The 53556-nt window shown below is 41.5% G+C and overlaps 1 protein-coding gene across 1 annotated transcript; it reads right to left on the bottom strand.

Moving 5' to 3' along the window:
* Positions 1 to 12063: 12063 nt before the first annotated feature.
* LOC123979156 (G patch domain-containing protein 2-like) lies at positions 12064 to 35056 on the bottom strand. Its single transcript, XM_046062929.1, is given in 11 exon segments — positions 12064 to 15375; positions 15377 to 15513; positions 21817 to 21902; positions 26306 to 26397; positions 26515 to 26554; positions 26659 to 26723; positions 26813 to 26898; positions 27192 to 27350; positions 28153 to 28214; positions 33402 to 34067; positions 34946 to 35056. Coding segments are annotated over 10 exon segments (1485 nt in total). The 5' UTR covers positions 34064 to 34067; positions 34946 to 35056; the 3' UTR covers positions 12064 to 15279.
* Positions 35057 to 53556: the final 18500 nt, after the last annotated feature.

Below are 53556 nucleotides of genomic sequence, written 5' to 3'. Positions count from 1 at the left end.
CCCCCCCACACACTCACACACACACACACACACACACACACTCACACACACACACACACACACACACACACACACACACACAAAACAATACTCATGAGAAAATGTCTATTTATCATAGCTTTGATTATGAGCACAGGAAAAGGCATCTTCAGTGATATATGATCAAATTATTATTTATCACAAATCAGAAAACAGGGAGCTTTTTTATATGGCACGATTCTCTCAGTTTCAATGCTGCTTGCTCTGCTGTGTCCCTGTTAAATCATACAGTGCGGAGTGGGTTCACACTGTTTCACAGAGAGTTCAGGCCTGTCATTTCACAGCTCCCATACCTCAGACCTAAATTTACAGTGCAGGGCTTGTGTGCCCCCGCTGTACTCCCCTTGTGGGTCAGCCCCTCCCCTGCTGTCCCTGACACGCATAGCAAGCATCCTGGCCCTCGTAAAGCTGACATCTTCACTAAACTATGCTAACAAGGCCGTAGTGATTTGTATATGCACAGCAGCGTGGCTCGTGGCGCCTGGAAGGTGTGTGTGTGTGTGTGTGTGGGGTGGGGTGGGGGGGTCTACTCGTGTGTTGAGGGCAGCTAATCAAAGCAGCGTCACATGCAAAGGATCCAGTGTATACAGACAAACATATATTATGTACTAACAAAAAACACATATCTGAGGCTTCAAATGGTGTAAGGTGACAGAGGAAGCGGCCCCAGGGTCCAGTGAGCAGGCCGTGGAACATTTCACCTCTGTGATTCCTCGCAGCGCTAGGATTTATAGACTTCAGGCTGAATGGCTGGTGCAGGTGCAGAGCACAGACTACTGCTCTGGTGATACAATATATTACAGAGCAACAAACATCAGCCAGGGTGTCAACACGAACAACTCTTTTTATTTAATGCTGTGGCTTTTAAAGGTGAAGAGCTTGAATGGCTTGGGTGGTGCAATCAAGTTGGGGGAATGAATGTTTTTTTTCTTATTTATTTACGAGAAATAAGGGGTTGATAAATTTAATTCATTTGTTTTATTCACCTCATGTGGATTGAGATTAATTTGGCAGCAAACAACTGATATATTCTGAAGTATTGTTACATTTTATCTTTATACTGTAGCCTACAAAGCAACTATATATATATATATATATATATATATATATATATTTTTTTTTTTTTTTTTTTTTTTTTTTTTTTTTAAAGCTCAAAGATGAAAATGAATAAACACATAGGCCTACAGATACCTGCATTAGTTGATCACTATAAGTCTCTGTTTGTCATGCCTCTGCATATGCCTATACATACCTGTAGTTGGCTGGGCTGGGGGACAGGGACCTGCTCACTTCATGGTAATTGAGGGCCCTTCGTGCTCTTCTACTGTCCGACAGGTGAGGCTTATTTGAGGGGATTGATGAGAGCAGCAGCCCTGTCGTGAACCAGCCGCCGCTAATTTGGGAGACTCACAGTTAAAATTATATTACACTTCATTAAAACACACTTCTTTTTTTATCTGTGTGAGACTGACTTTCAGGAGGTGTTTGATTAATAAGATCATTCTGCTGAAAGATCCTCAACTTTGAAGTGATTGTGTAGAGCTTTAGTGGCAAACCTCAGTTGAGCAAAGACGTAAGGCTTTAAATTTTCTCACAGCACCGTTCTTTTTCATCTTAGAGCACAACTAATGGGTTGCTTGTTGGATGGATTGCCATAAAGTCTGGTCTGGCATTCATGTAGCTAATCAGGATGAATTTTGATTACTTTGATGATCACCTGACATTTCATCTAGCACCATCATCAGGTCCAAATTTCAGTTTGCCCAGTAATCTAGGTTATGACCAGCAAACTAATGATTGTGGTTTGTGTTTACTGCTAATTAGCAAATGTTAGCATGGTAGCAGGCTAAACTAAGATGGTTAACCTGGTGTTACGTGATAAACATCAGCATGATAGCATTGTCACTGTGATGTTAGCATTTAGCTCAAAGCACCGTTGTGCCTATGTAAAGAACCACTAGCATGACTGTAAACTCTTTGTCTTATTTCCTCATATTTGTGAGTTATTTAACTCAAGAAAACTTACTAGCCAGCTTGTGTACACCAAGCTTTTCTCTGGAGCTTCACAGTTGTGGATGCTCACTTAGTTCTAAGATAGGGTGACCCAACAGTCCCCGGTTTTGGTGGCCTGTCCCCGTCTGGAGAGGTCTCCGCAAATGTCCCCGTTTTTAATTATGTTAATCATAGACTGTATAAGACAATATGTATAAGTAACAGACCTGAAATCAGCTTTTACATGGCCAGAAAGACTGGACAGCAGGGCATACAGGTGTCATGCCGAAAACTTATTGCCGTCTGCGGGAAGTATCGCCCAGTCTCTTTACATCTACAGCTGCTTTTATCTGGATCAAACAGATAAAATATGCAAATGAACATCAGTTTATGTCCATGGTAATAGCAAAGGTATGTCTTTGTGATACTTTAACATTTCTTTTAACGGAATAATTACAATTGTGGCCAAATAAGTTTATAGCGTCTCCAGGCATGACATTTCCATGATTATAGGCAATAATAGAAGCCTGTTGTTGCCGATGGAATATGTGCTTGGTAGGCCTATGTCTAATATCCTTGTTTATAAAATAAAGACATGATCTCTTTTGCAATTATCCTTATGACACTACATTATTTAACTTTAAATGGCCAAAACAACACATAAAATGCAGTATTCCACTTGCAAGAAAGTGATTGCAGCTTCTACTTATTGACTGAAAGGTAGATTCTGCCTCAAAATGACTTGATTTCATTCAGAAGTTATATTTGACAGATTGTAACTCACCTAGTACTTTTTACCTCTTAAAATACCTTTAAATGGCCGAAACAACACATAAAATGCAGTATTCTACTTGCCTGTTAAATGATCGCAGCCTCTACTTATTGACTGAAAGGTTAGGCTATTTCTGCCCTGAGATGACTTGATATATATATTCATGAGGGTTATATTTGACAGATTATAACTGACCTAGTACATTTTACCTCTTAAAATACCTTTAAATGGCCAAAAAAAAACACACAAAATACAGTATTCTATTTGCCTGAAAGTGATTGCAGCCTCTACTTATTGACTGAAAGGTAGTTTCTGCTTCAAGATGACTTGATTTCATTCAGAAGAATAATATTTGACAGTTTATAAAACCAAAATTGTCCCCTTTTTTATTTCATATATAATAACATTATAATTGTTATTGACATACTGACCACCAAACCAATCTGGTCACCTTATCCTAAGATTTTTCACCCTAAGAATTAACAGTGTAAATATACTCTGTAAAGAAAAAAATCATGCTTTCAAACTCTTACTTAAGTAAAAATACATAAATGATATGTTAGCATCAAAATATACTTAACATACGCATAAGCACTCATTATGCATAATGGCCTATTTCTGAATAATTACTGGGTTATAATGAGTGATGCATTAATATGTAAGCATCACTAATGTTGCAGCTGGTAAAGGAGGGGCTAATTTCATCCACTTTATAACTTAATCTATAATATATCATAATTTATAAATTGATTTATATTTTTAATTAATAATCTGAATCTACAAAGTAACTAGTAATATCGAGTGGAGTAAAAAGTACAATATTTCCCACTGAAATGTAGTGGAATAGAAGTATAAAGTAAATGTATCTCAAAATTGCATTTAAGTAACTAGAGAAAATATACTTTTCCATTATACAATGCATCAGTGGTATAGTGGAATGTATGTGGCGTGTTCACACAGGAAAAGTGACAATACTTAATGAAGTCAGTATGTATCGTAAAAGACGCTTGATTTGCGAGTGTGCTTTTCATTGACCATGTTGTTCCACAAAGCAATGCAAAAGGAAATAAAGGAGCTGCAAAAGAAGTACATACATTGCAGGTGGTGGTTTGACAGCTACAGCAGTGGTTCTCAAACTGGGGGTCGGATATGATTCATGAATCTTATTTATTTAAATCGCCTTTATTGTTAATGATTGATAACAATGAAATCTAATTTTGCTGGAGCAGGGGGGCCTGAACTTTTTTGCAGTTTCTGAAGAGGGGTGTGACAGAAAAAGTCTGAGAACCACTGAACAACAGCGAGTTCTTGGAAAACAAAAAACAAGAACTTTGCAAAACATTTTGTTTTCTCTTGTGAACTTTTCACAGTGTGATTGAGGTTCAGCAGTGCATGTTTGTCCTGTTAGTATAAAATGGTAAAGTATGCTAATTTCTTGTTTGCAAACTGCAAAACAGTAGGAAGATTAGTGTATAGTACATACTGTACACACTTGAAATAGGAACACAGTTTGTCCCTCTGATTCATATTTGCAACCATCCAGTGACAGCTTGTTCCTTTTAACCATTACCACAGTACAGTACTGTCAGGCAGGAAAAGAAAGCAAGGCCATCGTGAAAGATGTTGTACAGATTCAGTGCATGACACCAAGATGAACTTTTCACATATGAGAATGTCCTTTGTCCTAGACGCTTATAGTTATATATCATTCATGAATCAGGCCAATCATTTTCAGATATCCTTTTTTATGTAAGAGGAAACACTCGGTTGTGACACAACTGATAGTACAGTAAAAAGGTCACAAGACTCATGTCAAGGTCAGTATACTGCAAAACAGTGTTTGTCTTAATAGTCATAATATAAAATATTTAATCTTTAGGATTTTTAAATAAGTTAAAAAAATTTTGGCTGTTGGCTGGGATAGGGGCATTATTTCACTTGGTTTTAATACAATTGATCTAATATATTTCTTAAAAATGCCAATGTCATAATATCTGTTCTGCCCTAACATTTTGATCTTTTCACTCAAAAAATACCTGGAAATGTGGCTGCAAATATCTATCTAAAGCACCATCAATTGTTTTATGTCATATTAAGATTTAAGATAATCTACGTAACCATGTCTTTTCAGGTCACTCTCTCCCAGACTGTAAACATCGCTTGCTCTGTCTCTCTAGCCCGGGGTCAGCAGGTAGTGAGTCAGTAGAAGTGAATGAGAGAACGCCTGATCTCCTGCGAGCGAGGCTGTCAGCGTGGCCCTGAGTGGGCTGTATGGAGCTTCTGTCAGAGGGTGTCAAATTTCTACGGTCCACACTGTGGCCCTCTGTCCTACTCGTGGCTGGATCTCAATGGGCCCTTTGATGGTCCACCCGAGGCCTTTCATCGTGCACCTTGCCACGGGCACATGGCCCAGGGGGGTTTGTCCCCGTACAACACCTGGCAGGTATGCAAAACCATGTGCCCAAGACTAAACAAAAGCCACTCTGTCAAGCGTTTATTGGAAATTAATTTCCTCTCCCCCATCTTTTTGCATTCATAAAACGCAGGATGGAAAAGAACAGAATCATATGAGGCAGCACTCAAACATGAGCAGGCACAGGAGATACGACTGTATATGGGCAATAGGTCATTAAGAAAATCATTCACTGCATAAAAGTGAATTTTAGATTAAAATCTAATAACCTAAATAATAATCTAAAAACAACCAACCAATGTTGTGATCATTTTTCATACGTGTATGCGTGTTTGATAGTCTGTTTAAAAAGGTTGTGTGGTCATCAAAACAGGAGTAATAATGAAATAATGAAAAGAAAAGTATTAGCATTGAAGTTAGGAGGTTATGATGTGAGAGCAAAAATATCTACATCCATTTTAAAAACCATATAAAACTAAGAGTGTACTGTAAATTGGATAGCTGCATCTGTCTCAGGTCTTATCTATCTTGGCCCCGTTCAGTTCCCATACACCTGCCCCTGCTTCCCTCTGCCTGTACTGCCATTCTACTCCTTTGCCCCTGCCCCATATACAGCAGGCCCATCCCCAGGATCATCCTCTTCCTCCCTTATCTGCAGTTCAAAGCCTGTTGACTGAATTATCTCCGGACGGTAAGAGAGAAAGGAAACAACTGTCGGCAGCCCTCAGTCAGCCGGGAGAGAAACTCTTCTCAGACAGCTGCTTGGTTAGCTGGTCTTTACTGCCTAATCCTGAGGTGGAGGGATGGGAGCAGAGAGAGAAAGCGGAGTGTAAGGACACATCAGCGTCTGCACACGGTGCTCTCCACAGACAAACGGGTTCAGTGTTTCTTCTCGGGGAGAGCAGTGTCATGAGATAGTGGATGCTCGTAGCAAGAGCGGAAGCTGAGGTCTCAGGTTTGAGTGGCCACAGAGAGCGCTTGACTGAGGTGTTGAGAGGGAAGGTGTGGTGGCCAGGCCCACAGGAGGAAGGAGGGTAGATTTAACTCCTGCGCTAAGGGGGAAGAAAGAACAAGTGCTGCACTACAGGATGAGATGAGCCGATCCCAGAACACATGTGGTCACTGATGAAAGGCAAAGTCAGTTTGTCTGAGGGTTAGTACTGTCAGCCATATTGCTTCCATTATCACAGTTACTAAGTCTTAGAGGTCCACAAATTTCTCCGGTGTTAAATGTCCACAAACAGCTGGAACAAACTCCATAACTATGTGCAACTGCTTTGTAACAAAGTCCTTTCGACTGAACACAAACGCTGCAATGACCAGAGACACCAGTGTAAGTGGGACAAGCTTTTCACTGTATTCATAGTGGAAAATGCTGATTTAGTCAGCTTTGATTTCAATTCTTCTGCTTCGACGGTTCCTTTACCTTCTAACTGTTACCAACTGTTGGCCTGAAGCATATTCATATGCATTTTAAAAGCCTACACATTTACAGTGACAAGATCAACACGGCTAGTCAGCATAAACACTTTACCATCGTATGGCTCGACACTTAACTACAGTACAGCCTGTTAGATACAGTTGATTTTAAGAAGCCCAAGTCCTCCACATCCACATAGATCTCCCCTCTGGCCCCCTCGTCTGTCTTGGCTCTATGGCACACAAGGTCATCCCCTAGCCAGTCACGACACTCCAATTAAGGCGACTGATGGACGCAGCTAATTGGTAGGATTTATAACCTCCTTTTATTATGCTTTATGAGGAAGGCAAGTGGAGGGCATTACCATTTATAGGCCCCAGGCTCCATGCTGGATCACTGTCATCCACTACTGTCCAGCCTGACTACTGAAAACCGCAACCTGAGTAGCGGGAGCTGGGACGTCCAAGTGTCCCCTTATTCTTTCCTGTTTCAGGTTTTGATAGAATGTGCCGTACAAACTCAAAAGTGATCATGAGGAAAAAGAGGAAGACATCAGTGAAAACAAGATTGAAATAGAGAGTGAAAAGGGAGGACAGCGTTAAAGATAAGGTGAAGCACAGAGGGAGGCTCTACGGGGCAGGAAGGCACGAGAAGGCAGGCAGGGCTCCCGTAATGAGTGTGTGGTTATTGATTGTATTGTCAGGGTGGCTGACCAGGGTCCCGTGCGCTATGGGCCCCAGTCCATCTGTGGACAATGCAGTCAGTTACACCTCACTGCTCTGTCTAATAAAGAACAGGCAGATTGATGTCACCAGTATGGTTGAACTCTACCTAACACTCAGCAGCACTACTCAGCACACACACAAAGGCACATGTATACAGTGGGACAGTTGTGAATGAGTGAAATGTTTTTTATTTCCTTTTCTGGCAGAGAAAAAAAAGTGGTTTGCTGTTATTATTATGCTTAAATTTTATCATTTAGGGCTGCAACTGCAACAATTGTCATATCAATTAATGTGTCAATTGTGACAATCAGTTCAGTCTTCTTTAGTTTACATTGCTTAGTCTATAAAATGTCACAAGAGTCCAGACTGACATCTACAAATTGTTTAATTTTTTGTAACAGCTTATTTAATTTAAACTAGTACAAAACAGACACAGGTAAAAAATTCTCACATCTGAAAATCTGAGAAGTAACCTTAGTTTTGTTTTTTATTGATACATTACTTAGTTATTTTTTTCACAAAAACCTTGCATATATCTGTATAAGACAACTTACACAATCCTATACTATACAAAAGACTTTCTCCCCTTCATTCCACTATACTCTAGTCACGCTGGAAAACACAGCCTATCCTGCACTCTCTATTCTCCACCCACATGGCCCCAGACACACCTGGTGGAGATCTGCACTTAAATAAAATACTTAATGAAGTAATGGTTTAACACTAATATAATACCAAAGGGTATTTGACAAAAAATATTTTTAGCAGAACCAGGAATCACAATGATGTGCAATGTTTATTGAAATAAATATTGCAAGTATTGTTTATTTATATCAATTTATTAATACTTTAGGATTTTACAAAATATACATATAGACAGATGCTCATACACAGAGACAGACACACACACAAACACGTTACATGCAACCAATATGTGTTGACAAAAATAGGATAGTGTAGTCTGTCCAGACAACTATTTGTACATTTCATGAACAATAACCCACTCTGTCAGTCAAGTACACCAAGTGTACACTGCTTATAGCACCAGCCAACATATCAGCAATACATGTCATTCTCAACTAACAGCATATCAGGTCAGGATCCTTATATAAATGATGGAACAACTGCAGTCATAATGAAGGCTCTGTGTTCTGCTGGTTAAAGTTGCCTCCTTTAAGAGGAAGTCAGTGCCTCCACCTGAACATTTGGCTGCACCCGAGCTCTGTAGCCTCGGTGGCAGCAGCACGAGCGATTACTCCTGCGCAGCCAGCCAAAACACAAAAATCAATAAACAATCTCAACGTTTGTGAGGGCCTTTCGACTGACTTAATAAATGTCTCAATCCACGGTTATGACTTCATTTTGCTTTAACGTCTTCTTCATGTGCATCTTTTGCCAATCAATTAGAGAATGGAGTGCCCCTTCTGTCACGACACATGCCCTCCATCCGCTGCCGCAGCACACACACACACACACACACATACACATCCTATGCCCAAGCACAAGGTGAATTGTTATTTTAATCCTTGACATTAGACTTTTTGAAAGCACTCCCTTAAATAGCTCATTAGAGGCCACGCCATCCACTCCTTTCAGGTTATTCTATATCTCGTGTTGGGTCATTTTATCTTTTTCATCTGTAAATAAAGATGTTGCCACCATTGTACATTGTTCTGAAAGAGATGCCATGGAGCAGTGTGGCGCTCTGGTCCAGCCAAGTAACAAGACATATATGTATATAAAGGAACCATTTCCAGGCTGTCAGTGGCAGTAACGACCACAGCATCTTTCTCGTCAGGCTACTCCTGCTGTCACAGGCTCTAATCCTGTTGCTGCAGGGATGACAGGTGAGTGGTGCCAGAGCCCCTGGTCTGTGACTTGAAGCTCCAGGAGAATTTCACACGCACCCCTCTCTTGTCTCCCATCGATTCTGCCACTTCCCATTATTGTCAATCAGAGCAGCATCGTCTCCACGGGAGGAGCTGTTCAGCAGGCGATTGCCAGGGCAGCGAGGTGCAGAGAGCAGTAAGCTGCACGCCTGCCAGCCACTACACCAGCACGGGGCCACTGGGGGTCCCGTCTCAAGAGGCTGCCTGGGCAGGATGCCACAACTAAAACTGAAGCCTTTTGCTCTACAACACATAGTGCACATGGCTGAGACGCACAGAGGGGTGAAACCTCTGGAGCGGCTTTGTGTCGACAAAAGGAGCAGCTGAGGCCCTTGCTGCAAACATAGTTTCATAGGGCTGTCAGCAGGAAAGCAATGCTGCTCTCTCAGACGTGGCCGCCTTATTAGAAAAATGACATAATAACAATGACAGTAATAATGGAACAGAAGTGAAGCACTGTTCTGCAGGTTAAAGAGAGTTTGGGTGGTGGCTGCTCCAAAAGCGATCTTCCAGTGTGGCCACGTCCGCCTGGTGCCTCCTGACCCTGAATGGGCCACTGGCGTGGTGCCATGCAGGCGCTCTGGTCAGGTAAGGCGACCATGCGGCAGCTATAAGCCCTGGAGATTGATGGGTGTGGTGCCCTCCCTCCCTGTGCTGTAAAAGATTATCCGCTCACCCTCTGGAAACAAAGCTGTGATGGAAATTCGTCTCGCATCATCAGCAACAAAATATCTACACGGTGAAGCGGGAGTCTCTCATTTTTCATGGGCTATATATTAAATAAAAAAGGGCATTAAAGAAAAAAGGAAAGGGGTGGTCTGAGTGATAGCACTAGTTAGTATTTTTTTTTTTAAATGGGCCACTTGAATCGGGGAGATTATACGGTTTTTATTGGCTGTCAAGAAACACAACTTTCTGCGTACTTCACCCGCTGAAGCTCGTAATGCTCTGATTAGAATGCCAGCAGAAATGAAAAGGGATGGTGCTGGTTTAAAGACACAGGAGGAGCAGAGGGACAAGCACAGATGCCCTGGAATCTGGTCTCCCTCAAATACACAAGGGGACCAACACATGTACACCAATAAAGCACAAGAGTGAATGAACAGGCTGCACATGAGCTTAAGGCAGAATTTCTACACTTTCACAGTCAGATCTGGTGTCAGAGACTGAGCCGTGCCTATTCTGAACCGGATACATGAGACACATCAAGCAGAGTGTTATCTCTCGCTAAGTGAATATTGCATTCAGCTGATATGTGATATTTGAATTTCCCATTAGGGGTTGAATATGTGTCGGAGTGAAAAAGCTCAGTGATGCTTGCTCATTTCAGAGCAGGCAGTGAATGGAAACCTTGCCTCACAGTTGCAGTGTGTCATGGTGGTGATAAGGATGAAGTGATGGAGGGGGACTCCTGAGGGGGTGACTAGTAAAAAAAACTGACTGCTGTTACTCACAGGGTCACCTACAAAGGAGCTCACAAGCCAGTCAGCAGACTGTCATTTACTAGAAACTCAACCAACTCAACCTGATCACTGTGATCTTCTCCAGTGGTTTAGAAGTGTTAAAAGGCAGAACTGATAACCTCACGAGTAAAGTAGCAGATTGAAATCGGTCATTGTACTGACTTGAGAGACTCCAGTCTGTTCACGTCTGTCAGCTTGTTCAAACTCAGCTTTCAATTTCCCATAGCGGAGAGAGAGTAAGAGAGGGTAACATCAAACTCCCAAACATGACAGAGCAGGCTCTTTCTGTCGAGAGGAAGCCATTGATTTTTCCTCCATTTCACCATCAATCTGGTGGAGAAGAGGTGGCTGTGGGTGCTCAGACAGCTGATGATGTGATTTGTAACCGTGGACCACCGGTGAGCGGAGAGAATTGCTCCAACTCTCAACACGTGGCAAAGTGACTACTACCGTCTTCAGCGTGCAGCCCTAAGATTAACAGTGGGGGATCGACAGATAATCTCCATCGGCAGTATTTTCTCTGTCAGCCACACTAAGATTTGTATTCAACAGGACCACTGTCAAATCTTGTAGCACTCTGTTGGCTGGTCGGTCAGTACACCTCTTTGGTCCAGAGTGAAATAACAACTACTAGATGGATTGCCATGAAATCGTGGTCCCCAGAGGATGAATCCTAATGACTTTTCCTCAATAAGGTTTTAAATTTGTGGTTTTAAATGAAATCTCTCAACAACTCTTGGATGGATTACCCTGAAATCTGGTAGACATTCAGATTCCCCTCAGGATATATTTTTATTTTAATCAGCATCAGCTGTACGTGTAGTTTGGTAGTGATTAGGAAATGTTAGCAAGCTAACACACTAAACAAAGATGGTGAACATGGTAAACATTATACCTGCTTAATATCAGCATGTTAATAGCATTGTCATTGTGAGCATGTTAGCAAGCTGACGTTAGGATTTAGCACCACCAGCATGGATAGACTTGTTTCTTGATAAATTACATGGATGATTGATCAATTGTCAGTATATCTGATGACTGAGTTTGCAGATCGACTAATTGATTAATCAACTAATGTTTCAGTAATTATTTATTCAATATATATGCCAGGGCAACAGCATGGCTATAAAGCTGGTTTTAGATTAAGAAAAATATTTTCAGGCATTCTGGTGCTTGAGTGTTTACGTTACACATGTACACGACATTTCTGCTTCAATGCAATCCAGGAAACTTTGTCGCATGTAATTGCCCCATCTCTCTCCGAGTGTTTCTTGTCCCTCTATTGTGTAACAGTACCAAATAAAAGAAAGATATGAAGCATAAGCATATATATGCCAGAATTTTACACAATCATGATCACTCATTTATTGCAAACAAAATCATTATTTGAAATAAATAATAGTTTTTGTAAATACTCATGATATGAAGGAATGATTACAATATCACTTATGACATCAAGGCATTACATCATCTTTAAAAAAACATTTTGAAAATGCACAAACAACTGAAACAGAACTACAATTTCTTCTTATAACAGCTTCCTATCCATAATAGTCCATAATCATGTACATACAGAGTTTATTCAAAAGCAGAGTATCCACCTCATGCAGGTGATGATCATAGAAAACAGAGCTACTGCATAAACGCTGCACTGCAGGTTTGATTGAATTTTACTATTGTAATGTCTCTCTAACATCTAGTGACACCGTGCAGGCTTTCTAAGGGAGGACTAATCCTCTTTAGATCATTTGCAAAGCAATTAGGTATGCCTCCACTGCTATTAAATATAAAGATAACAGCCTATGAGATAAGATGCTATTTGTACTACGTATCAAATGTGGATAGCTGCCTAAGAGCCCTGATATCAGGGAGATATATTTAAATCCTTGTAAATGAAATTAAAAAATACGACAGTAAAACATGTTGAATAAATTGAGAGACATATCTACTATCTATCATGAAATTGAATTTATGTATTTAATGTCCTCAGACCTAAATCCTCAATTAATGGACCTATAATTATGTATCACATCATAATTACTACACATTTTATACAGTGCAATCACTTTAAATGCATGGCTTCAGGGATAATATCAACTCTGACATTCCATTGAACAAGCCAAATATATAAATACTTTTAGCTGCCAAAAAAAACATGAGATAATGTAAAATATATTGATCAGTGCTAGTGTAGCATCACCGCACTGACAGGGAAACCCCAAGGTTGGATTTCATTGCGAGAAGGGTGCCCAGATCAAACCGGATCACTTTTGAAGCCCAAAGTGAGTTGAACTATGGTGACTCGCAACATGCATTTGTCAGCAGGAACCAGAGAGCCTTTTTTGCATGTGTTTCTATCATCACTACACACTACACACCAAGAACAAACGTCACTGACAAGAAAGGAGCCCAAAAAAAAGCACATTACCCACTGACCTGTGACCTCAGGGCACCAAGGGGGCTGCCCTGCATGCATACAGAGGAGGTTCAAACAGAGTTTATGACTGCATTATCTGTCCTCTTCCTCATCACCTCTCCACCCATCGGTGGACACTAGAAGCCACTACGCTGGAGCAGCCAGACCAGGCATCACTCATTCACTCGCCTCCTAGGTGCCTTTGTCAGGTGATTGCTGGCAGAAAAAGGAAAACAGATCAATACATCTCCCATGGGCCTGACAGGTAATCTTTACCTGGGATGAAATATGAGTGGTACCCGCCTGCTGGATTCCTTAACTGTAACAGGGCAATTGACTGGCTGCATGGAAGCCATTCCTCTACTTCCTGGCCATTGGAAATTCATTTTGGGGCATACGGTCTGGCTGAGATGTCATTAAGGTGACTACTAATTACCAGAGAGGCAGTTTAGGTGTTTCCCCTTCCTGCTACTAATACAACTGATGTGTCTTCCTACCCTGTCAATGCCTTGGCACTAAAACACAGACTGACAGATAAGGCAACAGCGAATAGCTCTCCTTTAAGCATTATACAGTCAATATCTGTCAACGTCTTCAGGGGCACATGTTGAGGAAGCCACCAATATATTTAACAGCAACTTGTTTTTCTCTAATTTCTAAGATCAACTTGTGTTTATCCTATCAATCAGGTGTGTATTCATGCCGTTGGAAGTGCCCAAGGTGCTGCTGGACCCGGTCAAGCTGCAGCTGCAGACATAGGAGCAGTGGCGGGGGGGACATCCTGTGGCAGGATATCTTGTGTGAGGCATCCATTTAGACGAGTGTGCACACACAGCATTTATAAATGTCATCCCTGGCCAACATGATCACATAAAGCCTTCTCAGACAGATTATTGCAGACGTATAACTCAGATTAATTGGCAAATCTCATTCTACTAAATGCAATTCTTCTCTTAAATAAGACTTTAAAGTGTCTGAAAAGACATGCAGTATGTAGCTGATGTTAATGCAGTTCGTTTCACTAAAAAAGGTAATTACTGTAATCATTACAGAAAGTGCATACCTGTGCCTTTTGGTGCTGAGTCTTTCAGATCTGCTTATTTTTGTTAAAACATTAAACTTTTGCACACAACCAAAATCCCTCTGATGTTTCTATAGACTTTAACAGTTATATGGTTTAGTTCAAGCAGAATGTACTTCACTTGACCCCGATATCAAAATGCATTTTTCTTAAAATACTGCTTGTTTGCCAGCTTGGCGAGAACTGTTGTGTTTGATCTCACTGTATGCTGCCATTGATCTTTTAATGCATCTGATGCCAAGGGAGCCTGGGAAATGTATACCCCAAGGGTGGGTGAAAAGACAGTGTGCTACTCTACTCTCCTGTCTCCAACAACTCCTTTCTGCTGGCTCTCATTCACTTTCTGCATAACCCCATAAGCAACTAATCCACCACTACTGAAAAACAGGCTGTTCAAACAGATTTGCAGCTGGCCTTGAACTTAAATACATTTGGGGAAATTTTAATATGGAAGGTAAGCTGGAGAGAACAGAGGCAGCCCTCTGAGGACCGCGACTATACTAACTCTGTATTGTGCTAATGAGCACCTTTGTAAAAACTGTAGCTTTTCAAATCCATGCTAATAGGAGGCCTGTACTTTGTGTGGCTCTCTACCGGTGGTCGCCTCTCTGAACTCTGTAGCAGCATGTGGCCGCTAAACATTCTGATGCTCTGCTGTCTCGGAGCTAGCTACGTGCTGCTTCAGCCATTGTTGGCTGCCGTAAAGTAGAGCAGACTCCCCCCACCCAGCCACCCAGCCTCACCTGACCATACTCCCAGTGTCCCTGCTGACAAACGCTGTGCTACCAGAGTGGACATAATTGCCGGATTGTGTGGTAGCAGGTGGCCTGGAGACTGTGTGTGGAAACAGGAGGAGCCGTTGAGTCTTGAGTCAAACGAGGAGCCTCTTGAAGCTGCTTTCTTCCTTGAGGAGATGGCAGAGGCTTAACAAGGCCTGATTGCATTAACATTTGTCATGATTAATATACTACCTGGAAAGACTGGATCTAGCAGTAACATGCTGATTTGAGAAGTAATGATGTGCTTTGTATTTTTTCTTTGTCTTTAAGTTTGGGCAGAAAGAGGAGTTTTAGCCTTTTCTCTGGCACAATAGTTTTTCTTTTGGCACGATCTTCCAGACTAGCACGTCCTGCCCTGTGAAGGTGTCTTCATGGTCCCCCCCAGGGGAAAGATGAACTCTCAGGCTGAGCAGAAATAGAGGACTGTAAACCTGGCACACTTGGTCCCACAGCCTTTAGGGTTGAGGTGTTACTGGTTCCCCGTGCCTCTTCTCTCTGGTGATGCTTATGAAATGGGTTGCTAGCTTCAGAGAAAAAGAAAGCACATATCATTTCCTGGACATGTAACACAACACTGAGAACAAACAGTAAAATATCCTCATATAAATCATATTTTCCTGACTGTACCAATGGACAGCTCCTCAAATGAAAATGTAATTTAGTCCACGACTCGTAGATTGCTCACTGTTTTAGATATATTAAAATAAAACTTTGAAGCAATCCTCTTCTAATAGGTTAAATATTAATGAGGTTTTGGTCAAGTGAGCCAAATCCAATTTGGCCCCATATGACTTGTGGACATGGTTATTAAAAGGCCAATCTGTGCTGCTCCTATGGCTTAACTTCCCCCCTCCGGTTATGCTGCGTAAGAAGCTGTATGTTTTTAACTCCATTCTTCACACATTCACATCTCACTGACTACCTTTCTTTTTAAAGAACCTCTTTCTCTTGAACTTGCTCACCTTTAAAGCTTTTTGTCTGGGAGTGAAGGGAAACATCTGATAGAAAACTGGGGCCAATTTTTGCAGAAGACAGAGAAACTCTAAAACAATTGCGCTCCCTAACATGCTTAATAAATAAATCTTTCCTGATCTCCCCAAAAAAAGTTAGCGTGGGTCACACAAGACATTTGCAAGGCAGTCCGAGAGCAGAGGACAAGGGAACTAGAAGTGACATTGTGGCTCTGGGCTGTCTCAAAGGATTAGGCATTACAGCATTCACTGGCATGTGCTTTTGCTCGTTCCCATTATATCTGCTTGTGCCTCTTTCCAGATGACTTCTTCCCCAAACTGATCCGGCGGGCAAGATAATTGATTAATATTTCTTGAGGGAACGATGACTAACCGTTGCTGAGGTTCAACCCAAACACTTGGGTTAAACATAGTCAAAGGCCTGGATCAAAATTCAGGGGTTTTCATATTTGACAGATACACAGAAATGGCTGGGAACATTTAGTTTGTGAGTGTGTTAACATGCACAGGCCATACCAGATCTTAGCTTTTATCCTACGTCAAGGTCAAAATCAGGATAAGCTTTTTATACACATTTTTGCATTATGATCGAGAGAATAGATATTTAAATAAACTAAGCATTACAGTTTACTAAGTACTAAGTATTACTAAGTATTACAGCACAAATTTCAGTTTATTGCTGTATCAGTATTCAAATTTCTCTTTTTTAGCTTATTCTATGGTGGAATTGGAACTCAAATATTTTACTTATGTCAAAGTACCAATACAACAATTTAAAGATGCTCCTTGCTACAAATAAAAGTCATGCATTCTGTAAAAGTATAGAGGTATTGTATCAAATGTAGTTTGTAATGTAAATATCAAAAGTAAAAAGCACTCATCCTGTCGAAAAATTGACCCATTTACCAATTTATTTATTATATATTGTATTATAAGATTTTTAATACTGATGCTTCAATGCTTAGGTAGCAGTTAACTGTTTCAGAAGGTCCAGATGGAGCTAGTTTTAACTACTTGATATACAGTTAGCTAGTTTCGTCTACTGGTTCCCGAGTACCTGAGCCAAAGACAAATCTCGGGGGTTGTGAGATGATTAATGGGGTACAAAAAAACTAAATTCTGCTACAATTCTCTAATCTTTCCTTTTTAGTGAAATATTGAATAATTTAACTTCTTTGGGCATTAAACAGGTTTTTATATAAACCCATCAGAGAAGTTTGGAGGGGCATGGTCTCTTTGGTACAAATGTTAACAACTCATAGACATCTGAAACATGCTAAGGGGCCCCAACCAGACACTAGTTTAATATAAGGGATCACAAGCCAAAAGGTTTGGGAACCACCGGCTTAATATTAAATAATATCTTGTATTTTATAAGATGTTTTCAAATGAAAAATCTTAATATGAAAAGTTACTAGCGACCTTAGCAGTCAGATAAATGTAATGGAGTAAAAAGTACAATATTTCCGTCTGAAATGTAGAGGAACAGAAGTGTAAAGTTGCAGAAAATGGACAAATAACTCAAAATCAGACTTGTACTACTTGCGTAAATTTACATAATTACTTTCCACCACTTTATTTAGATTGAAGGTAAATAACATTAACTCATTAAGACTGCAGTATCTTTGTCTATTAATGTGTACAATAGAAAATACTGAATGTATACAAATAAAATTATGAATGTGAGAAATCAACCACTTAATAATAAAAGAAATAAATGAAAGATAGTTTCATTTGGCCAGAACACCTACACTCAACTGGTTTTACATCAAGGTCGATAAAGACATTACAACGCAAAAGGTTTTCTGTCAATGGGAGAATTACAGTACATGCATTTATTGTGGGTGATAATGGGAGGTTGAATGGAACCATCTTACCATCTTAATAAGCTCTCATGTGATGCTCTCTAAAAACAATCATTACAGGCCTTCCTGGAGAACTCCCCTTCCCCCTGTTTATTAATCAGCTAATTACACATTGACAGTAATGGGCCTGCTGATTTCCACACTTAAATGAACAGGGCTGAATAGCTCTTTAATGATTAGCCTTTGTGTTTCTCTCTCCTTCTCACTCTCCTTCTCTCTCTCATACACGCACACACACACACACACACACACACACACACACACACACACACCATTCTTTTCACAATTGAAAAAACAGGACATTCAAATCAGACCTCCTGGTGAAAAGGTTTGCACACAAACGAGTCAAGAAACACCTGACAGACTGAGCTGCTATAAACAAATCTGTCTCCACAAACAGAAAACAATTAGAGTGGTTAGAAAAGGCAGGAGGTTCACAGTTACACTACGTCAATTTGTGTGGCTTTCAGCTCAGCCTTCAGCAACAGCAAAAAAAACACCATGAAAGTTTGGTGGAGGAGCGCAGGCAGGTGCAGGTGGAGACTGAGGAGATGGGGGGGTTTTGAAGGACGCGAGCAGGGTGCGGAGTGGAGCCGGAGAGGGCGAAATAGTGCGGTGGGCTGCATTTCTGTCAGCAGAAGTGATGGCTGAGTGGTAGCGTTATTTGTCTTGTGCTGCCATACGGCCCTCGCGCCAGCCTGGGCATTAATGAGAGGGGGCCGGACCGCCGGGCAGGAACACGGCGGGCCTCCGACGCAGGTGATCTGTCACGCAGCCATCTTGCTCGGGTAAGGAGACACATGAAGACAGAGAGGAGAGGGGAGGCTGACCAAGGGGCTGGCCCCCACATGGGCACCCACATGTGGCAGTTCCCAACATATAGAGATAACGCACACGCAACAGTCTGATGAGGTCAATGAAATTGACTTCAACCCTGTCTATCTACTCCAAGATCTAACTCTTCCTGAAATGTAGCACACTGGATAAGTTCAAGTTTGGGTTTATTGCCATCATCTCTTTAAAGAGATAAAGATGAAGGGCATTATATGAGACAGCAGGGGAGGAGTAAAATTGCAATAATTAATTAGTCTGTGTGTGAGACCAGCCAAGGCAATAAAAATCCATCAGGATCTTTGCACTTACTGATTCATCTTTGCCTTACGAATAACACTCAAAATTGTGGAGTGTGTAGAACGCACTCAATTTCATTCTCCATCACTGGGCAAAATGGTGATTTTCTATAATTAATTGCAGAATACAAATATGGACAAAGCCCAAATAAATCCAGCTTAAATTACCATTTCAATGTGTATTTTTAATAACACCCAATAACATATAACAGAAGGGTGGCATGCTTTGTTCTATATCTAGCAAGGACGTGTTGGATTGAGTTGGATGGTTGGATTGATGGTGGTGTGAAAAGTAGAAAATGGCCAATTTAAGGCTGAGAAACGGAGTGGTCATCTAATCCAAACAGATACCTGGCTTGATAAGTTGTTGTGGGTTTTTTTTCACAACCAGCTTCTGCACTGCCGTGGAAGTGCTAAAAGAGTAAAGAAAGAAGACAAAGCAACAGCTGGGTACCGCCTCAGTAATTCCCAATGGAGCCCTGGAAGACACCTCCAGCCGCAGACCATTTTCACTCCTGATTACAGAGTTTCAAATCAACCACTAACACATACAACAATTCACTTCCTCTGGCCACCTCAAACAAAGACTCGGCTGTCGTGTTCACTAAGAGCAACACGGGGAGCCTAGCTGTTCTTTCTACTAAATGCAGTACACAATATTTCCAGAAAACAACTTCACTCAACAAATCACTGAATCAGATTTTGTCTCTGTACACATTTATGCCAGAATGGTAACAAACCAACATTTGTACACAGAGAGTGTGAAAGCTTGTCATACAGAATGTGCATCTCCTGGCGGTGGTGAGATTACTGAGGAGAGACATGGTGCAGCAGGCTGCCAAAGTAAAGATTTATACAGAGCAGTTGCAGCTGCAGAAACTGACATTGGACGACATGGGATGCATGATAAATCATGGTGGACAGGGGGCACTAGACTCACTCTGAACAGGTCTGGGGTGCCAATCAGGGACTCTCTCCTTCTATGTGATTTAGGAAAAAGATAATGTTTTAGTCAAAATAAAATATGTAAGATCTACAATACAGTATTTCCACTTAAAACAACATTAGAAAATACAGTGTTTTGTTTACAAAATATCCTGTGATAACTGCACTGTTTGTACAGATATTAGTAATAACTGTTTAAGATTTTAAGACAGGTATTTCCCCCTCTCGCACCTTTTACAAGTGAGTCTGTTAACTGTCAAGAAACTGAGGGATGCCCCTAGTTCCGCATGTTGAATATGAGGGGTCCATAAAGGCCAGGGGTGAATCCTTTTTTACTTTTATGGGAAGTGGTTGAGCACGGGGGAGGTGAAGGACAGAGTTGCCGGCCGTTCCATCACTCAGTGCAATAAATGGATGCAATCTGTATCCAAGTAAAGCATTTGCTGTTTTCAAATTCCACCTCTTTTATCCAAATGAATGATGGACCCTGGTACAGTGCACTGTGCGGCAATATTAATATACATCAGAGGCCTGCACCCCTCACTAAATCAGGGAACCACCAGCATTTGTTATTTAAATGACAAACAGCAGCTGCGACAGTAAAGCACGGAGAGGGGACGCAGAAGAAAAGGTGGACAAACCAATTCAGATTTCAATCCGGCAAAGACACACAGCCCCGAGCCATGACTCTAATGAAAAAAGGCAGCTCCACTGGTCCAAACACACACAACGGCTGCTGCTCTGTGCCACCTCCAATAGGGTGAACTCCACATCACACTTCTCTTCTACTGTTTTAAACAGAAAGCTCCGAATGATACACAACTACCGGTCTCACTGTCTAACACGTCCCTCTGCTGTTAACTGGCCAAATATTTTACGTTCTGTAATTTTGGTGGACTTACATGTATTAACACTAAGCGGTGGTGCTTTGAGCTGAATGCTAACATGCTCAATGATGATGCTCACATGCTGATTTTAAGCAGGTATCATGTTTGCCATGTTCACCATCTAAGTTCAGTGGTTCTCAAACTTTTTTCTGTCATGCCCTTCCATGGGGACCAGAATCTGCGAGCTCATGTTTCATTTGCTCTGCCAGACAACTGAGAGGTTCCAGATTTGTGATTTAGTCTGGCAATGCCATGCTTGTCATGCCCCCTTAAGAAAACAAAACAAAAAAATGAATGCCCCCACCCCTCACTCCAGCAAAAATGGATTTGATTTTTATTCATCTTTAACAATACCAGGGAAACTACAGACAAAATGTTGAATTTTATTTTATTAAAATTGTATCTAATCTTTTTTTAAATTAAACAAAAGTTTCAGGTTAGCATGATAGCCTTACTAGTATCAGAAAATATTTGTTTGTTTATGTCACCACATGCATACGCACCTTTAGGTGGAACATTCTCCAACATTCTTCACCCTGGTCATTCATGCCCCCCTTGCAAGGACTCTACGCTCTACTATTTAGCCTGTTTGAATGCTAATATTTTCTAATAAGAACTAAACACAAAGTATTAACCATAGTTTTGTTTTGACAATAGTTTTAGAATTTTTTAAAATTCTGACCTGATGGTCATGCTAAATTGAATTGTTTTCCCCAAATTTATTACAATTCATCTAGAGGGGGGCATTTTCGTCTGACAGTTCACTAAAAACCACATGCCAACCTAATGTTGGCTCTAGAGTAAAGGTAAGGGAATCCTCTGGGGAACATGAAAGTCATGACAAAATTTCATAAAACACAAAGCTAGTTTTTACACAACAAAAAAAACACATTAAGCTCTTTCTTTGAGATATGTAACATTCTGAATCTGCAGGTTTTATCTTGTATGTAACAACACAACACCTCCAAAAATAATATAAAAGAGTTGTGAAGAGGCCAGAGATTCACAAATATGTGTGAATGGTGTCACCTGATGATGTGAGGGACACACCTTCTGTTTCCCTCCTCCTCCTGATGCCTCCTGTGCATAACAGTCCCGGAGTGACGTTAGTCTGCCTGGGTGGGAAAGGGTTGACAGACAGAGAGAACATACGTTACTCACAATGTGATGATGCAGCTCCCACCCACACTCCACACATAAACATGTAGAAATTTAATAGTTTCACAAAGGTCGATAAATGCAAGCCCTGCACATTTACAAACACTGCAGCTTACATTTAGCCCCAGCACACTGCATATTTTGCCACATCTTAATTTTTCTTCATTAATACGTATTTTCAACAGAGAGAATATTCGATGAGGAGAGGTGCCGGGGTGCATGTGGCTGAGTCATTGCAGAGTTCACATAAACAAATTACACCTGCTCTATGCCTCCTGTGTCATATATCAGGAGCCCTGAAATAGGAAAAAGCCCCCCCACCAGCTTAATAGCCCTGACTTCAGAGATGTAAAGTTAAGGTCAAGGTCTGTTCCATCCCGGGAGGGAGGGGGGCAGACTGAGTGAAAGAGAGAGAAGAGAGTCGGAGTATGTGAGGGAGCTACAGTAAGATATGATGAAATTCTTGCATATTCTGCTTGTAATACACAATATATTATAATATAGTATGATGTTTGAAAATGCCAACAAACATGAACATGAATTCATGTCAGAGGTTCAGTCAGAAGAGAGCTCCTTGTTAACCAGCGCAGCTCATCAAGGCTCACAACCCTAACAGGCACATGCTACAATAAGGCCCCGTCAGGGCAGCCTTTTAACAGGCAGCGTGTTCCATGACCTCAACACCCATAAATCACATGCCGGGTGCACAGGCACGGGGTGTTGAGGGCTGTGCAGGGCATGCTTTGAGCGAAGTCTCTATGTTGTATAATCAATAGATATAAAAATAAATGGCCCGACCGTTATTCTCTCCCTGCTACCCCTCTCTAATAAAATCCCAGTAATGCATATTTCATTTACTTTTATACTTATTGATTACCTGTACTCCAGTTAGTAAATCACGCGCTTATCGATCCCTCAATCGTACCTCTGTCGGACAGCACATAACCAGCCATTTGCACCCCTGATAAAGAGCTCAGGCATTGAACTCCCCACAGTAAATCTTTGCAAACTAACTTTTTAATTCCAAAATCGATCCACGTTTAAACGTCGCATTATTTCACGAGGCACGCCTGCGGTATTAAAAGTAATACCCTGATGCATTTGGTCTTAATGTGTGGAGGTCCATCCCGCCGTCTCTTCCCTCATTACACAGAGGCCAAGGCTCTCCGGGGCCCCTGCAGCCTGGAGGGAGGCGAGGGCCCTCCCCTGCTGGTGAGAGCTGAGAGGCAGAGCCGCTCCGGGGCCGCCAGGAGCCCATTGAGACACTCAGCACAATGCTAATCAAACATGAGAATACCATCAGCTGGCTCATTAACCAAGGCAAAACACCACCATTCATCTCAGAGCAGAACCCAAAGGCTTTTTATAAGCATGTTACGTGGCTCAGTGTAAAACTGAGAGAAGTAGTAAAAAATGCACAACACTGTTTTTATTATTTAACATCTGCTACTTCATCAGTTTTAACAGCATGACAGATGTTTGCCAGTTGTATTGTCCCTAAATATACCGAAACTGTGATGAGAAAACAAAGATTGACTCAGAGGCAATGAGCAATGAAAAAACAAGTCATATGTAATGAAGACAGCCAACAACAACTAAATTCTATCAAAGACACAAGGACACTGAGGAAAAAGTCTCCAAGATAGATTTTTCAGGTCATATGAGATACTTTTAAATGCAGTGCAGTCCCTCAGGTTGCAGAGTAAAACAGCACTGACACAGGGTCAATTGTAATTTTGGCGCACACATCCAAAAGTAAATATATCAATTAAAAATAATAAATCAAAAGAGGAGTGAGGAGCTGCAGTTACAAAATGGCCATCTATTTTCATTAGAGTACACGGCGCTTTGGGTGTGAGCAGGATCTCAAGATTAATAGAGGTATTCAAATGAATCAGAAAGGATTAGGGTCTCCAGGGAACATAATCAATAGCTCCAAATCAATAATCAATAGGCCACTCACACCAATATACTTACTGCTGACATCGAGATCTCACAATTAAAATGAAAACTGGGAAGGGAGAGGCATAAGACTATGATTTATCTCACAGCGCAAGTGTCATTTAGAAATAAATAAGTCAATAGATAAAAGCTGCTGCTGCCTGGCTCAGGTGGGAGGCGGTTATGCATTTTAACGTGGCCGCCAGCCCCGAGCATTACAGCCAAATCCCACAAAGCATCGCGGCTATTCACGCGCCAATACCAGGATAAACAGCATGCAACCTCATACAGCCTTTATCGCTTAGCATCAAATCTCTGATTGTCGCCATCACGTCGCGGCAAACAGGAGATGACAGCTTTTATTAATACAGTATCATTTCAACCTGGCCGCAGTACAAGATTAATGCTTACACTCTGCCCACAGAGAAAACACTTTTCTCTCAAGGGTGTTTGGAAACAAAGAAAAGTCAGATGTATGGGAGCTCAGGGCAAGAAATCGATCAAGCGGGAAAGACGTTCAAAAGGAATGAAAATTTAGTGAAGTGAAATCAGGAGTGGACGTTTTAAAGTTTCTTAAGAGCAGCCATGAGCAATTATAGGATCTCTCATTGTCATGCAAAACAATAACTGTAAATGTGTGTGTTTGCATGCAAGGGTGTGTTTCATAGGAAGTTAAAGGAAGTAAATGGGTGCCATGAGTGCAGAGCTGGGTCGTAAGGACAGAGCAGCCATCTCACTGGAGAGTGGATTTGAGCAGCTTGGGGAGATAGACTCAGCTTGTGCCGTCCAACGGGATACATCAGAAGCCCCTCTCGTCAATCCCCCCCTCTCTCCCTCATTCATTTGGGAGTATGATTTATACTTTTTGAAGTGAAGGGTCTTGAATCCCACTATAAAGGAATTAAGAGGTCTCCCCTGAGTCCGCCATTCAAATGAGAGCATGGCAGGGATATGAGGGCTTTTTAATAGAGAGAAATTAGTATTCACAATGCCTCAAACTGGAATCTGAAGGAACCTTTCAGGTGGAGAAGAAAGGGCCAGTTTAGAAAAGAAAGCCCTAAGAAGTCGGGGGCTTTTCATAGCAGTCGTGTTTTTGCCCCTCATCAAGGAGTGCTGGAGCGCTCTGTGAAATAACCCAAGAGAGAGAAAGGAAAGAGAGAGAGTTCGTGTGTGTGTGTGTGTGTGTGTGTGTGTGTGTGTGTGTGTGTGTGTGAAACAAAATTAAGAATGCACCATAAATAGGAGGAGTGGAAACAATACAACGAGGAGTCCCACAGTCTCGAGGCCAAGGGGGCTAAGCGTCCCCCATGCAGATTCAGAGCTGTTCAGAACAGTTCCAGGGATGACTGGGAGCAACGTGATGCTTTGACAAACATCTTTTGGATAAACCATTTATTTTATTTTATTTTCATGTTTTTGTGCAGTCCCAGAAATGCAGGGGTTTGAATCTACATGTCATGTCAACTCAAAGTATTTCTCTATTTGGGGCCGCTGACCTTGAAAACTATTGAGTTGAAGTATTACTGCATCCAACTGCAGCTATCTGTTGTGAGTTCAGCGCAGACTTCGGGCCAGAACTGATATTAACACTAATCTTCTGTTTGGGGTCCTGGAGAATGCAGGCAATATTTTACAGCTCAAAAAACACAAGTAACATTATTTTACCACTTTTTTACCTTATTACTTAACTAATTATATGAGAAATGCTTTTAAGATGATTTTGAACTGATAAGAAATAACACATTACTTTTGTGTGGGCTCTCAGAGACTTCAGTGCTTTTGAAGCAGCACTACCCCTCCCAAATTCCAAATTAGTTTGTTTAAATTTCTCTAGTTGAGTTTTGTTAGCTAGCAAGCTCAGTTTGTGGAACAGAAAGGTTACCAGTTCAATACGTTAGTACAAATTGGGTTTTAATAAGGTCAAAATAAGTTGACTAAGCAATTATTATTATTTTTACACAAACAGCATTTTAAGTCTGTGAGTCAAGCAATGAGGAAGTAAAGAAAATATGCCAATCCACCACTGCCAAAAAATAAATACATTAGGATTAAATCATCAGCCACTGTATATGCAACATAAATATTCTGGTTGTGAATTCGAATTCCATTTGATAGCAAAACATTGCTAACAATTAGCTCCTGTGAAGTCACTCAAACACACATTTAGGTGTGTGTTCTCTTCCTTTACAGACTCTCCCACTGTGTTTGTGAGGAAGAAGGTCAGGGACCACAACACAGTCTGAGCCATCATCTTAAAAGTTTACTCGGGTTAACAACGACCTCTGTAACTGATTCATTTAAATTATTCGGACATAGACTAGTCCATCAATATATTGAGCTCTTATCGAAAAGGCTGAATGGCGTCTCCAATAGGCCCCAGAAAGGCTGCTTTATCTAACTAACATTTGGCGTCAACTACCTGTTTCTGCACATTGAGGAGGAACATCTGAGATGGGAGCTCTCTGACACCATGTCAATAGGACACACTGGTAATGGGCACAAAGGGTTCAACTGGAAATTGAAAGTATCGATAACATTTAGATTTTGTAATTTCATTCATTAAAGTCTGAACAAACTCAGGTCACAAAGATGATAAATCTTGGAAAATAAACTTGTATCATAACATACCTGGCTTCGGTCTCGTTTTCCAACAGCAGGCAGCCAAAAGCTAAAAGGAGACAATCAAAGTATAATTAGTGGTGGAAACAGACCTAATACCAAAAGTGTTCTATATAATTTTGTATTTAAAGATTTTTAACCAGCATATCTTACTCTCTCTGGTATGGATCTTGGGAGAAATGTCTCAGCCTCTCTACAAACATCGGCACACTGTTGCCCTGTAAAACAAAAATCAAAGATTCACAGTAAGAAACAAAAACCATAAAAATGCTTTCCACTGAAGAGGAAGATACCAGTTTACTTTAACCTTGCTGGGAAGCCGCCTCCTGTCCTTTCTCATGCAGCATGCGGCAGAGCCAGTCACTCGTTTCAGACGTGAATGATACCGATACCCTGCAACAGTACAAAATGCATTTATCTTCCTGTTTTGCAAAATGGTGAATAAGATCATTAATGTGTAAAGAGAGATGCAGGAAAAAAGAGAGTTTAAAGAGAATATATCGTGTAGCACATTTGAGGCACAAGAGAAACCCTAATATTATTTAATAAATAAAAAATTACAAAATGACCCTTTAACTTTAACTGAACCCAGGGACAGTGGCATAGTAAAAAAACAGGTTCAAATCTCTCCACAGCTGGTGTAAACACAAATGTGTGTCTAAAACACAAAAGGCATCGTCCTCTACCTCTCTGAGAGGGCCGTGCAGGTTGAAGGAAGGTGGGCGAGGGACGGTTGTCCTCAAGGGACAGCTGGTTGTCTGAGTCCCAGCCGGGCAGCATGCCAGCCACGCCCGACCCAACACCACAGTCCCCCTCGAAAAACCAGTCGCTCTGCTCGTCATCGCCTACACACAGTGATCAGGGAAGACATTGCATTGGTTTGCAAGTCACTGCTGCAGCCAGCATATTTCTAGCATTTTTCTACATAACAAACTTTAATAAAATTTGCCGTCTGAATATTCTATTTCAAATTGTGTTATAGTACTACAACTAACCTACTCTAAGTGTGCCATATCACCAAACACAGATATTGACCAAGCTAGTGCCATTGCAGCCTTCGTATAGTTTAGGAGAAGCAAAGCTGCTGTATTTGTGTTTGCTGGTCCGACAAACTTCAGTGGAGCTTGGGCTGATGGGTTGGTATGTTAATAATGACTGCTCCTTTAACTACACACTACCACACAACCAGACAACACCGGTCTCGTCCCCAGACAACGAACTCTTCTCAGACCTGTCAGTCAGCAAGGAACACGCAGGAACCATGCCTCTCACAGTCAAGGTGTAGTGACAACTGTTAAATCAGAGGCTGCCTGGCCCCACCACGGCTAATGAGATTAGCAAAGGCTTCAGCGCTCATTAACACGACATGACAACGTCTTATTAGAGTCGCCTGGGCGCCCAGCAACCAGCCCATTGTATCGAAACCTCCCTCTCTAGCCCCAGCATTCCCTCAGAGTCGAGCAGGGTATTGTCCAAATGAGACAACTCATCATCTTTCTTCACATGATCAAGAATGCTCCATCTGTGAGCTCTAAATACTTAAAATCAAATCAAACTGTTTACTTTACTAGTTTGAACCACATTAAGAAATGACATTGTTGTACATAATAGTTCCCCGTACGTTACAATTTGTCATTTTTTTAATACCTTGTCTTCCCTCATCATTGGTGAACAGGCCAGGGTCACTGCTGCATGTACTGCTGGTCTCCCTGCAAAGAAAAACATCACATGTGAATGATCGCCACTGACCTGTTTCTTTAATATCAATGACATTTGAGGATGAAATACATTCTTTAGGTCAGAGGATGTTATAGCATCTGAAAAGTGAACAATGTGAATCAAAAATGTACATGCCCCTGTAATGTCAATATTTAACATGTAACATTCAATAATAAACATAATGAGGAAGTCCAGAGCTAGAGGTCGACATAAATGGAAATGACACAAAAAGACAGAGCGTGCTGTGTTCTCCCTTGTTGAGATAGCAAACACAAAGGCATGAGGAGAGGCTCTGATCGAAGCCACTGAGTGACATGCACAATCTAATTGAATATCCTCCGCTGTCAGCTCCAATCTAATCTGGCCTGCGTTGTGGAGGATGACAGGAGAGCGAAACACATTCCCCTGCCCGCCCATCCCTCTGGGTGTGCCCCACACACAGAGCGACCCACAGACGTGCCGCTTCCACACAACAACTGGCCAGCATCTGCTGTGTGGCTGCCACAGCTTACTAGCTTAGACTGTTCCATCGCTGCTCCTCTCCACACCCCCAGGCAGCCCCTGTTAAACTGCCTCCACACCCTCTGTGCCCCCTCTGCTACCCCAGACCACCCTAGGTTTCTCTGCCTTTCTCACACCTCAGCCACCTTGCCCTGGGACCCCTAGACACATGTGTTCAATAGCTACAAACGGTATATCTTTATAAATATTTTTTTGTTTCCTAAATCCCTTTTCTGAATACTAGTTATCTTAAAAGGACAAGCCGTACTGCCATAAATGCTCACTAATGGGTATTTTTCCCCTGATTTCTTTCTGTTAGAATACTGTTTGTACAGAGCCCAGCTGTTTTTGGGAAATTACTGGGTCTTTTTTCTAAATGAAACAATATTTCATTTTCTTTCTTTAAGGACAATGCACATTTATTTCTTTAAATGTGGGAGTGTTAGCCAGCCAGCCAGCTAATGCTGCAGTCCTTTTATATATTATATTTATAGATTGGTGGCCTGTTTGATTTTTGTCTTTTGTAGGAGGAAATGGGCTTGGGGCTGAGTACTTCAGACAGGTTAAGGACATCGCAGAGTATTGAAAGATGGACTGATGCACTGTTGGTTTTGTTCTTTTCGTGACATTTGTTGACGATAATGTAATCATACAATAATGCCAGCCTTATCCTTTAAATAAAGCAAATTTCCATTCAAACTACTTTATAAAAGTGGGGGAGCCTGATGATCTTGATTGCCTTGCATTTTGCTTCCTGTTTATCATCGCTGACCTTGCTTGTAGGAGAAAGCTGGAGGGTCAGATATGCGCTGATACGGTACTTTGCCATATTGCAGAGGCCTGCCAGTGACGGCAGTATCAGAAAAACGTCCATCCAGCCTGCACTTCTTCCTGGCCAGATGGTCCTGCATCATCTCCCCTCACATCCACATGAAGCAGATGCGGGAGGGAGCAGGCCTCTCCGGGGAATCTGGAAGATGTCTGGCCTAGCCAAGCAGTGCTGGATCGTCCCTCCACCCCCCGTCCCACCCCTTCAGCCCTCTCTCCATACTGATTCCCCAGGCCTCTGCTCAGCTGTACCCTACCTCTGGACACATCGACTGGCATCTGGAGCACACAGCACCCTAACATCAGTAGAGGACACAGCCACAAGCTCTACAAGAACTACCAGTTTGGCTTTATGCTTCATTCCACTTTCTTAGAAATTAGCAACCAGTAACTATTTCCAACAGCGTGGCTTCTTGCATTTTCTAAATAAAATAATGTGTTTGCTTCTTATTGGAGGGGTTTTGTGCAAAGTTTGAAAAAGAATCACAGGTATAAACAATTAATTAGAGACACCCATTAAGTATTTATCCGTATTAAAGGTGTAATGTGATGTCGCTTGGAGCAGCACAAGGCCGTTGTGAGACCGTTTCCATTAAGTACTGCCTAATTAATACCATGAATAATTGAGACCCCCATTTTTCTTGGGGCCAAAAGAAACACCTCTTCTTTCTTCAGCCGTGACCTTTGTCAAGAAAAGTTGACAAACATTTTGGGCAAACTTGGTCTTTGACACACACACACACACACACACACAAGAGCACCCCCTGTCACAAATAAGACATTGTATCGTGGATTAGGTGCTATAAACATCTTAATTAGATAAAATACCATATTGTCCATGGTGAAACAAAAGCAAGGGCAAAAACTGCATTCCAGTATTTGAGAACTAAACTCCCCACATGGCCCTATTGTCTCTATACAAGCCTAAGAGGTGAGGCAAAACACAGTATCCAGATGAGCACTAATCATTAGGATATAATCCTCAGCTCCTGTGAGAGGGAGACCAGTTTGCACAGAGATTACAGGCTAGCCGCCATTTATTGAGCCTAGGCTCATTCTGCAGAGGAATAAAGAAGAGGCAGAGACGGAGGGGGGGCAAAGCGCTGATAACAATGGATCTGTGGGCTCTTCAAACAAGCCGCCCCAAACCAAATCCATGCCCTCTTCCATGGGTGTCTGATTATAAGGTTATCCCACCATCCCTGAGCTGCAGTAATTGGATTAGTCGCAGAGATTTATGAAAATTAACTTCAGCAAATGCTGCACTGCTTCCCTCAAAACTCCTCATAGAGTTTTCAAAATACAAATTACAGCGCGATAAAGCTGAGTGTGAGAAAAGAATGCGCAATGGCTTTGTTTTTTCTGGTGGCAGGGTTGAAGTCACCATCACCAGTAGCAGTACCGCACAGCTGGAGACGGAGGCTGAGCCCGGGACAGCGTCTACCCACAGGTGAGGCCTGCTTGCTGGGCCAGCCTGGGTGCCAGGTGGCCTCACTGCCAGCAGGCTGGGCCAGATCTAATCAAGGATGTGGAGCCCAACTGGAGCTGCCAACATCTGCTCTCCTTGCACTTGGGTGGCTGAAGGCAAAGCTCTGCTCAGTATGCACATAAGAGGAGTGACCTTGAGGAGGGGCATGTTTTAAGAGACCAGACACTCCATATGAAAAAGGTTAATGGAATGAATGGAGACCAAAGAAATCACAGGGTTAGCTTCAAAAGACATTTCAACAATGGCATCTGTGTCTGACATTAAATGGGCCGTATGCTCTCTGAGTATAAATATTGCTGTTGTACCACTGTCAACCCCTCATCACTGCTGCCATTTGTTCATTTCCTTTGCCTGCAACGCGCCTTAACCATCAGATTGTTCAGCCCTCAGTACAGTGTGGCAGTCTATTGAGCAGCGATCAAGAGCATTGGCGTTGTGTAAGTGAGAAATGATTGACAGCGTGCCACGGTGTTCCCATTTATTTTTTCTCTGGAGCTGTTTTCTGTCAGAACGGCTATTGATTTTTCCATAAAGTAAGAAAACAAGTACCGTTTAGGGGCTAGGGAGGTCAGCACAAATTAAACCAGAAGATGTAAAGCCTTCAGTCTGTCCCATTACCGGTTACCTCAAATGTCTTCTTCTCAAAGGAAATACATTGTGCAGGAGCATGGCAGGACATTGAAAATGGGAACTCCCAGGCTTAAAAGACTATGTTACTGAATGTTATAATGGCACCCAACTCAACTGCACCGCCCACCATGTGGACCATGTGAGGTATTCAATGCCAAAACTCTATTTATACATTAATACTATATTAATAAAAAAAATACTATATTTAGTATACCATTACTGATTGTAAAATCTTATCGTATCTTTTTTTATTGCTATGCAAAAATCCTGGTTTTCTATGATAATGCAGAACTGAAATAATTAGTCTGCAACTACAATTGATTATATAATAGTAATTTTTTCACATGTGCTGATTTCAGCTTCTCATATGTAAAGGCTTTGCTGCAGATTACACCTGCTAAGCATCAGCCTGTTTGCATTGTCATCGTGCACGTGCTAGCATCATGGATGTGATAGCATTTAGCTCAAAGCACCGCTGTGCCTGAGTGTAGCCTCATGCAGCCGCTAGCCAGAGTATAGACTCAGTTTTATTATATCATTGTAGTCTTTTATATCTTATGTAAAGTACTTCTGAATGTAAACCTTATTGTTGAAAGGTGCCACAAAAATAAACTCACCTTGTCTTATAAATTTAATATGCTGGGTTTTGGACTACTGGTTTGACAAGACTTTAAATAACAATGGGAATTTTTCACTATTTCCTGATGTTCAAAAGACTAAATGATGAATCAATTAATTGAGAAAATAACTATCAGATTAATTAACAGAAAATAATTGTTCTCTATACCAGAAAACACTGTGTCAGAAAAATAATTTTACTAAACTAAACCGGGCACCATTCAGTCTTTTTGATTCCACAGTATACTGTAATGTTTGCTTCACTGTAATAATATAATGTCCCTCTCTGCTGCCAGTTACAGTCACATTAGTTTTAATAAATACATTGCACACAAGAGGGTGCACTCTGGGACACTGGGACAGGCCCAGCTTTAATTATCCAGCCCAAGTCAGGAATTCATTTCAAAACAAATCAATACCACACCAAGTCACTTATTTATTTGTGACAATATTTCTCGAAAGGAAATAATGAGCTGGCAGATGCCTGGAGGCATAAATATCAAAGATCCCTCCCTGGTGATCATTTCAGCTATAGGAGATGAGGATAAGGAGACTCTATCATTCATTTTTAATGTCAACTCAATACTTTTAAGTGGAGTGGTATGATTGTGATACTTTTTTTTTGGTTTAGTTGAGGACCCACTGAATATTGACAAGTGGCTCGATGAAGACAGGCAGTATAGATCATCTTAAATGTCGCCTTGTTTAATTGCTTCTGTCTGATAGTAGTTATGATCATGACTTTTATGTTATGGGTTTAACTGCCTTGGTAACTTTCCATTTAAAGGGTAAAAAGGGCTTTTAGAGTTTTGAGCTCCTTTTCCAGTATGGTTTTAATCCTGGCTCTTTAAACAACGGCAGGGTTAACATTTGGCTTGTTGTAAAACTTTAAATCAAATGCAGGCGTTAGAAAACTGGAACTGCTTATTTTTCAGAAATAATGAACCTAAAAGCTTTCATGTAATCGTAAATGGATAAAATGTGGACTGGATCTTTTCCTAGAGAACCTAACTGTGTAGCAACATTGTAATGAAGGAAGGGTTAGGTTTGACACTAACATAAAAACAAAACGGAAGAAAATACAAAAATCTTTCCTTAAGTCTAACATTACCCCTCAGACATGTTCTCATCTGCAGCATCTCTGTGTTCCTTGGCCATCTTTCTCTTCCAGCACTCCTTTCCCATCAGCCTGGCTCCTTCAGTCTGTCGGTCTGCTCCCACCCAAGCGCCAGACTTTTTCTTCGATCCTGACAGATGCTGCATCCTAGACGTCCTGTGTCCCTGTTTCCTGTCAACACCGGAAACTTTTAACTTTTGCTGCAACCTAACCGTGACATTTGAGGTCATACGTTTGACCTTCCTCCGCCTCCTGTGTGGCCGTCCGGGATTATTCTCGGTGAAGGAGTCAGACTCTGGCCAGGAGGGGTGCCTAGTCCTGACTGGCCCTCTCATGACGGAGCGCCATCGGTTGGTTGAAGTCATGTCATCAGAGTCGCTGCAGTTGGCCACAGACGCAGTGATGGTTGAGGAAGAGTTCTCCCTGCATTCTTTAGTTTCGTCCAAGCTGGACTCTGAGGCCTCAATCCAGCATGGTCTGTGCTCCAGCGGATAGAGGGAGGATTCACGACAGCGTTTTCGGCCCCTGCGACGACGGATCTGCCGGCGCTGTTGCAGCGGACTCAGGACCATTTCCTCCCACAGCTCCCCCAGTTTACTTTGCTCGGAACTCTGCTCCAGAGCCGACACCAGGTCCTGCACCAGCTCATCCATCATGGTGCTGGAAACGAAAGACACAAGATACAACAGAGTAAACTTAAGTGATGTCAAGACAAAGAGATAAACACTCTGAATGATGCTACATCAAAATAAATTGCAAGAGGTGCGGGTGGAGTAGATTAGTCTGATTTACAACAGCAATGATAATAAACATGAATATGAAGCCAATGCTGAAGCTCCCCAGTTTGTTCTGACTGTGAGAAAAAACTCACAGTACATAAACTCCCATGACTCCCTAGAAATACAAGGGTTTTTATACAATAACATCACAGCAGCTAATTTCATTTATATATATATACATATATATAATCTGAGACTTTGTGGCACTTTTGCTTGGGACCATGTTCACTTGATAGACAGGTGTTTTAGTCTATTACACTCTAGTGGATCGGCCAACTCTGGGATTCTGGCTCCAAGATGGGTAAGTAGTAAAAATTTAAGCCCTAAAAACTGCATGTAGAAACCTAATAATGACACCACAGACTCTACTGCTTTGTTGATTAACTTGTTATATATGTGCAGGCTATAAATAGGCTACCATGCCATGATAAACATTTGTCCACCATCAGAAACTTTGCCATACTATTTCTACCTTCATTGTTATTACTGTAATACACCTAGATGTAATGGACCATTATGAGCAAAAGTTGCAAATCAATTAGCAGGGCTGTTACAGGTACTGAAATGCTGGATTAAACAAAATCTTCTACACAGTACTGAAAGCATATCTGTCTGGCTTTTGCATCATGTTCTACTGTGGTTATATTGGAAAATGTGTTATCTTTGCCTCTCCCACAGTTAACTTCTCTCCTTGTAATGATGACTGATATAACATGGCACATCTAACAAGAAGCTTTTGCTGCTGAAATCTAATCTGACCATTGTTGTTGATGCGGGAGCTCACAGATTTCCCGCTCCAGCTATGATGGTAATCTCCGGACCCATAAGTGCCAAGGTCCATATGCAATGGCGTAAGTAATAAAACACTCCCGGGCTCATTTATTCTATAAATCTGGCAGCATAAAACTGTAGGAGGAGCGTTCACGGCATGACACTTTCACTCTCCACCTTGTTTGATTGTTAAAATTACAGCTTGCTAGAGCGTTTGCACATGATCAGCAGTCACAAAACACCCACAGCATCTCCATGACTAGCGACTGGGAAGCTGTACAACGTGAGTGCAGCAAAACAATAGCAGAGGCAGGCAGTCTGCATGCTCTGTGTTACATAACAACATCTCATACGTGAGCTCATCACAAGGACAATCTTAAGAGCCACACACATCTCCCTCCTGTTAACTATCAACGACAAAACACCGTTTAACAGCGTCCAACCTCCTGTCACATATGAGTCATATCAGCTATCATGATGTTATGTAATAATAGTCCACTGTGTTTGAGCACTCACCAGTCGCAGCTTGTCTTGTTTTGTTTTCAGCACAGCTGTGACACCCAAAGACGCACTTCCGCCCTGCTGTCCAGCCAATCCGGTGTCTCCGCCTCGCTGTGACTCGACTGCAATGCACATGCAGATAAAGAACCAAAACTCAGCCTGCTGTACTGCAGATAACACACTGAACTTCACTACCGTTCGCCATAACACTCCTACAACAAGCAGACCAATTAATGGTGTTAACTCAAACATCCTGTTTTACTGCAGTTTACCAATAATGTGTCTGTGATACCCAACAAAAATTATGCTGATCCTATATTGTGGTGTGGGCTCGTAGTTCAAACAAATGTACATTTCCCTGTGGTATAGACCTAATATTAATAGTAGATGGACAGTATTAAACTATCAGGGCTGTAGCCAGAATTGTAGAAATACGAGGGTCACAAGTCAAAGCCCCCCCAACATTCAGTTATATTTGCTGTGCGTTTGATATAAATGGAACAATTCTTTCAAAGTAAATCCACACAAAAATATCAACCAATACTCAACACAACTAACTAAACTGACTAAAATGACTGAATGTCTGAACTAGTTGACTAGTTGGCATTGTTGACTAATTAGTACCACAGTAAATATGTATTTCCGGGACACTTCATTGGAAATTGTGAAGAAATCACAGACCCATAACATTTTATTCCGCAACATGAACATGTAAATTGGGTTTCAAAGCCTCTTCACATACTTTTCAATAAATATAATCTAACTTTGTGAAACTTACATTCAGTTTTTGTTGTAATTTTTAAAGGCAAGTTTATGGTGTTGTTTTGGACAGCATTATATTGTCAGGTGAAGCACCCATAATACTATGAGGGCTGCCCCCCAGTAGTAGACCAAACCGTTTGGTTTGGTCTACTTAAATGATGATGGTTGTTGATGAGAAGAATCTTAGTCAAGCAAGTTTTCATTGGTCAGTTAGTCAAGGGGGAAAAACAACATCAAAATCCATTTGGGACTTGCACCTTGTGTATAGGGCTGGGACGAAAGTATCAAGGGATTGTTGCAACACAGACCTTTTCTCTTGTATCACGGTATTCACTTCCGGCGCACTACTTCTCCGTGCCATGGAGCCCATCGAGCAGGCAACACAACCAGGCCTAGCAGCCTACCACTGATCACGGGCCAGGACTGAACACAGCCTCCAGAGGCCAGTTTGATGGCATGGAGAACAGTACCAAGGTGATTTATGAACAGGACTCTGACTCCGACAATTCTGGGACAACGGCGGGTTCAGGCAGGGACAGGAGAGGCGTCGAGCCAGGGATGAGCGAGTTTGAAGAAAGTTCATTTGTAAGTAACATTATACATCATCCATCGTGTTGATAAGTCTGAGAGTTTTTGTTCTTCTAAAGTTGGAAGTTATTTATTCCCGTGTTTTTAACGAGACTTGTGTGATGTTATCCTGTGTTGAAACATGAAATAAATTAACAAACCGTGCTTTTTGTTCCAACACAGTCAGAATAAGTACTATTGCCTCGCTTCCTAACGCTTGTAAAATGTATAATTTAAAGGCTAATTATTATGGTATTTTATTTCTCTGTAATGTAGCACAGTATTAAGAATGCTACTTATTACATTCTTTCTCAGCCCTGATACTCAGGACCACTAGTCGACTAGGAATATCTTTAGTAGGGGGCAGCCCTACTCATTGTATTATAAAGCAGTGCAACACATTATCAAATCCACACAAAGACCTCAAAAGGTGGGAGAGCAGGTCGTCCTCTAATCATGTGGTTTGCGGTTCAGCCCCCAGCTCCTTCAGTTTACATGTCGAAGTGTCCTTGAGCAAGACAATGAACTCCAACTGCTCCAAAAGTTTAGGCCATTGCGTTGCACTGTTCCTCCGCTGTTGTCTATATGCAAGAGTGAGAATGAGTGAATGAGAGGCACATTGTAAAGCACCTTGGATAAAATGCAGTCCATTAACCATTTACCTCAAAAATGTCATATAGTGCCCTCTATGATAGAGTTTCAATGAATCAGACAGGGTAAGATTCATAAAATCTTAATATATGTACAGGTACCATTTCATGTACCATTTTGTTAATTTCTTTAAACAAAATCTCAAATCATGTTCAATTTGTGATGCTGTAGATTACAGTAATTCCATTACCTCTGCACTTTTAAAACAATAGTGTTTTATAATGTGTGACAACTCTCAGTAATGAACAATTGTCTCTCAAAGCCAGTGTGTTGCTGATTGTAGCAAAAAAAAAAAGCCATTTACTCTCTCATCTCTCAGATGAAGGCAGCCCAAATAATAAAAAAAAAATAAAATAAAAGTCTGTGAAAATGAGCACAAAAGCCATTTAATCTCTCTCATCTTCCTCTTAATAACTGCAAATTTCCCCTTGGGCCCATGGGAGAGGGCCTCTCTGTGCCGCTGCCACCTTATCTGTCGCCTCCATATTTCAGCATGCTGAGCGGCTCCCTCAGTACCCAGCCCCCGGCCTCCTCTCGCCGGGGCCTGTGGGGAAGCTGGGCTCCTGGGCCCGCCATTGTTCTGGCCTGGGAGGAAAGTCCGGAGAGAGCCCTGAAAGCTAGAGAGTGGGACTATTAAAAAAAAAAACCTTGAGCCACTTCTTCATTAAGCGGCAGCCTTTCACAAGCAAACATATCAGAAACAGCCCCCTTTCAGAGGCAGTAATTAGCAATTTGGAAACCTTGCCCCCTCAGGATATACAGTTTCAATTTAGTCAGCAGCTTTAGATTCTTAGGCACTTAATATTCATTGTTTCTGCCATCTTCCCAATTTCTCAACGTACATTGTCTAGTCTTTCACTGGCGATAAAGTGTTTTATCTTTCATGTAATTCTTCTTTTCAATGAGCCCTTTGCAAGAGAAGTTAATTTTTATAAATAATTTTCTAAGAGATTTGAAAGGAATGTGAGGGCTATGATAGCAAAGTGCTCTTCAGGAAGTGCCAGGCTGAATATCATATGGAGCTTGTGCTTGATTGATTAAGTCTGGCTGTAAATAGTGTATGGGAAAAGTTCCTGCAACTTACTGGGAAGTTTTAGTGCAGAGAAACCCTCTACAACTGATGAGATGGATCAAAAAGTAAAGGATGTTCAAGTTTAAATTATAATATCTGATAAAAGGGCATCTAGATATACCAGCACAGACGAAAAATGTCTTCAGAGTTTGCAAGATTTGACATTGGCTCTTTGTGATGATGTTGCATTGTTCACTTATACAATTACGGACTTATGAGTTCTGTTATCATTAATGATTTTCCAGTGTTTGTGTTGGCATGGTAAAGCCTTTGCATGTATTTAATGGCAAATGTTTGCAAACTGCTTATTAAGCCAAACCACATATCGTACCTCAGGGGGGCAAGACTGACACTTATCTTTGCCACCATGGAGCCTTTGTTTCAAAATGCTACCACTTCCATTCATTTCCAATCAGCATTGTCTAATAGAAATAATTGATTTTTGCCTCCTCTCCACAAATGAAAAACGCTTGTGATTAAACATTTTGTCTCCAAATCTAAATTCTGAGATTCCCATCAACACTTGAGAAAAATAGGCAACTCATTAAAGCAATTAAAAAAAAGAGAAGTAGCTAAGACGTGAAAAGAGGAGGCAGGGAATGAAATAATGAATGGAGTCCGAGTGAGCTATCTTTCCCAGGCAGAGCGCCACTAGGGATGCAAACTCTCAGCCACCAGAAATGAGCTACCTATCTGTGAAAAGAGTGACTGCTCCATCCTATTTGATTTGGCTCTCCTATCATCTCTTAAGAAGATGTCAGCCTTGCTTCTTCTATTGCTCTGAGCCTTTATCAACCCAGCGACGATTTCCCTGCAAAAAAAAAAGGAAGAGGAGAGACGCATTTCAGTGCCTTTCAGGGAGCAACACTAAAGAATAAGTGTTATGCGATAAAAAGGGGGTTGTTAAATAGATCTGTCTATTTGTATGGTAATAATGATCGCTTAAAGACTCGGGGCTCCGTGACTTGTAGAACAAGGAAACAAATCTGTATTCAGTTATTGTGTTAACATGACTCTCCAAACGACCTTGTGAAACTTTCATACAGTAAAAAATGAGTTGGATTTGGAGGGGGTGGGGGTTTTCTTTGTTTGTGTCGTTCTTATTACTTTCCTTTCAGAGTGGAGGAGTCCCTACACTGAGCAAAGCTGCCCATCTGAAACTACTGGGTTCTTTGCATTTTAAATTATCTTTACAGACAGATCTATTACCAATTTGAAATTCTAATATAGTATATCAGCTAGAAATACATAACAGAGGGTCTAGTAGTTAAATATGTTTGGATGCTTAGGGTTTTTAATTCTTGACCTTTGCTGCATATCGTACCTCAATCCATGAAAAATATGCACATTTCTAAAAATTTAACACATTTCTAGGTAAAGAAATTAGTGAAAGTGCAGTAAATTATTAATAAAGCCCATTATAAATAATATTGGCAGCGGTGGAATAAGTACTTAGATCCTTTACTTAAACAGAATTAAATATCACAATTTAAAAATACTCCTGTACAAGGAAAAGTCCTGCATACTAATTAGCATACTAAGTACAAGAACAGAAGTACCAACAGCAAAATATACTAAGTATCAAAAGTAAATGTACTTATTATGCAGAATGATCTCTTTTTTAAGGTTTATATGCATGTCATAATCGGATTTTTGATGCTTTATTGATGTTTTCTAAGACAATGGTATGTTATGTATGACTTTTTTTATATTTAAAGTAAATGGTGACACAGCAGTCAGATACTGTAAATGTAGTGGAGTAAAAAGCGCAATATTTCCCAATCAAATGTAGTGAAGTAGAACATTTAAAGTACAAATACCCTAAAATTGTTCCCAAGCACAATGCTTCAGTAAATGTATTTTATTACTTTCTACAACTGAATATTGGCTACCGTTTTAATCAGTCACCGATTACTCACCATTATGAGTGTATCCCAGTTTAACTATAATCACTAAAACCACAGCGATACCTGTTGACTGTCAAAAAGCCAACCCTGATGTCTCATTAGGATTCCAAGGCTCCAGTTTTCTGTCCCCAGGTGGCATACTGTAAGCTATTAACAGAATTATCTGGAAAGCTGGCCCATAAACCCCAGGAGCAGCATTTTTTTGTTTGCTGTCAAGCAAATCAAATAGTAAGTGGGGTTTGTTGTTCTGCGTACCTGGAGAGACCCTCCTGTACATTGTTTCAGATGCATCGCTGTCATGGTTAGCCATGTCAACCTGCACCTCTAAGGTGCATTTGACATGTCAATTTAGCAGGTGACAGGTTGAAGCTGAGCCCAGTAAGTTGATCCTTTTATCTGTTTGTGTTTTGTTTGTTTGTTTTTTTGATAGCTGAGTGGTATGTTTGTGTCAACAACTTAAACACTTAAACCAAAAAATGTCTGCCAAGGATTGTGTGACGAGTCTAATGAAATGGTCCCATGTCACTGCTGGTGTACTTTTCTTTGTATGTTTTTTTCGGATGAAGAAATACATATGCAGCGGCAAATGTAGTGGTTCTCAAAGGATAAGACTCGAAGATAAATGTTAATCAGAATGAGGGAAATCAGTGTGTTCTAAGTTGCGAGAGATGACCATGAAATGGTCTGATTAGAAAAGGTAGGCCAGTTGAAAAAACACCTCTCCAACATAATAAACCTGCTATAAACACTTGTTACATGATTATTTTGTTGAGACTCGGACAGACAGATGTTGATTATTTCTAAACCATAGTTTGTGATGTTGTACAGACCTTTTATATGTTGATGTGTCATTGAAGGAAAAGCACAAGTAATAACATTAATGTTCTTTTCCATTTGACTGTCTCAGTGAGCCATGCTGCCCAAGGACTCCTGGAACCGGTACCAGCAGTAAAAGGAATGCAGCAATCATTACTGTTATTACTTACCAGTTACCTGAGCTATTCTTGCTAATCAATGGGCATTTTTCACAGCAGACATTTTGACTTGTCACGGTAGAAAAAACACACGTGTTACTAATAACATTATCGAAGAATCCGTGGAATCCTGTTTCTTGAGAACAGGAGACAACCATGTGCAAAGAGTGGCGTCAGTGCTCGTCTACAATTGTAAATATACTTTCTGAGGGCCAAAGCTCAGGCAGCTGCTCACTTGCCAAAAAATGAGTACATTTTCAGTGTTGCACTAATATTTAAGAGGCATGTGTGAAAATAATAAAATATTAAATGTCAGTTCTCATTTGCATTTGAAATTTACAGGAAAAGCAATCGCTGGTCCATGTAGCCCGTTACACAACAAGCACAAGAGAGTGAGACAGAAAACTAACATGTTGTCTTCATCTTTTCTGCCCACTTGCGCAGTGTAATGTACGGAATTATTATTAATTGATGTATATAAGGGAGAAGGAAAGGCTGTGAAACACAACTAATGGCTGTAAATATGAGGGAAACATAAAAGAGCCACAAATACATTTTTTCTGTTAAAAAACAAGGACTGGATCAAATTTTCATGTCCCCAAAATTTGCCTTCCCATGGAAGAACCATCAACACTTTAAAGAGTAACCCTGCATTCATACAGTGTCGGAATAATCGTAAATTTTAGCTCCTCAATGGGAAAATTCACACGAAACCCCCACAAGTCGGAACAACAACAACAAAAGTTTGGTACGCGACTTGCCGAGTTGAAATCATAAAACGCAGAAACTTGGTGGACAAAAGTAAATACCTTTTATTGATTCACATTTTTGGTATACATTTTTTGCTTACATGTTATTTGTAGTAAGGTACTAGGGTGTAACCATTAGTCGCTGTCCATCCAGAGTGGCTTAGATTAGTTCTTTATGAACATTAACCCTAATATATGTGAGGTAAAGCAATATTTTAGCAGTTTTAAGGAATGTACTGGTGCAGCAATAAAACTAGGACAAAATCACAAAGCTTCAAACTGGTTCAACCCATCACCCAGACGCTATACAAAAATGTACATGTTGTTTCCACATTATGACTTAAAGCTCATGAACACACCAAAGCCAGAAGAACAACTTCCCAACTCGGGAAATGGGACCATCCGCAGACGATGTGGATGCAGCATAATATTTGATTAAAAGCTACCTTTATGGGCGTCTCTTCCTAGTGTGCATAGCATGTAATCACAATGTCCCTGGTTTGTGCCAAGGTGGGAACCTTCATTACATCTCATCTCCTCACTTCATCCAGTCTTATTCTACTTTAAAACTACTTTTGGTTAGTTGAAAGTTAGCATTTTTGTGTCATATCTTTCTCTTGTAATTATTTCAGTTATTTGTTATGTTTTTGGAGGTCTGTCAGTGCTACAGAACAGTAAAACAGGATCAACATCAATCAAATGACACTAAAATGCAGAAACATTAAAAAGCACTTATTTAACCAAGACAAATGAGCAGTATTCAAACGTCTTACCACTTACAAAATTACGACTGTGCATTTTGCATTGGTCCTTCACAACTGCATTGCTCTCCACAATGTCTACTGCTGAACAGAGGAGGAGGAGGATGATGCAGACTACGTGTGACTCTCCAGGCCCGGCATGGAAATCACTAGAGGTAGATTGATTTGCGTGCTCAGTTTGGCTGATTAATCAGGGCCTGTTAGGTGGAAACGAGCACCATTTATGGCTGATTATCTTCCCAGACGGCAAAATCTTAAGGTACAATCCACAGTGGAATTTCTTTTCAGCCTCCTTTTAAACCCAGCATTTTCCGACTCCATATTTCAGTAATTAAAATACTGCTCACATTTGGTTTCATGAAGTTTCACATTACTGCTGCAGGAGTATTGGTCCAAATTTTTGTCCACTTTAATTTAATAATGGCCAAGTCAAAATAGAGGGGGTCTATTTCTCTCTTTTTAACCAATATTTTTCTAGTATAGTTTTCTATATAACAGAACTAAGGGAACTCAGACTTAATCCTGATATAGAAATTGTTGTCAAGTATTTGTTCTATGATGTGAACATGACATGTATTTCTTTTTTCAGGAGAAAAGACTTCCCAGGTATAAAATATTGGTATAATGCAAGTTTGCTGTAAAGGAAGATGAAAATATATAGTAAAGTTCAAACATGTGAGAAAATCCACTCTTACATTGACTTTATGCATTAACTATAAAATCAGAATAATATATACACAATTTTTAATTCACATAATATTCCTGTTTCTACATCTGGACCTATCTCGTGTTTATTTATCTATTTTGTCTTTTATTTCTTTCAAACTGATTTTTATTGTCCTATTATTTTACACTGTACCATATGTAGCTCTAAGACAAGCAAGAACAACTTCCACCTCATGCTACACTGAAGGTTATAAAATTAACTAACCAACTAACTAATAGGGCTCTGCTCCAGTAACAGTGAAAGAAAGACTTAATGCAAAGTGTCTGTGACCTTTTACATTGAAGTGAGCTTGATATTATAGTAATGCTGACACTTCCAAAGTGGAAAGTGAACACCTATCACCCTGAGGACAGTTGCAATCATCTTTTTCATCTTGTACAGTTAATTTGCAATGGAGCTAGACCACACTGTGGCACAGGGCTCTCCCCTCTTTTACGACCACTAGCTATGGCGGACAGAAGCAAAGGTTTTCTAACATAAAGTGAACTATATCGGGAGTTTCAATTTCTGTTTGGCCGGTCTCACCTGTGTAGGTTCTGTGCTTTACTAGTAGCCACAATTTCTCAGAGGTTTCTGTGAAAAAAAAAAATAGGACATCTCTAGTGGTACCAGCTCCCTTGTCTCTGTGGTCGACTCTTTAATGTTCACACTTCGTACTGCTGTCCAGAACTGCAGCCAATGCTCGGCTCCAGAGTGGCCTCCCCTGGCCTGGTCACCCGTTTCCATTTATCTGCTGGGATAACTATAAAAATCTGTCAGGAGCAGGGTGGGTTTTTTCGCTCAGCTCAGCCCAGCTGGCAGATTGAGAGCCCCCTGTAATGCACAAGTCTGTTTTTATTATTCTTGCTGGGGGAACACTATTTCATCAAGTGCATGATTCCACAGAGGAGAGGAGACAGCACCAGCCCGGCTATATTTCTTCCAATCAAACATTCCAAGGGGAAAAAATGAGTGGGTGCCATCAAATCCCAGAATAATGCTGCCAGATTTTATGTAAAAAGAAGGACTGATGGACAAATACAGGAAGGCAAGACAAGTTTAATGACGTGTGTTCAGGAGCTGAGATTGGAAAACTGACAGAGAAAAGCAGCCTCTTTGCTGGAATATAAATTGTTGTACGCTGTAAAAAGGCTTTTATCTGGAGTGAATATGGGGCGAAATACACAGGTCAGGGTTAAGTCATTTTCTCCGGCAAGTTAAGCGAATAATGAAGGCGAGCCCGCGCGGAGAGGAGCACTGCTACTGCCAGTTTGTCTTCATTTATTATGCCAAATCTCATGATTTTGGCGTTGGCGCAGTGAGTGCTCTGGCGCGCACCGGTGGACGACATATCGCTTAATTTACACAAGGTAATGAAAGCAGGGAATGGGAGGACAAAACAATTTACCTGCTGACACGGGAAGAAGTGATTTGCGAACATGGAGGGTGAGCGAAAGAGCAGGCAGCGGGCCAGGGCCAAGGGGTAGAAGAGGAGCAGAGATAGAGATGAGGGGAAGAGAAGAGGGAAGGGGGGGAGGCATGGAAGAATAAAGACAAGGATGGGGGGGGGGGGAGAGACAAAAGGATGAAACTGACAGACTCAGGCTTCAGCTCTGATGATGATGGCTTCAATGAGGCAACAGTAAACTCTCACTCTCTCTCCCTCCAATCCACAGACGCACACACAAAAATACACACAATCTCCAATCAGAGGGGAAATTGACCTCAAATCTGGAGGGTCTGTGCTGACAAGGCCCTTGTTTTAACCCCCCCCCCCCCCCCCCCCCCCTCCAAATTGTAATCACTTCTCAGAGAGCCACTTCTGTGGCAGGGATGGGCGGCATCAACATCACTCTGGAGCCACAACAGGTATTTTCACCCAGGGACCAAATCTCCGAATGCCGTCTCACACCGAATCTTGCTGTCCAGTTCTGTGAGCATGTATTTGATAAATGTATGTTTAGATTTTTCTTGCAGAGTGGACAGCGGAATCATTTTCAGATTTTAAAAATGAAGTTTATCTGCCCTGCAAATATGTCACCTACCAGGATCGTTTGCTCTGTATCCACATACAATGTAATTGGAGACAAAGAAGTTACCCAAATTAGGATTACCCCACAAATGATCCAGATCTAAATTAGCACCAACGACAGCCAATCACTTGACAGTATTGACGGATGTGTTGTAAAAGTGCACAATTGGCCATTCAGCTGATGGCCTTTCACACAAACAGAAAAGAGTCTGGCCAAGACTCCCTGACAATATGGCTGGAGCAGCACTGTAATTTTCCAATCACTAGCCCTTCAGCCCAGGCCACTCCTTAGGGCAGTAAGATCAGATGAGCTCCGGCATTTTCTTTTGTAAGAGTCCAAACTCTATTTGTCTGCTCACAGGAACAAAAACAATCAGGGAGCCGAGAGAGACCGGCTTTTTGGTCTCTCTGGAGAAGGGCCAAAGACAGAGCAGGAGGAGGAGGAGGGGAAGAGGGGGATTGAGGTGGTGGAGGGAGGGATGGTGGGGTGACACAGATAACCGAGTTCCCCACTCCCCCCGTCGCCCTCTGTGGGTGGTTGGTTCTGGTGATGATGAACAGGGACGCGGCTCAGCACCAGGTCCCTGCTGTCAAGGCTCTCCGCGGGACAAGACAGAGAGAGGAAGTGTCACTCTCGGCGGGCCTGCTGGGCCAACCTGGACTCTGCTGAGTCCTGCTGCTGGAGTCTTCACAACAAATCAAACACCATAACACCCACCCCTCCCTGAACACGGCCACACATACAGCTAGGCCTCCGCTATTGTCTGGAAGAATGTGTCAGATAACATAACATGCTGCATCTGGATATCTGCGTTAAGCATTTGGGCAGTTGTGGACCAATATTTAGGGACAGTCAGTTCATCTCTCTTGGAAGAGAAACTAGTCTTTGGGCTGCGGTTGTATTCGGGCTCCCTGCAGCCTCTCCTCGGTCTTCCACCCTCCCCCTGTCCGCAGCCTTCTCCACAGGCGTATTTCCCCTCACAATGAGAGGTGACAGTGAACAGTGGAACTCGTCAGTGTGAATAACACGCAGTCATGCTTGGTGAGACCCTCTGGTGGAGCACAACACACACACACTCGCACACAACAAGGCTCAAGGGCCCAGCGGTAGGCACACTGTCAACCTCAGTGCACTGCCTTCCATTACAGCTTAACTGGGGACAAATTGAGCAATCTGATGGGTTAAATTTGACATGTTTGACCTGTGTTTGTTGTACAGTACAATCACTTTCCACAGTTCCATGGGGTGAACACAGCGAGCTACATGAGATATATGAGTTCATAATGAATGCAATCAACTTAACACGCAGTCTCGGAAGATAACGAAGGTCAGAGTGACATTTTTCTAGTTTCCAAACTCAGCTGAGCTCACATTACTGTACCATCAGGTCTGTAGTCGCGTGTCCCTCTGTGATGGGCTGTTCTGTAAGTCTTGCAGTGTCCTTCAGTGGCACCTTAAAAGAGCAGCCTATAACACAATCAGTGGTCAGGCTTAATTTACCCACTCCCTCTGTCCACTGCACCATCAGCATATAGTATCGCATAACTGCTAATGGGCTAATGGAGGAAGGTGGGAGGGAGCGGGAGGGAGAGGAAGACAGCGATAGTTAGGGAAATGGAGCTCAGGTTCATCCAAACATTTAATAACTTATCCAATCTGGAGCGTTCACCTCTTACTGGGATAATTATATCATTTAACTTGCCTCGGAGAGGGGGCCAACGTGGACCCTCCGTCTTACAGTGTCATCACATAATTATGACTTATGCCGGCACGGCCTAGCAAGCTGAATGAAGTCAGCTTGCCATAAATTTTAATGATCACTTAGACAATACGAACATTCGCAGGGGCTTCCACAGCATTAGCAGGGAAATATGGACACCGTCACACAGAAAAGCTGAAGTGCGGAAACAGATGGAGAAGAGAGGAGGTAAAAGGAGAGGCAAGGAGATGCCATAGGAAGCAGAGGGAGGAGATATTTCTGTGACATGTTTCGGGAAGGTGAGTTTGGACTGGGCAGGCACAGCCACCTGATTGTGTGGGGGATCAGGTTCTGTGGTCACTGGGCTGCTAAGAGGCCAACGTCAGGCCTGTCAGAGGGCTAAACACCCAAGTATAGTCTGCTTCAATGGAAAAACAGCAGCTGACACTCAATGCTTGCGGGCCAACTGCTGACCTCATTTTACGAATAAAACGCTTTGGATGGAGAGGAAGAAAGCCTGGCGCGTCCGATGTGGAAAGTCAATGCTTCACTCCTTTGTGCAGCAGAAGTTTCCAATAAGTTTTAAAAGTTGGGAAAAAAAGAGAAAAGGCTACAATGGTGGGAAAATAGATGGTGCATAATGAAAGGGCTGACTGTCTTTTTTTTAATAGCTGTAAAATGGCTAATTAGCCCTCTATGATTGATCATTGCGAGAGCACGCATTGGGAGGTTTGAGTCTCCTGGGCTTTAATAGTTTTCTGTTAAAATAATTTTGAATTTCTGGTGAAATTAAAGAAATGTTCCGTGACCTCTGTGACCTTTTGAGTGTGGTATGTGGAAATATTTTTACAAGTCAACAAGGGCTTGTTTAATGATGTGTGTCAGTAAATATGCCATTTATTATAAGAAAATATAGCTTAGCATTAAAAGGACGTATGTAATCTTATACTACAGAATAAGGAATATTGATTTCAAGATGCAGGTGGCCTACCTCTGCACTTATGAAAAAAGGGAGAAGGGAGAGCAGTCAAGAGAGAAGCTGAGCTCCCTTGCACTTAATATTAATGTCTGTTTTGTGGCTATCCCGTGTCGGGAGGACACAGCTCCTGCGGGTGGAGAGATTGAATGACAGAGATTACCTGTTTGGAAAGCCCCACGAGACAGCTGATGGATAATGCATGACACAAAAATGTTTTTGTTTACCCACAGATACGGCTTTGAGCCGGGTTTCAGTTTCTTGTTCTTCAGAAACCTGATTCACCAGACTGAATTGGATTGAGAGGAGAGTCACAGGTCAGGAGGTCTTGACTGAGGTGTAGGTACTCTTAGCTTCTCGACAGCGGGAGGGGATCATCCACATCATATTCATCCCATTCAGTTCAGCCCATGTTGTCTTTACGGGGATATAACATGATGACATAATCTCACACCACAATTTCATTCCTTCAGCAGCATTAGATTAGATTGAAACTTCCCTGCACATTTTCCCGGGGCTGTCAAATGAGCTGTCAGTCATGTGTCAGAGCCGGCCCCTGCTCATCTGCTCTAATACATCACACAGCCTTTTATATGGATCAGTATGAGTGGGACTCTACACAAACGCCAGCAGCTCCTCCGCTGGGACGTGGGGGTGATTGATAACATTTCCCCAGCTCTTCACACTCATGCCCATTTGTATAGTTGGCTGGAGAAGGGGCCCCTGGTGTCCGCTGACATCTACAGTGCCCATCATCGCCTCACAGAGAACATGACATCAGCCACGGAAGCACAGCAACTCGCTCCGATACATGAATTCATGATACAGGAATGGGCAGCTTTTCATTCATAAAGTACAGTGCGACAGACATCGACAGATCACTTGTACCACATATTGATATTTCCAGAACAATAAAAGCAGTACGGGAAGCTAGCTCAGTTGCCACTTCAAATTAAAGATGCCAGCTATTAAATCTATTACTACTTTATTACTATTTCTATTTCACCTTCATATTATCACAGTTGATAAATGTTTATTGCTCATTAGTGTGTCGATACAATTTTAATGCTTTAGAAATCCTCAGCTGCTGACTCTAGTCTGAATGTTGAGATCACTGAAGGGAATCCTGAGCCTGTTTTTGTGTACCATCATATTGGCATATTGGCCCAGGCTAATGGCCACTTGGCACATAGACAGTTATCCATCCCAACCTCAGCTTCACTAATCCAATAGAGGCAACCTGCTTGGCGAGAGAGCAACTCATCTGTCTTTACTGTTCATTAATAGGGCTCCTCCTTGAGCTCGGTGCCCATTCACATTCCTTGAGATCGGGCAGATAGTAAACGGTATCACTGACACACTGGATCTGTGCTGAGGGGGGGACATATATATAATCACTTCTGAGATACATAATCACTGTTGTGTGGGGTAAAGTATCAGAAAATGTGAAACCTCCCAAAGGAATGAGCTACATATTTTCAGACAGTAAAAAAAACACTTGCCTATGCAGGTATGTAATTCAGCTCAATATCATGACGACTACACTTTGTTTATTGTTTTGTTTTTTCAAGCCTGTCTCACTCTGTCCTGAGTAAAGAGCCTTCTTGAGATTGTTTTTTTTCTCCTTTCCATGGCAGAGCTGTATGTCTAGCGGTGGAATGATAATAATGGTTCTAATCTTGTTACATTGCACACAGAATTGTCTTCCATGTTAATGATGGACCGGCCCCCTCCCTGCTCCACTGAGATGCTTCCTTTCAATTTGTGTACTGTCATCTCCCCGCCACGCGGTTAAAATTGATGCATCCTCTTCCTTTTAATTAAATCAAAAAACAGTCGGGGGTCCAGGCAGGTGGGGGACCTGCTTCCATATGGAGCCATCACAAAGACCCGGCTGACTCCAGTATGAATCAGTGTTGCTCCTGTTCATCTTTCTGTGTGTAACTGTACGTGGTTTATGTGGCCAAGTTATTGTATGTATGACACTGATATCAGATTTAAATTACAAGCACAAAAACAACTATCAAGTGTTTTTCATTAAGAAAAACTATTTTCTTTTGGGTTCCACTACAATCTAACTTTCTTATTATATTGATTTCAGTCAAAAAGCCAGTGGACATTTTTCCTGGGAAATAAATAAATAACAATCCTAGGAATCTTTCTCAGGTAGGTTTGCCCTCGAGCAGAGCTGGAGCCAAAGTCTAAGAAACGAGAGCGTAAAATTCCCACACATTAGAAGGCGGATAATTGGATTTCCTGTGTCCTGTATGGTGGGCGGTGTGGTTCCTGCAGCTGTGACATTATCAAGGTAACATAACCTGAAGGCTGCGGTGTAGCAGCACAGGCCCCGCAAGGCCTGTCCTCCAGTTCCACATCACTGCCTGCTTGGCTATTCATCCTGTGGACCCTGCAAATGAAATTATGGGAGGAAGACCAAAGGACATTCTTTGGGAATTAATCCCATTTATGCCTCAACCCACTTCAGATTTTTATAGTGAGGCCCTCTTTAGATGTAAGGCGCATTTACAATTAGACAAGGCCTTAGGAGGATTGAAAGAAATACTGAGTCTGTTGGTTTGTTTGGTGGGTAATTTGTAGACCCAGACAGGAAATAGGAAAACTCAGAGGGAAAAAAAATAATAATAATGAAACTGAAAAAAATGAAAGTCGTCATTGAAACACATCTGGACCAGATAGGTGTCATTTGACTGAAGTGACTTAGCTATCGTTTCATTTTAACCTTAAAGCATGGACAACAACAAACAGATGTGAACATCTATAAATTATGAGATAAATGAAATGTGTAAAGATCTTCTACACTGCAACTGAGAATCTGATCTAATGATTTGATCTGAATACATGAATCTACAGCAGCCAAATTGAACATATGTATTTTTTAATGTTTCTATTTTCTAGGATCATTACATAAGAAGGTGGACACTTACTGTGGCAGTTTAATCCCATGCAGCAGTGACCCACATGTCCAGCACTATACAGTCTGCCAGTTTGTCCTCTTTAATATGAAAAAACAAACAAACATAAAATTATAAAATATAATTTACAAATGAATAATACAATATGTTTGAAATTGGTATGTTACAGCTCTCTCTACATTTTTAAAACCATACTCACTTACATTAACATCACATGAACTCACCATTGGTATGGCTTTCCACCCTCAGTGATATTACAGGATATTTGTAGAAATATTAAGGTGATTTTTCAAAAAAAAAAAAAAAAAATGAGATTGATTAAATGTTTAGGGTAGAAAATCTAAAAATATGTAGGTCTGCTACAACGATTTTTTTTTTACAGAGACCAAAAGCTCATTTGTTGTTTAGTTTTGTTCTGACATTTACCTTTGCTGTGGACACTGGGGCTTCAGTCTCACAGGTCTGTGCTATTTATTCTTTCCAAAAATAATGTATCCCCACTTTAAAAACTCCTCTATGAATACTATTTTGTGTAACACTGTTGCACACAACAAGGGCAGCCTTTAATGCTACTGCATCAAAGTGGCCCTAAAACGTGTCCTGGAAGTCGACACAACCCGGATCACCATGTCTAAATAGCTGCGATAAAGTTACGACTTACTTCTTTAACAGTGGTGAGTCCATCTTACCTCTAATACAGATGCTCTAATTGTATGGTATTGTTGTTGTAATAGCCTGCTTTGCAACTCTGTTTTACCCACACAGCCAGAGAAAGCGCCTGACATCAATTAGCCTCGTCTGTTTACTCTCGCGATGCATTGCAGATAAACACTGCCCCCTAGTGACGACATGGGATTACAACAAAGACTGGGAATTGTTCAAACTGTTTATTTTACTTAGGTTTTATGGAGCTGTGGGACTTTATTAGCATGAGGGTATAGTGGAAAAAAATCTTTTTTATTAAAAAGGTGATTTGTAATTTTGTTTTTCACCATTTTTTAACCATCTAGACTAAAAAGACTAATATATTGTTGCTCAGTTTCTCATTTTAAATAACTATAAATAACTGCTTATATAAATTATTCCAATCTCTTTGCTCCTAATAATTAGAAAAGTGCATGTTATGCAAAGTAGTATAGAATATTGCATTTGATTATATTTCTCAATTTTGGCTCTGTGTTAATATGAAAAAAACACATATGAGGTTGTCATAAACCTAGAAATGCAAAGCTGGACACACACACACACACACTATACAAGTTTTAGTACAAGGTCTAGACTGATTACAGCTCCTTCACTGTCCTCATCAAGAACAGCGCAGACCACAGTCAGAGATGAGAGGCTACACACACACACACACACACACACACACACACACACACACACACACACATACACACACACAGCACATACAATAATCAGTTCTATCCACTTCACACACACATACTGTACTTATAAACACACACACACAGACAAACACACACAGACACTGTAACAGCCTCCTCAGGCAGCCCCAGAGCTCAGACAGGTCCCTGCCATTATCCCGTCCTCTACCCTAAACACGCAGTTTTAATTTCAAAGCTCTGATTAGCTGATGATTGCATGACAGCCGCCGACCAGGTTCCCTTTTCGCCCGGCTCCCAGACTGCAACTCAATCATGCCCAATTAGTGGGTCCCCAAACACTCTCTCTTATTAGAGGACTCATAATCGACTCATTGTGTCCTGATTTGGCAAATAAATCACTCTGGAGGCTGCTGACTCCCCCTCCCCCCGCCCCCTTTTCCCCTCTTCTCTCCCCCACTTCTCTCACCCTGTCTTTCATTGCCCACTCCCCGTCTTTTCCTTGTCCAGGGGTTCAGTGACAACGTTTTCAGGCGTGCTTTTCATTGGAGCTGACAGTTTGAGCAACGCTGGACTCCTTTTTTTTTCTTTTTTTTTTATTCCCCCTGAAGAATGAAGAATAATTTAGCAGCTAAGGCAAGGCAGGCAGCATGCGGGTGTCCTTGTCCTACAAGGTTAAGAATCCATTCCATCTGAGCAAGAAGGGAGTGAATTAAAATAAATGATGGCCAGATATTTATTGCAAGTTTGTAGATGAAACCAAGTCACTCCAGTGGACCAGCGGGGCCTGGGCTGCCAGTGGCTCAGTGTAGCCGAGTGACCTCCCTACCTCTCCCTGCCTAACTGGGGAATAACACTCAATGTCACATTACTCCTATACTGCATTTGGAATATTTATTTATATCCCTATAAATTTATATCTATGGATGCATGTGTTGGGGACATCAGGGCGAAATGTCAAATGT

The sequence above is a fragment of the Micropterus dolomieu genome, linkage group LG11, assembly GCF_021292245.1.
Source record: "Micropterus dolomieu isolate WLL.071019.BEF.003 ecotype Adirondacks linkage group LG11, ASM2129224v1, whole genome shotgun sequence".
Lineage (NCBI taxonomy): Eukaryota > Metazoa > Chordata > Actinopteri > Centrarchiformes > Centrarchidae > Micropterus > Micropterus dolomieu.
Note: the sequence above shows the minus strand (reverse complement) of the source record. Positions and strands in the feature narration are given on the sequence as shown.